Source organism: Phalacrocorax aristotelis, chromosome W (assembly GCF_949628215.1).
Source record: "Phalacrocorax aristotelis chromosome W, bGulAri2.1, whole genome shotgun sequence".
Classification (NCBI taxonomy): domain Eukaryota; kingdom Metazoa; phylum Chordata; class Aves; order Suliformes; family Phalacrocoracidae; genus Phalacrocorax; species Phalacrocorax aristotelis.
Genome location: NC_134310.1, coordinates 13,931,742 through 14,003,830, shown reverse-complemented (window position 1 = coordinate 14,003,830; position 72,089 = coordinate 13,931,742). Strand labels below are relative to the sequence as shown.

At 44.9% G+C, this 72,089-nt stretch overlaps 1 protein-coding gene across 1 annotated transcript; it reads left to right on the top strand.

Moving 5' to 3' along the window:
• Nucleotides 1–18,780: 18,780 nt before the first annotated feature.
• Nucleotides 18,781–66,662, top strand: LOC142049379 (tubulin-specific chaperone A). Its single transcript, XM_075077045.1, has 4 exons — nt 18,781–18,939; nt 49,922–50,027; nt 65,023–65,109; nt 66,435–66,662. The coding sequence occupies exons 1-4, from the start codon at nt 18,887–18,889 to the stop codon at nt 66,513–66,515; spliced, it is 327 nt and encodes a 108-aa protein (XP_074933146.1). The 5' UTR covers nt 18,781–18,886; the 3' UTR covers nt 66,516–66,662.
• The last annotated feature ends 5,427 nt before the right edge of the window (nt 66,663–72,089 follow it).

Here is a 72,089-nt window from a genome sequence, read left to right as displayed (position 1 = left end):
TAGTGTTTGCTCTGCAGTTCCTTATCTTTATCGTTCTGTACATCTGCTTTTCTAAGGTCAAATGTTGTAGTGAATTTTTGTTTAGGTGCTTCTTGTCTTGAAGCCTTTCTGACTCCCCCAAAGCAACAAGTTTTAGTCACAACAGTTCTAACTCTATCAAGCCCTCCTTTTCTTTTTGAGGACTTTTAGCTTAGCTGCTAGAGTCCTCAATATAAGAATTTACTAAGTCTCAAACGGAGACTATTATAGAAGTGGTTTATGTTTGTTTGCAAATTTCATAATAATTCATCCTTTTCAAGGGCTTGAGTAAAATATTTCCCTGTTTCCACTTGGTGTCTAATCTTATTTCTTTTCCAGTCACTGTGTGTCTCAGCTGAATTTCGACAACACCAAAGAAAACATCTAAGAGGCACACAAACAAACATTCCTAAAACCATTAGCGTAACCAATCCAATGAATAATTGTTGTAACCATCTTAGATGAGGAAGCCAAGAAGTCAATTTATCCCACAAATCTCAAAACCCTGAAGAAGTGTCATCTAGAGATACGACAGGGAATATTTGTGGTTTTTTCCAAAGCTGCATTCAGATCTGCTTCTATCTGCTTATCTTTATTGATATATGCACAGCAGCTGGTATTAATGATCATGCATACGCCCCCTTCTTTGGCAGTCAATAAATCTAATGCCATTCGATTTTGCAACACAATTTTACTAAGGGATGACACCTCCATCTGCAAATTCTTTATAGTCTTGAATCTTGATTGCAGTGAAGGTGGTCAGCAACACCTGGTAAGGTCCATTCCACTTCTCTCCCAGCAGATTACCTGAAAAATTCTTAACATAAACCCAATCTCAGGGCTAAATGGGTGGATCGGATGACCTAACCCTTTGGCCCTGGTTCCCAAAACACTTTTATTAACCTTTTCCAATTGTTTTCCTAGGGATATAACATAATTTTGTAAGTAATGATCTCCCAACTGGTTCAAATACTCCCCTTGGTACTTAGCCTGATATGGTCTTCCATAGAGTATCTCAGAAGGGCCCAAATTTTCTTTAGCCCTAGGTTTTACACGTATTCGGAGTAGCGCAATAGGTAGCGCTTGGTACCAATAGAGGCTTGCTTCCTGGCATATCTTTGCTATTTGTTGTTTTATCATGTGATTCATTTTTTCTACTTGTCCACTGGCTTGTGGTCTGTAAGGTATATGTAATTGCCAATTGATTCCCAATAGCTTGCTGACTTGCCGCACTACTTCTGCACAAAAATGTGTACCCCTGTCTGATGAAATTATCATAGGTACCCCAAATAGGGGTATTATTTCATTTAATAGTACCTTAGTAACCTCCCTCGCTTTATTTGTTCTACAAGAAAATGCTTCTGGCCATCTGGAAAAGGTCTCTGTGAGTACCAATAAGTATCTATACCCTCCTTGTCTTGGAAGTCCCAAGAAACCAATTTGCCAACGGTCCCCCAGTATATTTCCTTTCCCAATATTCCCCAATTGTACCCGGTTGCCTGTATTAGGATTATTTTTCAAACGTATTTCACATTGCTGAGTCACCTGTTGGAGTGTAGTATATACATTTCTCCCTATTAATTTCTGATTTTAAAAGTTACACAGGGAGTCTGCCCCCCAATGTGTTCTACTGTGTTCCTCTTTAACAATTCCCCATATCTGTTTGGCAGGAATTATAATTCGGCCGTCACTCGAATGGGCCCATCCTCTGGAGGGACCCTGCCCTCCCCTTTCTTCTCTTAATTCTTTGTCAGCCTTAGAATATTCACTGTTTTCTTGGTCACCTAGACTCTTACTTCTGTTATTGGGAATTAAGGCTAAAATCTCTTGCATTCTCTCCGCTGCCTGCTTAGCCTCATAGTCAGCCAATCTATTACCTTTTCCCTGTTCGGTGTTACTGTTCGGGTGTCCTTGACAGCACATGATGGTGACTTTGATTGGCAGTTGAATTGCCTTTAATAGGCGAAGTATTTCATCTGCACACTTTATTTGTTTTCCTTGTGCAGTGAGCATTCCTCATTCTTTCCAAATTGCTCCATGAGCATGGACAATCCCAAAGGCATATTTGGAATCTGTCCATATATTTATCTTCTTCCCTTTTGCCAGCTCCAGGGCCCTTGTCAGGGCAATAATTTCAGCCTTTTGAGCTGATGTTCCAGCAGGCAGTGATTGAGATTCAATTATTTTGTTTGCTGTTGTCACTGAGTATCCGGCCTTTCGAGTACCTTGTCAGATGAAGCTGTTTCCATCCATGAACCAGGAATCTTGTGCATCTTCCAGAGGTTCTTCTTTCAAATCTGGTCTACTGGAGTACACAGTCTCTGTCATTCCCAAAAAGGTCCTGAGTTCTTTTACCGTCTGAGGGAGGGGGTTTCTGCAGATGGCTTCTTTTTGTTCTGTTCCTAACTCCTGTTGTCCTCCAGATAATTCATATCCAAGGCAGGTTACTTGTTGCCGCACCATCTGAGCTTCCTGTTGAGAGACTCGATACCCATTTAGTCCCAAAAAGTTCAACAAACTGATAGCCCATTGTATACAATCAGGTTTTGTTTCAGTTGCTATTAATAAGTCGTCCACATACTGTAAAAGGACTCCTTCCCTGGAGGGAGGATCCCACGTTTCAAGTTCTCGTGCTAATTGATTACCAAAGATTGTTGGACTATTTTTAAAACCTTGGGGTAACACTGTCCAGGTGAGCTGGGTTTTCCTACCAGTGGTAGGGCTTTCCCATTCAAATGCAAATAAACTTTGATTTTCTTTGGCTAAAGGCAAACAGAAGAATGCGTCTTTTAAATCTAATACTGTAAACCATAATTGATTATCCCATAATTTAGTAAGTAAGGTATAAGGATTAGCTACCACAGGGTGTAGGTCCTTGATAATTTTTGTTCACTTCTCTTAAATCTTGTACTACCTGATAATTTCCATCCGGCTTTTTTTTACCGGTAATATGGGGGTATTATATTCTGATTCACATTCTGTTAATAGCCCGTGCTTTAAAAAGTCATTAATTGGTCCTTCTATTCCCTTCCGGCCTTCTAACTTCTAACTTCATTTTTTCAATGTCCTTCCTCCTGACGATACACACTGATTCTTTCCCATTCCCCCTCTATTTCCAAAGGGCCTTCCCCTTCCTCATCCTCTAAATCCTCCTCTGTTTACCATTCCGCTCTGTTCCAAGTCTGCCACCGTAGCTGTCGCCATCACTTTCGTCAATTTTCCTCTGTCCACATTCTCCCAATTCCTATAAACTCTCCATGCCTCCTCAAGCAATTTCTCTGTCTCTTATTTCCCGTTCCTTTAGTTTCTGTAACTTCTTTCTTATATCTGTAGATGATGGCCCCAAAAATAGAGAAACAAGTTGTCGTTGTTCCACATCCAAGGAGGGATCTAGGGTAGTGTATATTTGCATGGCATTTCTCAGTTGATCCAAAAATTCAGTAGGGGTCTCCTGCCCCTGTTTGATAGCATATAATGCTGACCAATTTACAGCTTTTGGAATTGCATTTTCTAATCCCAATTTTATCCAATCTCGGTATCTTTTCATTAATCTATAATCACACCCATCATTGGGGTCCCAATGTGGGTCAGTCAGGGGAATGTAATCATCCACATTCCCTTGTAAGGTTCCCGAAGTAATTTGGGCCTGCACATGAGTTCGTACAGTTTTTAATACTAATTGTTTTTCTGTTTCCGCCATTTCCCCCAAAACCAAATCTACATCTGCCCGATCAGGATCCTGTTTTTTTATTATTAATTTAAATCGTTTTACCACTCGAGAGGGGTTGTCCCGGTAGCCCCTAGCTACCTCTTTCCAGGCATCTAAATCAGTAGTGGAGAAGGGTACTTTTACTCTAGCTGGTCCTCCTGCCCCCATTACCTCTTGTAATGGAGCTTTCCTTGTTCTACTCCTGGTCATGCTGTAACAGGAGTAAAAGCACTTATTGCTCCTTCCTCCTCGCTGTTATCATCTATTTCAGATAACAATGATGGATGAGGGGAAGACAGATTAAGGAGTGGAGGGGACAATCCCAAATCCTCAGGTTGATCTTCTATCTCACAGAATCACAGGTTGGAAGGGACCTCAGGGATCATCTAATCCAGCCTTTCTGACTCCCCCAAAGCAACAAGTTCTATTCACAACAGCTCTAACTCTATCACTGAGATTTCTAAACTAGTCACAGATGTGACATGCTATTTATGGTCAGCATTGAGATGTTTCTCTGCATGCCTAGAGGAATTTTCCTCATGGTCAGTGTTGGAAATGTAGTGCCTACAAACTGTAAACATCTGGCCAAACAAACTGGCCAAAGGGATATTCCATATCATATGGCATCATGCTGAACATAAAAACCTGGGGGGAGTTGGCCGACGGTGTGCGGCTGCTGCTGAGGAACTAGCTGGGCATCGGTCAGCAGGTGGTGAGCAATTGTGTGGGGGATGAATTTGCAAGTAACTTAGCACTGTTTGACATGTCCTTGAGCTGAAGCAACGTGGCAGTAAAAAACAGAAACAGGAACGTGGAAATGCCAAGAAGAATTTAAGAAAGCAAAAACAAATGAAGTAGTGCAAATAGAACAGCCTATTAGACTGTAGCATAAGGTGCGTGCTTAGAGCTAGCTGACGAATAACAGAAATTGTTTGTGCGCGTGATCGCATGAGGAATGTGTCAAAAAGATATATAAGCAGTGAAAAGATGACAATAAAGGTCTTCTGCAAAACATCTGTTAGGAGTCCGTGACATTCATCCCTGCACAATTGCATTGTGCATCACTCATATATTGTTTTATCATAATTATTTTCCCTTCTTTTTCTGCCCTATTAAATTGTCTTTATCTCAACCCACGAGTTTTACTTTTTTCCCCCAATTCTTTCCCCCATCCCACTGTGGGAGAGTGAGCGAACGACTGTGTGGTGTTTAGCTACCTGCCAGGTTAAATCATGACAGAGATAAACATGCCGTCATGACATATACCTTGACACTGTAAAGCAACTGGCAAAAAAATCACACTATGTTGTGATTAAAAGTTTAGCACTATACAATACCAGTTTAGCACATGTGAAATACTTTGGTAATTGATGTATTGCAATGCAAAAAAACCTGAGGATCTGGCTGGAATCACATGCCCAGTTCTACACCATTAAAATGGAGAAAAATGCTTGCAGGGCTCAGAACAAAACTACAGGACTGATATGGCACCTGGAGAACATATCCCACACAACAAGGCACAAGAAGCTAAGGGTATTTAGTCAGAAAAGAAAATAAGGTATTTGGTGAATCTGTAATCTACATAGAGAAGGAATTTCTGATAGCAGCAAGTTCACAACCCAGCAGAAAGAATAAGCAGTAGGATACAACAGCAAGCTCAAAATAGACAAAATCAGAATAGAATTAAAGGACCATATTTTAAGTACTGAGCAATTAACTACTGGAAAAACTACCAATGGATAAGGGAGATGGAGATGTTTAAGATGGGATGTTTTTCTGTAAGGTATGTTTTACCTTAACTGCAAATTAAGGCTCTATACTAGGTACTAGGAAGAAAATTAAATCTATCCCAGCCAAAACCAGGGCATCAAAGATTGCTGTCCTATTAAAAGCATATATTTTTGATCTCCCTTAGACTTCCTAAATACTGCTTCATCTTGATGCAGATACTATTGTCTTTTTTTAATGACTCATGAGAAGCTTTAAAAACATCACATGCAGCACCATAAGAGCTATTAGCATGATCTGCAAATTTGTGCCAGCTATTCTACAGTTCTCCACCTTCGCGTGCTACCAACATGTTCCTGTCTGCTAAGCACTGGCAAAGACTATTTCTTCGCTGGAGAATACTGCCCCGAGTGTTCAGGCTCTGGTAAGAATTGCAGATTTCAGATGTGGCCAAAAAAGGAGGAATCCCCTTTGCAGGTATTTAAACTTTGCACTGAAGCATATTATCATTCAAACCCACACAGATATCACTTGATGTCTCTGAGGTTCATGGTTTTGCTTTGTATTGCACCACAGAAAGGATTAAATTAAAAATAATCACTCAGAAATCAAGCAGGCATTGAAGACTGTTTTCAAGACCGTTGTGGTTTCTCCGGCAACCCAGCCCCACACAGCCACTCACTCACTCCCCCACCGGCGGGATGGGGGAGAGAATCAGAAGGGTCGTGGGTTGAGATAACAACAGTTTAATAATTAAAACAATAACAGCAACAGCAATAATTCAAAGGAAAGAAAAACAGTGAGAGAGGAGCGAAACCTGGAGCGGGGGAAACGGGGAATGAACAACCAAAACAAACAGCACACGAGGCAGATGCTCAACACCCACCAACCCAACATTGCCAGTCCCCAAGCCACAACTGCACCCCCACACACCAACTGCCCCCCTTAATATACTGGTCATGGCATCACGTGGTATGGAATGACTATCCCATTGGCCAGTGGGAGTCAGCCGTCTTGGCTGTGGCCCCACCCCTCCCAGCCTCTTGCCCACGTGGCAGAGCACGGGAAGCTGGAAAGGACCCTGACCACCACAGGCACTACAGTGAAGAGAATTAACCCCTTCTCAGCCAAAACCAGCACATTCTCCACCCCTTATTCCATACCATTTACACCATGCCCAGGTCCCATACCATCCAATACAACCTTACCAACCACCACCCCTCCCCTTCCCATCCTTTAACATAATACACAGACATCGTTCCCTTAGTCTACGGACCTTCCCTGTAAAATGTCCATTAAAATTTCCATTGCCTTCACCCAGTCCATGACTCTGGGCTCCAACTGTTTCAGGCCAGGAGAGATGGTATGTGTGTAGCATTGGGTTGCTGCATACCGACACAGTCCGATGACATACGATGACAGTCAGTCATCGTTCCATCACTGCTGCACTTTGCTTGTTTCACAGTTCATCTTCCATGGATTCGGAGGCTTGTACTAAGATATCATTGATATGGCATGTAGCAACCACAGAAGAGATGACACACAATATTACATAGCAGTTTGCATTATGCCATTCAGTTCACTGGCTGTTTTCACCCAAAATCAAATCCCCTTGAGGCATACATTGGACTTCTCAATACTCCCGCATCACCTACCAAGTGCACCCAGGTCCTCGAGAAAAAGCAATTCCATGAATGGGTTTGCCTTTGCCCGAGACCAGAATAACACAGACTGTTTTGCCCAGCATAATTTTTGCATGCACTACAGGGACTCTATCCCCTTCCACAGTATGTAGGATTTCTGACTGGGCAGGGCCAGTTCGGTTAACAGATCCCCTCATGTTGACTGATCAGGTGGCCTTTGCTAAACGTGTATCCCAGTGACTGAATGTTCACCCACCATTGCTCTCAGCATAATTTTTAACAGTCCATTGTACCGTTCAATTTTCCCAGAGGCTGGTGCGTGATAGGGGATGTGATACACCCATTCAATGCTGTGCTCTTTGGCCCAGGTGTCTATGAGGTTGTTTCAGAAATTAGCCCCGTTCTCTGACTCAATTCTCTCTGGGGTGCCATGTCATCACAGGACTTGTTTTTTAAGACCCAGGATAGTGTTCCGGGCAGTGGCATGGGATATGTTTCCAGCCAGCTGGTGGTTGTTTCCACCATTATAAGAACATGGCGCTTGCCTTGGCGGGTTAGTGGGAGTGAAATATAGTCAGTTTGCCGGGCCTCCCCATATTTATATTTCAGCCATCGTTCCCCATACCACAGAGGCTTTACCCACTTCGCTTGCTTGATTGCAGTGCACGTTTCACATTCGTGGATAATCTGTGCAATAGCGTCCAGGGTCAAGTCCACCCCTCGATCACGAGCCCACCTGTATGTTGCATCTCTCCCTTGATGGCCTGAGGTGTCATGGGCCCACCGAGCTAGAAATAGTTCACCCTTATGTTGCCAGTCCAGATCCACCTCAGCCACTTCAATCTTGGCAGCCTGATCCACCTGCTGGTTGTTTCGATGTTCTTCAGTGGCCCGACTCTAGGGGATGTGAGCATCCACATGACGTACCTTTACAACCAGGTTCTCTACCCAGGCAGCAATATCTTGCCACAATGTGGCTGTCAATTACTCTGCTTCTAGTACTGTAACCAGCCCCACAGGACATTTACCACCATCCAGGAGTCAGTATAGAGATAGAGCCCTGGCCACTTTTCCCGTTCAGCAATGTTTAAAGACAGCTGGATGGCCTTTACCTCTGCGAACTGGCTCGATTCACCTTCTCCTTCAGCAGTTTCTGCTACTTGTCATGTAGTACTCCATAGAGCAGCCTTCCATCTCCAGTATTTACCCACAAGGTGACAGGACCTGTCAGTGAACAGAGCATATTGGTTCTTATTTTCTGGCAATTGGTTATACAGTGGGGCTTCTTCAGCACGTGTCACCTCCTCCTCTGGTGATAATCCAAAATCTTTGCCTTCTGGCCAGTCCATAATCACTTCCAAGATTCCTGGGCGACTGGGGTTTCCTACTCGAGCCTGCTGGGTGATCAGTGCAACCCATTTACTCCATGTAGCATCAGATACATGGTGTGTAGAGGGGACGTTTCCTTTGAACATCCAGCCCAGCATCGGCAGTCGGGGTGCCAGGAGCAACTGTGCCTCAGTACCAACCACTTCTGAAGCAGCTCGGACCCCTTCATATGCTGCCAATAGCTCTTTTTCAGTTGGAGTATAGCGGGCTTCGGACCCTCTGTATCCCTGACTCCAAAACCCCAGGGTTCGACCCCGGGTCTCCCCTGGCGCTTTCTTCCAGAGGCTCCAGGTAGGACCATTCTCCCCGTCTGCGGTGTAGAGCACATTTTTTACATCTTGTCCTGCTCAGACTCGCTCAAGGGCTACTGCATGAACTATCTCCTGTTTAATCTGTTCAAAGGCTTGTCATTGCTCAGGGCCCCATTTGAAATCATTCTTTTTCCGGGTCACTTGATAGAGAGTGCTAACAATCAGACTGTAATTTGGAATATGCATTCTCCAAAAACCCACAAGGCCCAAGAAAGCTTGTGTTTCCTTTTTGCAAGTTGGTGGAGACATGGCTGCTCTTTTGCTGATCACATCCATTGGAATCTGACGACGACCATCTTGCCATTTGATTCCTAAGAACTGGATCTCTTGTGCGAGTCCCTTCACCTTACTTTGTTTTATGGCAAAACCGGCCTTCAGAAGGATTTGGACTATTTTCTCTCCCTTTCTCAAAAATTCTTCCACTATATTGCCCCACACGATGATGTCATCAATGTATTGAAGGTGTTCTGGAGCGTCTCCCTGTTCCAGTACAGTCTGAATCAGTCCATGGCAAATGGTAGGACTGTGTTTCCACCCCCGGGGCAGTCGATTCCAGGTGTACTGGACACCCCTTCAAGTGAAAGCAAACTGTGGCCTGCACTCTGCTGCCAGAGGGATTGAGAAGAATGCATTAGCGATATCAATTGTGGCATACCACTTGGCTGCCTTGGACTCTAGTTCGTATTGAAGTTCTAGCATGTCTGGCACAGCAGCACTCAACGGTGGAGTGATTTCATTCAGGCCACGATAGTCTACTGTTAGCCTCCACTCTCCATTAGACTTCTGCACTGGCCATATGGGACTGTTAAAGGGTGAGTGGGTCTAACTGATGACTCCTTGGCTCCTCAGTCAGAGAATGAGCTCATGGATGAGGGTCAGGGAGTCTCGGTTGGTGCGATATTGCCGCCGGTGCACTGTTTTGGTGGCAATTGACAGCTGTTGTTCTTTGACCCTCAGCCAAAATCTGCACATGAGCTTAATATGGAGATTCTTGATTCACATTTACAGGAAGTGAGTTGTGAATGCAATGATAAAACTAGAGGGGCCCTGCCTCCAGCATGGTGGAGGAAAGGGATAACCGGGTTTACCAGGATGTGTGGATCTGATGGCCTGGCAAATCCAACCCACAGGAGTATAAAGCTTTAGTGGACACCGGTGCACAGTGCACCCTAATGCCATTAAACTGTAGAGGGGCAGAACCCATCAGTATTGCTGGAGTGATGGGGGATCCCAAGAGCTAAGCGTACTGGAGGCCAAAGTGAGCCTAACCAGGAACGAGTGGCAAAAGCACCCCATTGTGACTGGCCCCGAGCCTCCGCGCATCCTTGGCATAGACTACCTCAGGACAGGGTATTTTAAGGACCCAAAAGGGTTCAGGTGGGCTTTTGGTGTAGCTGCCTTGGAGATGGAGGAAATTAAACAGCTGTCTACCTTGCCTGGCATCTCAATGGACCCTTCTGTTGTGGGGTTGCTGAAGGTCAAAGAACAACATGTGTCAATTGCCACCACAACAGTGCACCGGCGGCAATAACGCACCAACCGAGACTCCCTGATCCTCACCCATGAGCTCATTCTCTGACTGAGGAGCCAAGGAGTCATCAGTAAGACCCACTCACCCTTTCACAGTCCCATACGGCCAGTGCGGAAGTCTAATGGAGAGTGGAGACTAACAGTACACTATCGTGGCCTGAATGAAATCACTCCACCATTGAGTGCTGCTGTGCCAGACATGCTAGAACTTCAATACAAACTGGAGTCCAAGGCAGCCAAGTGGTATGCCACAACTGATATTCCTAATGCATTCTTCTCAATCCCTCTGGCAGCAGAGTGCAGGCCACAGTTTATATACTGACTCCTAGATGGTGGCAAATGCTCTGTGGGAGTGGTACAGCAGTGGAAGCAGAGTAACTGGCAGCGCAGAGGCAAACCCATCTGGGCTGCCACATTTTGGCAATATATTGCTGCCCGGGTAGAGAACCTGGTTGTAAAGGTACGTCATGTGGATGCTCGCGTCCCCAAGAGTCGGGCCAATGAAGAACATCGGAACAACCAGCAGGTGGATCAGTCTGCCAAGATTGAAGTGGCCGAGTTGGATCTGGACTGGCAACATAAGGGTGAACTATTTCTAGCTCGGTGGGCCCATGACACCTCAGGCCATCAAGGGAGAGATGCAACATACAGGTGGGCTCGTGATCGAGGGGTGGACTTGACCCTGGACGCTATTGCACAGATTATCCACGAATGTGAAACATGCACTGCAATCAAGCAATCGAAGCGGGTAAAGCCTCTGTGGTATGGGGGACGATGGCTGAAATATAAATATGGGGAGGCCTGGCAAATTGACTATATTTCACTCCTACAAACCCGACAAGGCAAGCGCCATGTGCTTACAATGTCAGAAACGACGACTGGCTGGCTGGAAACATATCCCATGCCACTGCCCGGAACACTATCCTGGGTCTCGAAAAACAAGTCCTGTGGCGACATGGCACCCCAGAGAGAATTGAGTCAGAGAATGGGACTCGTTTCTGAAATAACCTCATAGACACCTGGGCCAAAGAGCACAGCATTGAATGGGTGTATCACATCCCCTATCACGCACCAGCCTCTGGGAAAATTGAACGGTACAATGGACTGTTAATAACTAAGCTAAGAGCAATGGGGGTGTAACGTTCAGGCACTGGGATACACGTCTAGCAAAAGCCACCTGGTTAGTCAACATGAGGGGATCTGCCAATCGAGCTGGCCCTGCCCAGTCAGTAATGCTACATACTGTGGAAGGGGATAGAGTCCCTGTAGTGCATGCAAAAATTATGCTGGGCAAAACAGTCTGTGTTATTCTGGTCTCGGGCAAAGGCAAACCCATTCATGGAATTGCTTTTGCTCGAGGACCTGGGTGCACTTGGTAGGTGATGCGGGAGTATTGAGAAGTCCAATGTGTGCCTCAAGGGGATTTGATTTTGGGCGAAAACAGCCAGTGAACTGAATGGCATAATGCAAACTGCTATGTAATATTGTGTGTCAGCTCTGTGTTGTACCAATTATATCATAGTACAAGCCTCCGAATCCATGGAAGATAAACTGTGAAACAAGCAAAATCCAGCAGTGATGGAACAAGGACTGACTCAGTATGCAGCAACCCAACTCCATGCACGCCATCTCTCCCACCCTGAAAGACTGGTAGGACAGCTGTAGCCCAGAGTCATGGACTGGGTGAACTCAATGGAAATTTTAATGGACATTTTACAGGGAAGGTCCATAGACTAAGGGAACGATGTCTGTGATGTTAAAGGATGGGAAGGGGAGGGGTGGTGGTTGGTAAGGTTGTATTGGATGGTATGGGACCTGGGCATGGTGTAAATGGTATGGAATAAGGGGTGGAGAATGTGCTGGTTTTGGCTGAGAAGGGGTTAATTCTCTTCACTGTAGTGCCTGTGGTGGTCAGGGTCCTTTCCAGCTTCCCGTGCTCTGCCACGTGGGCAAGAGGCTGGGAGGGGTGGGGCCACAGCCAAGACTGCTGACTCCCACTGGCCAATGGGATATTCGTTCCATACCATGTGATGCCATGACCAGTATATTAAGGGGGGCAGTTGTGGCTTGGGGCCGTGTGGTGTTGGGTCAGTGGGTGGTGAGCGGCTGTGTTGTGTGCAGTTTGTTTCGGTGGTTCGTCCCCCTCCCCCCCAGGTTTTGCACCTCTCATTATTTCCCTTTCCACTGCATTTTTTTTGTTGGGTTTTTAATTTTAATTATTAAACTGTTCTTATCTCAACCCATGTGCATTACCCTTCTTATTCTCTCCCCCATCCCACCGGTGGGGGAGTGAGCGAGCGACTGTGTGAGTCTGAGTTGCCGGCTAAACCACAAGAAAGATCATTCCACATTTGTTTCCTCGTCACCTGTGATGTAACTCCTTTCGATTTTGCCTGCTTTCCTTTATTCACCACTCAAACAGATGATCTTGAAGTTACAGCTCCAGTTTCCCTCAAGGTATTTTCTAGGGCACCTACATTACCCATAGCATTTGTCACTGCTGGTATAATCAAGGATTTTAGTGAGACAGGCACTCCTCTGCAAACTACATTTTGATACTTCTTGTTACTGCTACTCTGTCTGGATTGAATCCCATAATCAATGCATGAGGCATAGCTATTACCAGAATGTTCCCAGGCACATCAAAGTCATATGATAAGCAGTACAGCAAGCAGCGAAAGCAAAAAGCAGCCACTAACTAGCACTACACTAACACACAGTAAGGCAGGCAAGCCCCATGCAAGCACAGAAGCCTGCCCGTTAATAGCTAAACAGCAATAACAACTATAGATTCAGTCTAGTACATTCCAATCAAATCTGTTGTTATCTTGAACCCTTCATGCTCTACGTTGGGTGCCAAAAAGGACTGTTGTGGTTTAACCTCAGCCAGCACCTAAGTACCACACAGCTGCTCGCTCACTCCCCCCACCCTATTTATTAGCAATATGCACTATCAACCATTCTACAGAATCTTGCAGCCCATGGCACCACTCTGCTTGAGTAGCAATTACTTCTTGCGTGATTGCCTTTGCATATTGTAAAGTCCCAACTTCCTTTTCCAGTTTTCTCATTTTACTCCATAATGCAACAAATTCACGGTCAAGAACTCGAAGACCCATAACTAATAACCATCCCAATTTCCGTGCTAACTTGCGAGAAGAATCCAATGCCACTTTCCATAGCAATCCATGAACAGCCATTTCAGTTATCTGGGGGAGTAATGACCACGCCGTCATCTATTTCAGACCATGCTTCTGGTAGAGTCCACGTAGCTGGGAAAGCGGCCACGGGGGTCCAGTGCTCAGTACTGGGCCATCCTGAAATATGGTGTCATGGTTCAGCCCCAGTCAGCCAACTAAACACCATGCAGCCGCTCGCTCGCTGCCCTGTGGGATGGGGGAGAGAATCGGAAGAGAAAAAGCAAAAAAAAAACCTTGTGGGTTGAGGTAAGAACAGTTTAATAATTAAAATAAAATAATAATTATAATATTGATTATTATAATAATGATAATATAATAAAAAGGAAAAGGGAAAAAGATACCAAAAACCCAAAACCACAAACAATATAACCGCTCACTACCTGCTGACCGATGCTGCCCGTCCCCAAGACACTGTAGGGGAATAGACAGGGATCGGCGACCAGAAGATCACGGGATGTGACGGAAAGATAGACTCCTCCCCATAGGAGTGGCAGGAACAGGAAGCGCAAGAACTATATAAGCGTGTGACGCAGCTAAATAAACAGATATTTTGCATCCATCGTATTGATGTCTGTGCATCGCTCTCCCTAGGGTGGGTAGAGCCCTGTGTCCCGGAGTGTTGCTGTACGCTTCTATGGGAGAACTTATCTTGGGCCACATATCTCCAGGACACATGTAGTGGAATGCTGAAGAAGCAGTCTTTGATATCTAAAACAATGACTCGCCATCCTTTCGGGACAGCACTCAGATCTGGTAGGCCAGGTTGGAGAGGCCCCATGTCCTCCATTTGCTGATTTACTGCTCTAAGGTCATGCAGCATCCTCCATTGGTTTTTATCTTTCTTTTTTACAGCAAATATAGGGGTGTTCCATGGGCTCATTGAGGGCTCTAGGTGCCCTGCTTCGTGCTCTCATTTTACTATAGCTCTTACAGCCTCTATTTTCTCTGTTGTCAGGGGCCACTGCTCCACCCAGACGGGCTGTTCGGTTTTCCACACTAACTTGTGCTGACGAAGCCCCTCTGAGGCAGTGGCCCTTATGCTAAATTTTTCAACCCGATCCCCATCTGGGCAAGGGCGTCTCGCCCTAACAAGGGGCTTGCTACCCCATCTGCTACTAGTATGGTCACTACGGCCGTGAGGAGCTTCCCTGCCTCCTCGTCCATGACTTCGAGTTTTACAGGGCAAGTACTAGTCCTCGTCTGTTGTTCTCCTCCTACCCCCATTATACGTTTTCCCATGGCAAGGGGCCAAGTTGGTGGCCACCATTCGAGTGGCATCACTGTGACATCTGCCCCAGTATCCATTAACATTCCCAGGCATATCCGTGCCGGGCAACTCGGCTCTTGCGGGGTAATCATCACCGCCACCATGGGTCTCTCGTCACAGCCTATGACCAAGGCCATGCGGGGGCTGTAACCTGCAAATCTTGCTGGTTCTGCTCCCCTGCCTGAAGGTTCACTCCCCCTTGGCCCGCTACGGTGGGCCAAGCTCCTGGCACTGGCACCATGATGGGGGCCATTTGACTCACAGGAGGCGCGAATCCCCCTCGCTTCGCCCTCCTTTGGCCGTTTCCCGACCTTGTGGCTGGACAGTCTCTTGCCAGGTGTCCTGGCTTCCCACACACCCAGCACCTCCCTACTGGGCGCACTCCTCCTCCATTACGTCCTCCCGTTTCCGCTAGCGGGCACCCAGCTTTAAAGTGCCCTTGCCGTCCACACAAGTGACATCTCGGCCCCACCCCGGCCGCTTGCACCATCACCCTTTCTTCGCTTCCACAGTCAGGGTTCTGGCAGATGTGCGCTCCCACACCGCCGTGCTGATTCAACGCCTCCTGGTGCAAGACATGCCTGATGGTTTGACCCAATGATGCCCCCACCGCCAGGGTGCGGAGGACATCTTGTGTCTGTGGATTTGCTTGACTTCGGAGGCAATCCATAAGGACTGCCTCCTTGGCTGCTTGTGGCAATTCTGATTCTATAATAGCCTTCTGCAACCTGTCACAAAACGTTGTAAATGGCTCTGCTAGTCCTTGCTGTATCTTTTGCCAAGGTTCCGCTTTTTTTTCATACCTGCCCACTTCACTATACGCTCTGCAGGAACTCTCCATCACCACTTGCAGCTCCCTGCCCCTCCTCCAGGAGCTATCCGGACAGGGAATATCTCGGGCATCTCTATCCTTACTCCATCGAGGCTACAATCGCTGGCTATCAGCCGCCAGTTAGGTAACTCGACTGCTCGACTGACTGTCGCTGGGGCGCACCCTTCGTTAAGAGTCCTGTCTGCCGCCGAGTTACTTCCCCTAGTGCGCACATAGCCTGCCGCAGCTGCCGCAGCACATCCTCCACGGACCCCTCCGGAGCTGCAGCGCTCCGGACCTCCCCTTTTGGCGGTCCCTCTCTTCCCTCACTCTGATTGGTCCTCCGAGTCCCTGCTGCCTTATGCCTCTTTTTTGAGCGCTGCAGGCAATCTGCCCCATCTTCCCACATGTGGACATCGGTTTCTCCCCCAACTTCTGATTCGCTGCTACTCGAGGTTGATCTATACCCACCCTGTCCTCCCCTCCAGGCACCCCAATCCCCCTCCTCGTCCGACTCCCATCTCAAGGGTTGCCCCGGGAGCCAGTCTCGAGGGTCGGGCAGAGGGCGGCGCCGCTGCTGGCGCTGCTTCCGGCGCTGATCATCTTTCTCCTTCCGCTCCGTCACTCCCGCTGCGCCCGCTGCCACGTCACCCTCCCCGCGCGCAGGTACCCGGGCCTGTGCCAAATCGCCCCAGGGGTATGCAGGGGGGCATTCCAAAGGTCCTGCTGGCTCAACAGGGAACACCGCCGCTTCCCGATCCACCTCTTTGGGAGCCTCAGACTGAGTAGTTGGCCAGGCTACTTCGTCCAAACTCTCCGCTTCTTTCCCATCCCCCGCGATGCTTGCCCCTGTCTGCGTCCCCACTGCCCATCCTGGGTCTATTTCCGGGCTACTGTCGCCTGTAGCACCGTGCAAGCACAGCCGCGCCTGCCGCCACGTCTCCTGATCCTCCCGAGCTTTCAATAGTAATCGGTGTCTCTTTCCCCAGAGCTGTATGTACTGGGGTTTTCCCATCATAGCCCTTTTGGCTAACTCCTCTTTAATTCTCACCCAATTATCTTTATTAAACATGTCTGCGGGACTCCGTATGAGCCCCTGCGTAATCATCCATTGGATGGCCTTTGAGGTAGGCACCTTCGAAATCGAAGTACCATATTCCTTCCCCAATCCCTTCAGTACCTTTACGACTGATTCTATAGCGCGCCCGCCGACCTGCGGCTCCCCGTCCCGCCCCTGCGTGCCTCAAGCTATCTTTTCCCCCCGGTGAACTTGCCATGCCGCCCCGCCGATCACGTCGGGGTCACCACTTGTAGCTGTACGCTTCTGTGGGAGAACTTATCTTGGGCCGCATATCTCCGGGACACAGGGCTCTACCCACCCTGGGGACAGTGATGCACAGACATCAATATGATGGATACAAAATGTCCGTTTATTTAGCTGCGTCACACGCTTATATAGCTCTTGTGCTTCCTGTTCCTGCCACTCCTATGGGGAGGAGTCTATCTTTCCGTCACATCCCGTGATCTTCCGGTCGCCGATCCCTGTCTATTCCCCTACACCGGAGATATGCGGCCCAAGATAAGTTCTCCCACAGAAGCGTACAGCAACACGCATGCTTAAATATGAACTCAGATTTGATATATTATCATCTGTTTAGTTATCTGAATTAGCTGTAAGAAAACAATTGTACTCTACTTCTAAAATTCAGTAGCTGAGCCTGAACACTGTCAGTGACATGAGTTAATGATTCAGGGCTAGAAATAAAACATTTGTAGCACTTGAAATCATGAGTTCCTTTTCTTAATCCTGCTGCTTCTAGGCAATTTTTATTTTCATACTGTTATTTGTTGTTGGCCTCCTTGTTTATGGAACAACTATGTCAAATACAGAAATGACACTGAAGACTATTTTTGAAAAATTAATTGATGTGTAGGTGCACAGTGGTAATGCAGCTTCCCTTGTACAGGTCTGTATTTCCGAAGGGTATGTAGCATAAGTGGAAATTGTGCTGCCTTCGAATTCTTTTACAGAACAGCTTCAGCCCCAGCATGACTTGATACAACTTTCTAAAGCTGGATGAATAAGATTTGGGTTTCTGTCAAAGCAAGGGGCTGCGTTTTCCCTTACACCTGCCAGAATGCTGCTCTGCTTCCTCATCTTCCTGCATGAGTGACATCAGGTTTGCATATCAAATGAATAATACATCTGTAAACTTGTCTCCAGGTCACAGTCATTCATGGTGTTATGCAGGCTGTTGATTTTAAGACCTATGTCTTTCTACAGAGACAACCTGCCAAGACAAGGCTATATTTGGGCTGGCCCAGCTCGTGGGTCCCCAGGGAGTTTTCCTGGGCTCTGTAACAGGGGTCATGTTTATCCTCCTCTGCAAATAAGATACAACTCTCTGGACTTGAGTGATCTTGGCCTTCCCTATACCATGTCTGAAGGGGGCCTAATAGTGCCAGCTGCACTCCTACAGCTACTGGCTAATGACCTATAACTGGCACATCATCAAAAGGAATATGACATTCTCCCTCACAGCTGTTTTTTCTCAAGAGGTATTGGTCATTAACAGTGTTGAGAGTCAGGGCAAGTGACTAACACAGGACAAAAGGATGTGGAAAACAAAAGGTCTATACAGACCTTCCTGAACTGTACCCCACCAAAGCTATATTTATCTTTCTTATTTGCTGAAGCTTTTTTTTTTTCTTTCTTATTGATTTAAATGCTCATTCAGGGGAAGTTCTTTCAAACACAGACCCAAAGGATTATTTTTCTAGAATTTGATCCCTTAAATGGTTAGCCTCAACTAAGTATAAGCATGAAGGAAAACAGCCCTTGAACTGTCAGTTGGTTATAACTCTAGAACTGAGCTGCCAGTGCTAATGTTGCCTTTTAATTTGTTTCTACCTCAGAAGAACATCTATCGCTGCATCTGAGGGTGGATTCAGACTTTTTTTTGCGCGTGTGCTTATGACGAAATGGTGAATTACACTTGGCCGCTCAAGGGACGGTCACAACCCCTCGCAGACTACTGCATTCCCGCGGAGCCCACCCGTACCCGGCCCAGGCCGGCCCTCGCTGGTCGCTATGGGGACGCCTCCACCGGGCGGGGGAGGGGGAGGGGCGCGGAGTCCCGCCCCCGCTCCTGGTGGTGCCGCCCAGGCTGACGGCTTGGCGCATGCGCGAAATCGGGCTGCGTAGTCACGGTGCTGTGCCGTATATTCTGTCCTTCCGCTACTAGGGCTTAGGCCGTGCTGCTCTTTTGCCAGCTTCGTCATGGCTGACCTGCGCTTGAGGCAGATCAAGATCAAGACCGGCGTCGTGAGGCGGTGAGCGCGTGGGGGGGCGGGTGAAGGAAGCCGTTGGGGTAGGCTGAGGGAGGTCCTACCGCTCCTGAGGGGACAAAGCGGAGAGTGGGCTCGGCCCGGCCTTGCCGCGAGATCTGAGCGGGGAGGGGCCCCTGTTGACGCTGCGGCCCCTGGGGGTTCCGCTGGGCCGAGTGGAGGAACTGCGAGCGGGGCTTCGTGCGCTGCCGGCCGTGCCTGCTGCGGGGGTCTGGGAGTTGTCGAGGTGGGGTGGGGCTGCTGAGGTGTGTTGGAGGGCGGCCGTGGCACAAGGTCTGCTATGGCTGCCGGTTTTTTCCCCTTGTGCACCGTCTTCAGGAAAAGGCCTTTCTTTCCTGAGACTGCAATTAAACGGGTTTTTTTTGTCGCACTTCCCCGTTAGTGTGCAGAGCAGTCTCGCAGAGGCAGGAGGTCTTACCTATTTTATCAAAACAACTGTTGAATGGGGTGTTTCTGGGTGGATACTTCACACTGCAAACCGATAGTAAGCTCAACACCTGAGTCTAGGTTTTGTGTGGTTTTAAGAGTCTTCCTTTTTTAAAAAAGTTGCAGTTTATTTCTCTGAATCTCTCTTATGACTGTAAGTGCAAGGCTTTGACATTAAATATTTGGTCGTACTGGGGTTTATTAAGGCTATACCCTACAAAGACTGCCCTGGTTTAGGCAGAGACAGGAATTAGTGTGTGCTGAATCAGGATGTTAAATAGTCCAGTTTTGTGCAATTAACTTTGTATTATGAATTATTTAGATTCAGTTAATAAAATGCTAACAGTAAAATGGGTACACTTTCTAATACCTGATTAGATTTTAAGGATTGGACTTCAAGACTAGAAAAGTAAAATGGATACAGGTTTAGCATTATCTTTATGCTAGATAAAGACGCTTTGAGTCCTCAAATAAACAAAACCGAACCCAAACCAAAACCTCAAAATGGGGAGCAGTTCTCAAGTACTGCTGCAAAAAGAAATTAATTATATGATTGTAAGGTCCTGTTTCCTGTCACTGTGCAGGGCATGTAAATCATGAACTTGTGTGTTATTTTTAAGCTAGAAAGTTTTAGTGTAGTCTGTCTGAGTGGCTTGGTGACTGCTGCTTGCTTTGGGTCCCTTTTGTGACCTGTGTTATGGTTACTGGCTTTGCTGGACGTGACTACTGTAAATATTATTTTTGCATTTGTAAGTGGATGGTGGTTTGTGTCAGCTTTTGTAGAAAAAGTATTTTGAGGTGTGGGAAAACTAGATTTAATTAGGTTAACAGAAACTGAAAATATTCTTTCTGTCAGCCAAAAGTATAACTTATTGGTGTCTAGATTCTTTTGAGAAAACTGTCATATCTATGTTTTGGGCTTGCATGGCAAGGTTTTGGTAGCAGAGGAAGGGGCTACAGGGGTGGCTTCTGTGAGAAGATGCCAGAAGCTGCCCCCATGTCAGATGCAGCCAGTGCCAGCTGGCTCCAAGACAGACCCACTACTGGCCAAAGCTTAGCCAATTGGTGATGGTGGTAGTGCTTCTGTAATTATATATTTAAGAAGGGGGGGGGGAAAAACCTGCTGCGCAACAGCAGCCAGAAGAGAGGGGAGTAAGAATACGTGAGAGAAACAACCCTACAGGTGGTAAGGTCAGTGAAAAAGGAGGGGGAGGAGGTGCTCCAGGTGCCAAAGCAGAGAGTACCCTGCAGCCCCTGGTGAAGACCATGGTGAGGCAGGCTGTCCCCCTGCAGCCTGTGGTGGTCCATGGTGGAGCAAGTATCCACCTGCAGCCTGTGGAGGACCCCACGCTGGAGCAGTCTGTTCCTGAAGGACTGCACTCTGTGGAAAGGACCCACCTTGGAGCAGTTCATGGAGCACTATCTCCTGTGGGTGGGACCCCATGCTGGAGCAGGGGAGGAGTGACAGAGACAACATGTGATGAACTGATCCCAGTCCCCATTCCCCTATGCTGCTTGGGGAGAGGAGGTAGAGAAAATCAGGAGTCAAGTTGAGCCAGGGAGGGGTGGGGGGGAAAGGTGTTCTAAGATTTGTTTTTATTTCTTATTACCCTACTTTGACTTCTGATTGGCAAGAAATTAGATTAACTTCCCCAAGCTGAGTCTCTTTTGCCCTTAATGGTAACTGTGGAGTAATTTCCCTGTTGTTATTTTGACCCATGAGTCTTTAATTGTATTTTTCTCCCCCTGTCCAGTGGAGGAGGGGAGTGATAGAGCAGCTTTGGTGGGCACCTGGCATCCAGCCACAGTCAACCCACCACAGTCAAAGAAGATGCAGTTTTACTTTTGTAGAATTTGTAATTTGTGGAAGTTTCTGTATTGGCTTATTGCTGCTGTTTGATAGTTTTACTGAGAGAGCTGTGTGGTAATACTGAACATCACTTCAGATGACCATTGCTCAAAAATAAACCATCACAAAAGTTACCTCAACAAGCTTTATCCTCATGTCTGTAGACTGGAAAACAGAGAGGGAAGGTCTACACTAGGCAATGAACAACTGTGTGGAGATCCCAGTCAGAGCTGGTGCAGGCCTGCATGTTCACATGGTGAATGCTGTACCATGTGGCTATGTCCCCCTGGACCTAGAAATGATTTAATGATGCTAGCTCAGTGTCTGTATACCACTGTTCTTAGTGCTTACAGCTCTGAGCTTAGCTTGCATGTTCTTCGTCTGAATCTCTGTTGCTTCAGTTGAAGTGAGTCTCAGAGCTGAGAACAAGTGATTAGATGTTAGTAGTGTTGTTATTCTGTGTGAATGATTTCTTTACTGCTTAGTGTGGCTCTTGTGTTTGTTGACTTGACTTATGGAAATCCGTGAATGCTGGTTTTGACTTTGTTACAAGTTTGTTGCATCCAAGTTAAAGTAGGTGGCTTAAATTCCCACTGAATATTCAGTTAAAATATTAACACAGTTAAAATTATATACAGTCAAAACTAATAGACACAAAGCTTGTAATGTTTCTACTTTGTAATAGCACCCTTTCCCTGATGTTATACTTGCCTTTTTGCTGGCTCTCTGGGTCCTAAGGCCACTGGCTAAATTTGGTAATGAGGAGGGGACAAATTAAAGTCATCAGCATCTCAAATACCTTGAGGTGAGTATGATGTTGATGGTTTTGTGCTTCTTCATTGGCTTTGTGTGGCAAGGTTTTGGTAGCAGAGGGACTACAGGGGTGGCTTCTGGGGGCTTCTAGCAGCTTCTCGCATGTCCAACAGAGCTGGTACCAGCTGGCTCCAAGACAGACCCACTGCTGGCCAAGGCTGAGCCAATCAGTGATGGTGGTAGTACCTCTGTGATAACATATTTAAGAAGGGGGAGAAAAAACCTGCTGTGCAACAGCAGCCAGAGGAGAGAAGAGCAAGAATATGTGAGAGAAACAACTCTGCAGACACCAAGGTTAGTGAAGGAGGAGGGGGAGGAAATGCTCCAGGCAACGCAGCAGAGATTCCCCTGCAGCCCCTGGTGAAGACCACGGTGAATCAAGTTGTCCCCCGGCAGCCCATGAAGGTTAAGTGTGTTGTGCTTTAGCTGGCAACTCAGCCCCACACAGTCGCTTGCTCACTCCCACGCCGGTGGGATGGGGGGAGAGAATCAGAAGGGTAACAATTGTGGGTTGAGATAAGAACAGTTTAATAATGTAAAAAAAAAAAAAAACTAAATGGAAAGGAAAACAAGAGGTGCGAAACCCAGGTTGGGGGGGGGGGGATGAACCACCAAAAACTGCACGTGATGCAGCCGCTCACTGCCTGCTGATGCGATGATGTGCCTCCCAGAGCTGCAAACTGCCCCCCTTAATATACTGGTCATGGTGTCACATGGTATGGAATGAACATCCCATTGGCCAGTCGGGATGACCTGCCCTGTCTGTGGCCCTGCCCCTCCCAGCCTCCTGTTGACAGGGCAGAGCACAGGAACCTGGAAAGGTCCCCGACCACCACAGGCACCACAGTGAAGAGGCTTAACCCCTTCTCAGCCAAAACCAGCACATTCTCCACCCCTTATTCCATACCATTTATGCCATGCCCAGGTCCCATACCATTCAATACAACCTTACCAACCACCACCCCTCCCCTTCCCATCCTTTAACATAATACACAGACATCATTCCCTTAGTCTATGGACCTTCCCTGTAAAATGTCCATTAAACTGTCCATTGAGTTCACCCAGTCCATGACTCTGGGCTCCAGCTGTCCTACCAGTCTTTCAGGGTGGGAGAGATGGTGTGTGTGGCATTGGGTTGCTGCATACGGAGTCAGTCATCATTCCATCACTGCTGCATTTTGCTTGTTTCATCAAAGTCCATCCTCCATGGATTGGGAGGCTTGTACTCTGATATCATTGACACACCATACAGATGACACACAATATTATATAGCAGTTCGCATTATACCATTCAGGTCAATGGCTGTTTTCGCTCAAAATGAAATCCCCTTGAGGCACACATCGGATTTCTCCATCCTCCCGCATCACCCACCAAGTGCACCCAGGTCCTCGAGCAAAAGCAATCCCACGAATGGGTTTGCCTTTGCTGGAGGCAGGAAGAACCCAGACTGTTTTGCCCAGCATACTTTTTGCGTGCACTACAGGGACTCTATCCCCTTCCACAGTATGTAGCATTACTGACTGGGCAGGGCCAGCTCAACTGGCAGAGCCCCTCGTGTTGACTAACCAGGTGGCTTTTGCTAAACGTGTATCCCAGTGTTTAAATGTTCCACTCCCCATTGCTCTTAGCACAGTTTCTAACAGTCCATTGTACCGTTCAATTTTCCCAGAGGCTGGTGCGTGAGAGGGGATGTAATACACCCACTCAATGCCATGCTCTTTGGCCCAGGTGTCTATGAGGTTATTTTGGAAACGAGTCCCATTGTCTGACTCAATTCTCTCTGGGGTGCCATGTCGCCACAGGACTTGTTTTTTGAGACCCAGGATAGTGTTCCAGGCAGTGGCATGGGATATGTTTCCAGCCAGCCAGTCGTTGTTTCTTCCACTGTAAGCAATTCATGCTTTCCTTGACGGGTTTGTGGGAGTGTGATACAGTCAATTTGCCAGGCCTCCCCATATTTATATTTCAGCCATCGTCCCTCATATCACAGAGGCTTTACCCGCTTCACTCGCTTGATTGTAGCGCATGTTTCACATTTTTGGATAGCCTGTGCAATAGCATACATGGTCAAGTCTACCCCTTGATCACGAGCCCACCTGTATGTTGCATCTCTCCCTTGATGGCCTGAGGTGTCATGGGCCCACCGAGCTAGAAATAGTTCACCTTTATGTTGCCAGTCCAGATCTACCTCATCCACTTCAATCTTGGCAGCCTGATCCACCTGCTGGTTGTTTCGATGTTCTTCAGTGGCCCGACTCTTGGGGACGTGAGCATCCACGTCACGTACCTCTACAACTACGTTCTCTACCCAGGCAGCAATATCTTGCCACAATGCGGCAGCACAGATGGGTTTGCCTCTGCGCTGCCAGTTGCTCTGCTTCCACTGCTGTAACCACCCCCACGGGGCAGTTGCCACCATCCAGGAGTCAGTATAGAGATAGAGCCCTGGCCACTTTTCCCGTTCAGCAATGTTTAAAGACAGCTGGACGGCCTTTACCTCTGCGAACTGGTTCGATTCACCTTCTCCTTCAGCAGTTTCTGCTACTTGTCGTGTAGGACTCCATAGAGCAGCCTTCCATCTCCAGTATTTTCCCACAAGGTGACAGGACCCATCAGTGAACAGGGCATACTGCTTCTCCTTTTCTGGCAGTGTGTTATACAGTGGGGCTTCTTCAGCACGTGTCACCTCCTCCTCTGGTGATATTCCAAAGTCTTTGCCTTCTGGCCAGTCCATAATCACTTCCAAGATTCCTGGGCAACTGGGCTTACCTATTCAAGCCTGCTGGGTGATCAGTGCAACCCATTTACTCAGTGTAGTAGCATCAGATGCATGGTGTGTAGAGGGGATGTTTCCTTTGAACATCCAGCCCAGCATCGGCAGTCGGGGTGCTAGGAGCAGCTGTGCCTCAGTACCAACCACTTATGAAGCAGCTCCGACCCCTTCATATGCTGCCAATAGCTCTTCTTCAGTTGGAGTATAGCGGGCTTCGCACCCTCTGTATCCCTGACTCCAAAACCCCAGGGTTTGACCTCGGGTCTCCCCTGGCACTTTCTGCCAGAGGCACCAGGTAGGGCCATTCTCCCTGGCTGCGGTGTAGAGCACAGTTTTAGTACATCTTGTCATGCCCGGACTGGCTCAAGGGCTACTGCATGAACTATTTCCTGTTTAATCTGTTCAAAGGCTTGTCGTTGCTCAGGGCCCCATTTGAAATCATTCTTTTTCCGGGTCACTTGATAGATTACTGTCTGATTGTAAGCCCTCTCTAGAATATGCATTCTCCAAAAACCCACAGTGCCCAAGTGTTGTGGTTTAGCGGCAGCTCAGCCCCACACAGCCGCTCGCTCACTCCCCACCGGTAGATGGGGGAGAGAATCAGAAGGGTAACGCTCGTGGGTTGGGATAAGAACAGTTTAATAATTAAAATTAAAAGAAACAACAGTAGAAATGCAATGTAAAGGAGAACAACGAGAGGCGCAAAGCCCCGGGGGAGGGGGGAAGGGAGGGGAGAGGGGGAACGAACCGCCGAAACAAACTGCACGCGCCGCAGCCGCTCGCCGCCCGCCGACCCGACGCCGCGCCGCCTCCGCGCTGCCACTGCCCCCCCTCAGTATATTGGTCATGGCGTCACATGGTATGGAATGAACCTGCCATTGGCCAGTCGGGGTCAGCCGCCCCCACCATGGCCCTGCCCCTCCCAGCCCCCCCCCACCCCCCGCCACGCAGCAGAGCACAGGAAGCTGGAAAGGTAGCCGACCCCCACAGTGAGGAGAATTAACCCCTTCTCAGCCAAAACCAGCACATTCTTCACCCCTTATTCCATACCATTTACACCATGCCCAGGTCCCATATGATGCAATACAACCGTACCAACCACCACCCCTCCCCTTCCCATCCGTTAACATAATACACAGACATCATTCCTTTAGTTCATGGACCTTCCCTGTAAAATGTCCATTAAAATGTCCATTGAGTTCACCCAGTCCATGACTCTGGGCTCCATCTGTTGTATCAGTCTTTCCGGGTGGGAGAGATGGTGTGTGGCGTTGGGTTGCTGCATACGGAGTCAGTCATCGTTCCATCACTGCTGCACGGCTTGTTTCATAGTTGATCTTCCATGGGTTGGGAGGCTCGTACTCTGATATTATTGATACAACACAGAGGTGACACACAGTATTATATAGCAGTTCACATTGTGCCATTCAGTTCATTGACTGTTTTCACCCAAAATCAAATCCCCTTGAGGCACACATCGGATTTCTCCATCCTCCCGCATCACCCACCAAGTGCACCCAGGTCCTCGAGCAGAAGCAATCCCATGAATGGGTTTGCCTTTGCCGGAGGCAGGAAGAACCCAGACTGTTTTGCCCAGCATACTTTTTGTGTGCACTACAGGGACTCTATCCCCTTCCACAGTATGTAGGATTTCTGACTGGGCAGGGCCAGCTCGGTTGGCAGATCCCCTCGTGTTGACTAACCACGTGGCTTTTGCTAAATGTATATCCCAGTGCTTGAATGTTCCACCCCCCATTGCTCTCAGTGTAGTTTTTAACAGTCCATTGTACCGTTCAATTTTCCCAGAGGCTGGTGCGTGATAGGGGATGTGATACACCCACTCAATGCCGTGCTCTTTGGCCCAGGTGTCTATGAGGCTATTTCGGAAATGAGTCCCGTTGTCTGACTCAATTCTCTCTGGGGTACCATGTCGCCACAGGACTTGTTTCTCAAGACCCAGGATAGTGTCCCGGGCAGTGGCGTGGGGGACAGGATATGTTTCCAGCCAGCCAGTCGTTGTTTCTACCATTGTAAGCACATGGCGCTTGCCTTGGCGGGTCTGTGGGAGTGTGATATAGTCAATTTGCCAGGCCTCCCCATATTTATATTTCAGCCATCGTCCCCCATACCACAGAGGCTTTACCCGCTTCGCTTGCTTGATTGCAGCGCATGTGTCACATTCGTGGATAACCTGTGCAATAATATCCATGGTCAAGTCCACCCCTCGATCACGAGCCCACCTGTATGTTGCATCTCTCCCTTGATGGCCTGAGGTGTCATGGGCCCACCGAGCTAGAAATAGTTCACCCTTATGTTGCCAGTCCAGATCCACCTCAGCCACTTCAATCTTGGCAGCCTGATCTACCTGCTGGTTGTTCCGATGTTCTTCAGTGGCCCGACTCTTGGGGACGTGAGCATCCACATGCCGTACCTTTACAACCAGTTTCTCTACCCGGGCAGCAATATCTTGCCACAATGTGGCAGCCCAGATGGGTTTGCCTCTGCGCTGCCAGTTGCTTTGCTTCCACTGCTGCAGCCAGCCCCACAAGGCATTTGCCACCATCCAGGAGTCAGTATAGAGATAGAGCACTGGCCACTTTTCCCGTTCAGCAATGTCTAAGGCCAGCTGGATGGCCTTTACCTCTGCAAACTGGCTCGATTCACCTTCTCCTTCAGCAGTTTCTGCTACTTGCCGTGTAGGACTCCATACAGCAGCCTTACATCTCCGGTGCTTTCCCACAAGGCGGCAGGACCCATCAGTGAACAGGGCATATTGCTTCTCATCTTCTGGCAGTTTGTTATACAGTGGGGCTTCTTCAGCACGTGTCACCTCCTCCTCTGGTGATATTCCAAAGTCTTTACCTTCTGGCCAGTCCATAATCACTTCCAAGATTCCTGGGCGACTGGGGTTTCCTACTCGAGCCTCTTGGGTGATCAGTGCAACCCATTTACTCCACGTAGCATCAGTTGAATGGTGTGTAGAGGGGATGTTTCCTTTGAACATCCAGCCCAGCACTGGCAGTCAGGGTGCCAGGAGCAACTGTGCCTCAGTATCAACCACTTATGAAGCAGCTCGAACCCCTTCATATGCTGCCAATATCTCTTTTTCAGTTGGAGTATAGCAGGCTTCAGACCCTCTGTATCCCCGACTCCAAAACCCTAGGGGTCGACCCCGGGTCTCCCCATGTGCTTTCTGCCAGAGGCTCCAGGTAGGGCCATTCTCCCCGGCTGCAGTGTAGAGCACATTTTTTACATCTTGTCCTGCCCGGACTGGCCCAAGAGCTACTGCATGAACTATTTCTCGTTGAATCTGTTCAAAGGCTTGTCGTTGCTCAGGGCCCCATTTGAAATCATTCTTTTTCCGGGTCACTTGATAGAGAGGGCTTACGATCAGACTGTAATTTGGAATATGCATTCTCCAAAAACCCACAACATCCACAAAAGCTTGTGTTTCCTTTTTGCTCGTTGGTGGAGACATGGCTGCTATTTTGTTGATCACATCCATTGGAATCTGACGACGACCATCTTGCCATTTGATTCCTAAGAACTGGATTTCTCGTGCAGGTCCCTTTACCTTACTTTGTTTTATGGCAAAACCAGCTTTCAGAAGGATTTGGACTATTTTCTCTCCTTTCTCAGAAATTTCTTCTTCTGTATTGCCCCACACAATGATGTCATCAATGTATTGAAGGTGTTCTGGAGCGTCTCCCTGTTCCAGTGCAGTCTGAATCAGTCCATGGCAAATGGTAGGACTGTGTTTCCACCCCTGGGGCAGTCGATTCCAGGTGTACTGGACGCCCCTCCATGTGAAAGCAAACTGTGGCCTGCACTCTGCTGCCAGAGGGATTGAGAAGAATGCATTAGCGATATCAATTGTGGCATACCACTTGGCTGCCTTGGACTCCAATTCGTATTGGAGTTCTAGCATGTCTGGCACAGCAGCACTCAACGGTGGAGTGACTTCGTTCAGGCCACGATAGTCTACTGTTAGTCTCCACTCTCCATTAGACTTCTGCACTGGCCATATGGGACTGTTAAAGGGTGAGTGCGTTTTACTGATGACTCCTTGGCTCTCCAGTCGACGAATGAGCCCGTGGATGGGGATCAGAGAGTTTCGGTTGGTGCGATATTGCCGCCGGTGCACTGTTGTGGTGGCGATCGGCACCTGTTGTTCTTTGACCTTCAGCAACCCTACAACAGAAGGGTCCTTCGAGAGACCGGGCAAGGTATACAGCTGTTTAATTTCCGCTGTCTCCAAGGCGGCTACACCAAAAGCCCACTTGTAACCTTTTGGGTCCTTGAAATACCCTCTCCTGAGGTAGTCTATGCCAAGGATGCACGGAGCCTCTGGGCCAGTCACAATGGGGTGCTTTTGCCACTCATTCCCAGTTAGGCTCACTTCGGCCTCCAATACAGTTAGCTCTTGGGATCCCCCTGTCACTCCAGCAATGCAGATGGGTTCTGCCCCTATATAGTTTGATGGCATTAAGGTGCACTGTGCGCCGGTGTCCACTAAAGCTCTATATTCCTGTGGGTCAGATGTGCCAGGCCATCGGATCCACACAGTCCAGTCAACCCGGTTATCCCTTTCCTCCACCTGGCTGGAGGCAGGGCCCCCCTAGTCCTGATCATAGTATTCATCACTCACTTCCGGTAAATATGAATCATGGGTGTCTCTGTTAAGATCAGTCAGGACATCAGCACTTCTGCTCCTTTGTCTGGAGAATTGCTTACGGGAAACTGGAGCAGCAGCTCTCCTGGAGAAACTCCCCTGAGTAATTGTTCTCCCTTGCAGCTCACGTACCCGTGCCTCTAAGGCTGAGGTAGGTTTTCCATCCCACTTCTTCATGTCCTCTCCGTGATCACGCAGGTAAAACCATAGGGTGCCCCGTCGTGTGTATCCCTTCTCTTGAGCCAAGGGACGCTTACTCCTAATGGCTGAGATACTGGTCTGTACTGGTGGGGAGTAGGACCTATCTTCTTTGAGTTGCTGGACCTCTCGGGACAGTTTCTCCACAGCAGAGACGAGCGAGGAAGAGAGATTCGCTTCATATTCCCGGAGTTTATCAATCAACTCAGCCACCGTTGGTGTCTCGTCATCTTTCCAGGACATTACTGCCAATGAGGTTGCATGCGAAGATGGTGCGCTCCGTACAAACTTCCGCCACATGGGTCGTGTGCACTCGGCTTCATCTGGATCTTTGGATGATTGTTGATCGTCCAGGTCACCATAAATCACCTCAAACACAGCTAATTCCCTTAGATACTGGATGCCTTTCTCCATAGTTGTCCATTTTCCTGGGCGATATGTAACATCTTCTTTAAAGGGATACCTTTCCTTCACTCCGGACAGGAGTCGCCTCCAGAGGCTGAGGGCTTGTGGTTTTTCCCCAATTGCTTTGTCAACGCCCCCTTCCTCAGAAAGGGATCCCAATTGTTTGGCTTCTTTTCCCTCTAGTTCCAGGCTACTGGCCCCATTATCCCAGCATCGGAGCAGCCAGGTGACAATGTGTTCACCTGAACGATGGCTATAATCGCTTCGCATATCTCCCAACTTGCTTAAGGACAGGGATCGGGTGGTCTCTGTTTCATTTATGACTTCTTCCTCCTCTCCCCGTGATGGCCCTGGTTCTTCATCATGCCATTCTAAACGAGTTGATGTCCGCTTCCAATATTTCGTCTTGTGTATGGGGGCAACTGATACTGGTAGGGGTTTATTTTCTGAGCTAGCTCCAGTACTTGTTGTGGGGGTTTGAGTGGCTGCAGTGCCTGTCATCAGGGCTGGATTGTCTACAGTGCCAGTCACTTTGCATTTCAATCCAGAGACATTCTCTTCCCCCTGGGGGCACTGAATACTGTTGAGCAGGGCTCGGTATGCATGGGCCAGACCCCAGCATGTTGCAGTGATCTGTGTCTCTCTGGAGTTCCCAGGGTAACAACATACTTCCTCCAAATATTCTACTAGTTTTTTAGGATTCTGCACTTGTTCGGGGGTGAAACTCCAAAACACTGGGGGTGCCCACTGCCCTAGGTATTTGCCCATGCTATCCCACATGCCCTGCCACTCGTAACTATCAAGCCTCGGGGCAGATTTCTGGGTGATATTCTTAAGTTGCTTAGTCAAAACCAAAACAACATGCCCAAGAACTAACAATAAGTGCACTTTAACCACCCAAGGATGTTCAAGATACAAAAACGTTGTTGTAACAAAGGCAGAGACATCATAGAACAAAGTTGCAAAGGTACTATTCTGTATTTCCTCCATATAAAATCTCTCAGAGGAGGAGGTATAATTGCTAATTGCCTCAACAAGGTGGCATCCAAAGTACAGTAACGGTTTCAGCAAAAACCCCAAATACCAGATAAAGCTGAAAACGAGTGTTTGTATAACAAATCTCTTAGGCAAAACATTACTAATCACAGCAGAACACAGCAGACTAAACAAACCAACACCGATTTTTACCACCAACTGCAAAAAGGACAACATGGTGCTGTGACCAGCAGCTGTTGTTATCTCCAACCCTCGAGCCCCACGTTGGGCGCCAAAATGACTGTTGTGGTTTAGCGGCAGCTCAGCCCCACGCAGTCGCTCGCTCACTCCCCCACCGGTAGATGGGGGAGAGAATCAGAAGGGTAATGCTCGTGGGTTGGGATAAGAACAGTTTAATAATTAAAATTAAAAGAAACAACAGTAGAAATGCAGTGTAAAGGAGAACAACGAGAGGCGCAAAGCCCCGGGGGAGGGGGGAAGGGAGGGGAGAGGGGGAACGAACCGCCGAAACAAACCGCACGCGCCGCAACCTGCCCCCCCTCAATATACTGGTCATGGTGTCACATGGTATGGAATGAACCTGCCATTGGCCAGTCGGGGTCAGCCGCCCCCACCACGGCCCTGCCCCTCCCAGCCCCCCACCACCACATGGCAGAGCTCGGGAAGCTGGAAAGGTAGCCGACTCCCACAGTGAGGAGAATTAATCCCTTCTCAGCCAAAACCAGCACAGCTGGAAAAATGAATAACTATCAGGAAAAATACATTGTAAATCTGTGTTTAAAACAGACTGTAGTGGCAAATCTTTTAAAAGGGAAAACCCCCCACTTTATAAAGAAAAAGCTTCCAAAGAATAGCAATGTGTAGTTTGGGTTTTTTTTTAGCATGGTAGGTTTATTTTCTGTGCAAAATATACACAGTGCACTTTGTCAGAAGCAATGCGAGATCATTTTGGAGATTGAAAACCCCTTGATTCATTTTGTTGCATCAGCTTCTAGGTTGTTTAATCACTGTTCAAATATAGGCAGTTTAAGTCATTACACTTAAGGCAGTATTTAAAGCTCAGAATGTACATAAATAGTAGGCTGTACCCTTTTTTTTGTGCTCAAAACAAGAATTTTTTTTTCCTAAGTAAGCTACGGTCAGTTTCAGAAGGTTTCAAGTATACATAAGAGCAGCCTCTTATGTTTCCTATGCCTATTCTGAAATCAGGTTATGGTAAAGTTATTTTAGATTCAATACAATGGAAAAAATAATTCTGTTTTCCTGTAAGAGTTTTTTCATTAATGCTTACATTATAGATATCTGTATTTTTGTACCTAATAAAAGTTTTTAATAAAAGAAAAAATCGTTGGGGAAATTTAATATTTGCTGCTAATGCCTTCCTTTCTAAGATGGAAATAAAGTTAATTAAGGAACTTCTAATCTCTTTTCTTTAATTTTTAAAAAAAGATAAATATCTGAAGGGTTAAGGAAGTTTAATATAGAAATTTTTTTCATCCCTCCCTGCCCTAAAGTGGGACTGAAGTAGAGAGCTTTTTTAAATATGTTGAGTTATTGAGGTTTTGAAGTTCTGGGGGAGGAAGAGATGAAGCAGCTTGTGCTGGAATGGTCCTGTACTTCTAGCTGGTTGGTGATGTCTCGCTGCAGATTCCCCAAAGAAATTCCTTTAGGTAACAGGAATATTTGACTTGTTCTCTTTATGCATATTGAATGCATGTAGAGAATAAGACGAACAGATCTATGTTGAACTCTGAATATTTGGATCTTTTGTAGACTTCTTGAGCAAAACTGGACTGAGAAGGTTCCTCTAGCCACTTCTCAAAGACTTTTCAGCATCTTGTAGGGTTTAAGACAGTACTGATTGCTTTCAGAACAGTTCAACCTTACAGGTGCTTTTCATGTTACAAAACTATGGGCAGTGGTTTGCAAATGTAATTTAGAGGAAGACTTGGCCCATTTAGGAACTGGTGGATATTAGGTATACAGTAAAAATGAAGCTCTTGGGTTTTTGAGGCTGTCACATCTTGGTTTGATCATAAGAATATCTTTAAGCCTTCCAAATAACATTTTCATAATTTCTGGCACAGGAAAGTACCCATCACCTTAATGTCACATAGATGTTTAAGACGTTCCTGTGAATGTCCATGAATTCTGGCAGCTGTTAACACCGTATGTCAGGAAGGAGGGAGAGCCATAGGAACCATAGTGGCCAAACTCCTTGGAGGGAATGGGAAGTGTGCTTGCCTGGCAAATATAATTTCTAAAGAATGACACCACTGTAAACTACTGACACGTGAAAACCATAAAGCACTTGAACTGGCTCAGAGGATCTCTGAGAAATCAGATTAATAGATCTAGTTCTGTTTAATTGTCACAAATATGGAGTCAAAATAAATTTCTAAAGCAGTCTTTTCAGGAATTTGAGAAATACCCAATGTCCCTCTCATCACAAAGTTCAATATAGAATGGACCCAAGTTAGACATTTCTCTTGCTGGTGTTATATACACTTTTTAAAATGGAAAAAATCAGTAGAACTTTTTTTTTTTAAATTGAAAACTGAAAGCTGTGGTTGTGATGAAAGTAGTGGGGGCCTTTGGAGTGGCTTGTTTGCTGCCTTTCCTGCTGCCTGCTCAGGTGACAGGTCAGAATGAGTAAGAAATATTTTTTAAGTGAAGATCATGTGAGCTTAGCAAGCTAGATGTTAACCTCTAGCAAGACTATGCAGTATATAAAAACTCTTAAATCACATTGCAAGTATGCAATTTTTTTAATAAGATAAATTCCTAAAGGAGATTCTCTTTGATTACTAATGATTCACCCAGAATACCTGTGTGTACAAGAGGAAATAGCCTGAAATAGTTAAGTTTAAAACATCATGCTTGTGCTTTAAGAAATTCTGAATTCTTGACTTGCTGTCTGTCCCAGCTGAAACCAGGATACTGTCTCTGAACATCAGCATTCTGCACAATGCATGCCCTGGTCTGCGGGTGAGCAGAAAGGGAGGAAATGGGAATCTAATTTCTTTAGCCTCTGTAGCCTCAAGGTAAATCATGAAAGAGGAATGTGCAAAATAAATACGAATTTTATGTAAAATACATACATTGGTAACAATTACAAACTTTTTGTGTTGTCTGTTGTACAAACCCAGATGTTTATCACTGGTTTAAAATACTTTTACCAAGTTTGAATAATGGCTTTCTTATGCCTGAAAAATAATATTTTTCATGCACATAAAGAAATAATTTTCAGTGATAGTATAGTCTTCTAGTGAAATAGATTTCAATGAACAGTGGCCTCTATTCCAGACCACTTATAATTCTGCAACAGTGTACACTTACTGAACTGTGACCTTGGGCAAGACCTGCAGTCACAGTGCAAAGTAAAATGAAGCATTGCCACTGCTTCCTTTCTCTTTGAAAGCTAAAAATACTGTGCATGGCTTTTCTGCAGTTTTTCACACTTGAATTAGCTCCTTACACAGTGGATACCCTTAATGAAATGACAACAGGAATTTAGTTCTGTCATTTGAACTGGCACTGGATACATGGCTCAAAAACACAGTATTAGAGTAATTGAATGTGTGTTGAGTCTAAATCTTTTTTCCATTTTCCAGAGAGCTGCTTTTCTATTAACTTTGGAAAAATACACTGGCAGATTCATTTCCACCCTTCATATAAGTGACTTAACCTGTGCAATAAGAAACTAAGATCAAGGGGTATTCTTTTGTTAGTCTGTGGCTTTGTTATTTGTGTTCCAAAGTGTTGTGGTTTAGCCTCAGTCAGCACCTAAGCACCACACAGCTGCTTGCTCACTCCCCCACCCCAGTGGGATGGGGAGAGAATCGGAAGAGCAAAAGCAAGAAAACTTGTGGGTTGAGATAAGAACAGTTTATTATTGTTTTATTTTTAATTATTAACAACAACATAATAATAATAAAAAGGAAAATAATAAAAGAGAGAGAGAAGCAAAACCCAGGGGGAGGGGATCATAGAATCATACGTTAGCGGTTGGACTCGATGATCTTAAGGGTCTTTTCCAACCTTAACGATTCTATTACTGCCAAGTCCACCACTAAACCATATCCTCAAGCACCACATCTACCCTTCTTTTAAACACCTCCAGGGATGGAGACTCAACCACCTCCCTGGGCAGCCTGTTCCAATGTTTGACAACCCTTTCGGTGAAGAAGTTTTTCCTAATGTCCAACCTAAACTTTCCCTGGCGCAGCTTGAGGCCATTTCCTCTCATCCTATCGCTTGTTACTAGGGAAAAGAGACCGACCCCCACCTCGCTACAACCTCCTTTCAGGTAGTTGTAGAGAGCGATAAGGTCTCCCCTCAGCCTCCTCTTCTCCAGGCTAAACAACCCCAGCTCCCTCAGCCATTCCTCATAAGACTTGTTCTCTAGACCCTTCACCAACTTTGTTGCCCTTCTTTGGACATGCTCCAGCACCTCAGTGTTCTTCCTGTAGTGAGGGGCCCAAAACTGAACACAGTATTCAAGATGCGGCCTCACCAGTGCCGAGTACAGGGGCACGATCACCTCCCTGTTCCTGCTGGCCACACTATTCCTGATACAAGCCAGGATGCTGTTGGCCTTCTTGGCCACCTGAGCATACTGCTAGCTCATGTTCAGCTGGCTGTCAACCAACACCCCCAGGTCCTTTTCCTCCAGGCAGCTCTCCAGCTGCTCCTCCCCAAGCCTGTAGCATTGCATGGGGTTGTGACCCAAGTGCAGGACCCGGCACTTAGCCTTGTTGAATCTCATACCATTGGCTCTGGCCCAACGATCCAGCCTGTCCAGGTCCCTCTGTAGGGCCTTCCTGCCCTCCAGCAGATCGACACTTGTCATCTGCAAACTTACTGAGGGTGCACTCAATCCCCTCATCCAGATCATCAGTGAAGATATTGAACAGGACCAGCCCCAACACTGAGCCCTGGGAAACACTGCTCGTGACTGGGTGCCAACTGGATTTGACTCCATTCACTACTACTCTCTGGGCTCGGCCATCCAGCCAGTTTTTAACCCAGCGCAGAGTGCACTTGTCCAAGCTGTGGGCAGCCAGCTTCTCCAGGAGAATGCTGTGGGAGACAGTGTCAAAGGCCTTACTAAAGTCCAAGTAGATAACATCCACAGCCTTCCCCTCATCCACTAAGCGGGTCACCTTATAATGGAAGGAGAGCAGGTTAGTGAGGCAGGACCTTCCTTTCATAAACCCTTGCTGGCTGAGCCTGATCCCCAACTAACCAAGTGATGCAACCACTCACCACCCAGTGCTGCTAGTCCCCGAGCCACGATTGCTGTTACCCCTGGCCACCTCCTCCTAGTTAACATACTGGGCATGATGTTACATGATATGGAATATCCTTTTGGCCGATTCGGATCTGCTCTCTTAGCTGTGCCCCCTCCCCTCCTGGCTTCTTGTGCACCTGGCAGAGCCATGGGAAGCTGGAAAATTCCTTGAATAGTATAAGCACTACCTAGCAACAACTAAAACATCGGTGTGCCATCAACACTATTCTCATACCAAATCCCAAATGCGCTATACCAGCTACAGTGAAGAAAATTAACTGTATCCCAGCCAAAATGAGGATGCAAAGACAGCATTACGAAACACAACAGTATCTGCAATTTAACTAACTCATCTTGAGGAGCTTTAAGGCTTTTACTGTAGCATATGCTAAGTATTACAGCATGCCTTGATGGAAGGATTATATTACTGGTAACTGACATAAAATATGATAAAATGTTTTAGGCTTTCTCAGCAAAGCAACACACATTACGGAGCAGCGGCCCCATAATGTAACTGATTAATGAAGGATTGCTGAGGCATTTGCAGCTGACATTATGAAAAATTCTTTGTTGTTGTGCTGACAACCCAGCGACTGCAGTTGGAAAAGACTATTACTGAGAATCATTATCAATAGCGATATTTTCAAACTATTATAGTAATCAGGCTAGAGTTTATTCAATAGATTTACTTCATTTGGTGGTAGTTGATAATCAAAATTTATCAATGTGCTTGCACACATCTCACTAACAATCAAGCATAATGGTCCATTTACCACCTGACTTGGTCCAAATTAGGATTAAATTGATCAATTAATCTTAGAAGGGGAACTGCTGTATTTTGTGGAGGAGCAGCAGCAAAAGTGGCAAATAAATGGAGTAAAGACAGGAGATGAGCAGAAATTAGCTGAATCACTATGTTTTGCAGTTAATGAGCATGCAGCTGGATTGCAAATTACTGGATTTATAGTGTTGGTATAAAAATAAAACTGGCTGTAGTTTACAGCTGTCACAGACGTGGAGACAGAAATTGGAGCATATTTGACATCACCCTTCTACAAACAGAAAAGGCAGAGCAGAGTCTCAGGTAATACCTCTAACTGCATGTCACTGACAAAAGAATGTATGGGATAAAAATGGGTTTGGGTCAGAGGTTTGGGGACATGGTGAAAGAGCAAAACGTTTATTTTGATACTTCCATCCATTACTCTGGCAAGGCTTTATATTTTTGTACAAACAAACTTTGTACACAGCAAATGAGTATGGAAAAATTCTTGGCTTATACAGTGCCTCTGACACACAACATAAAAATCTCCACCAAGAATTCAAGAAATGTACGCACACAATGTCAGGCTTCTGTGAAATATTTCAAGTTTAAAAGCTAATGATAACTTTGTTTTTAACTAATTAAGTCTTATTTCAGTTTTCATAGAATCATTTAGGTTGGAAAGGACCTTTAAGATCGAGTCTAACCTGTAACCTAACACTGCCAAGTCCACCACTAAACTGTGTCCCTAAGTCCCACATCTACATGTCCTTTAAATACTTCCAGGGATGGTGACTCAAACACTTCCCTAGGCAGCCTGTTCCAATGCTTGACAACCCTTTCAGTGAATAAATTTTTCCTAATATCCATTCTAAACCTCCCCTGGTGCAACTTGAGGCCATTTCCTCTCATCCTATTGTTGTAAGGGACCTCAGGCAAGAATGCACTCGACATAATTTTTGCAAGTGTGATTGCACCCCTCCAGGATGTGCCAAACAACATAGTAGCAGATGCCAGATGAGACCAAAATAAAAGGAACTAAGGACATCCATCTCCACCTAGATAAGAGTCAGAACACCAGAATTGTTGCCTCAAACATATATGTATACACATATATATATTATTCTTGGATGAAATGAAATAGTGCAGGCGTTATTAGTAATTAAGAAAGGATCACAGTTAGGAGTGGAAACTAACACCTGAGAATTTTAACAAGGTAGTAAATAATGCTTGGGCCAGATAGGAGGGTATTAGCAATGACTGCCTCATTAACAAGAACCTCCTAAAAGAACACAAATCAGTAGAACTTCAAGGACTAACAGTGGAAACATCCTGCTACAAAGAAGGTTGTGAAGATAAGGGAAGGCCACAAATCAGCCAGCGGCGATAAAAGGGAACATCTTGGCCCAGAAGGCACTGAACCACTGAAACTGGGGGAAAGGTAATTCTGGCAGAGGGAGATTGCGACCACTGACTCAATTGAGGGACAAAAGGACTACCCCTACTCCTCCTGAGCATGCGCAGTGAATTAAAAATCACACTGTAGCTTTAAATTTAAGCAAAGAAGATACAGACCAATGGAAGAGGATGCTTAGTCAGGTCAATGATTATGTATTAGATAGGTGTGGTGTGTTAACTTTAATGTATAAATGTCAAAAATTAACTCCAGTGGGGATGCGTGCTAGGAGGAATTATCCCCCGTGCATCCGGCACTGTAATAAAGAATGCCTGCTTCTTAATACTATATTGGTGTTAAGGAGTTTTATTCCTGATTTCAGTGACACTATTACTTGTTGCTTGGGAGAAGAGACCAACACCCACCTCACTACAGCCTCCTTTCAGGTATTTGTGGAGAGCGATATGGTCTCCCCTCAGCCTCCTCTTCTCCAGATTAAACCACCCCAGTTTCCTTAGCCACTCCTCATAAGACTTGTTCTCTAGACCCTTCACCAGCTTCATTGCTCTTTGGACACACTCCAGCACCTCAGTGTCTGTCTTGTAGTGAAGGGCCCCAAACTGAACACAGTATTGGAGGTGTGGCCTCACCAGTGCTGAGTACAAAGGGACAAACACTTCCCTAGTCCTGCTGGCCATGCTATTTCTGATACAAGCCAGGATGCTGTTGGCCTCCTTGGCCACACTGCCAGCTCATATTCAGCCATCTGTTGAACACCACCCTCAGGTCCTTTTCCCCTGGGCAACTTTCCAACCATTCTTCCTCAAGCCTGTAGCATTGCATAGGGTTGTTATGACCCAAGTGCAGGACCCAGGGAGAGGACACCTTATCACTCTCTACAACTACGTCTGTATAAAATACATCTCAACATCTGAGTCTGTCCAAGTGATCCATTGTAAAGAATGAATCCCGTCATCCACCTTTTTGAGTTTGAGGGGAGACAATGGTGAATTTTTTTCAAGTGTCAAACCAAAGCTGTAGTTATTTTTTAGGTCAGTTTCACGCTGATCAATGTGATACCTTTGCATTATAGTCTACTTTATGGAGCTTTGTAGAGACTTTTCTGAATGGAATATTCACCCTGAACTTGGTGTATACCACAATTAATGTTTTTGTTCTGATAATACATCTTACAGACATGCTATTATTGCTTAACTTCAACATAAATAAATGCAAACAAAATGCTGAAAGGTTGAATTTCTTAGTCTTTGTTATTAACTGTCCTTTATGTTTTGTGTGTGTATTGCATTTTAAATTACCCTTGTTTCAACTAAAGTTCTGTCTTATACTGAAGGCAATGTATCTGGTGACTTCATTTCCACTTATATGTAATAGTTGCACTTGAGAAGAATTCAAGAATTACAATAGTGATTTAAGGTAGCTGAGAGGATATATGTTTTAATGTATGCCAAAATGTGTTACCTTGAGTGCACAAAGGACTAGAATTTCTATTTTGTGAGCAAAGGTAAGATTTTCTTTTAAAAAAGGTGACTACCCATCTCTCCTATTGGTGTCCATCTAAGTTCTCTTTATAGACTACTACTAAAAAACAGGTTCACTTTTAGCAAAGAAAAGAAAAAGAACATTATTTAGAACAACATTTAGGTTCCTAACTTTGGCAATCGGATTTGAGAGAACTGGTCACAGAGCTGACACTATTTCATAAAATAGTGTGCTTTTAAATGCCTAAAACTTTTTGGTGATTAATGTTTGGTTTATTTAAAGAGCTATTACAGGATGCAGGATATTGTGTAGCTGAAATAAGGGTAACCATAGGGTTTCAGATGGGTACTAGGTGACAGAATTGTTTTAAAAAAAGGAGGATATTTTAAGGAACAGATTACTGTAGAAGAAAGGATTATTATATATGACAGTGTCATGGTTTAACCCCAACCAGCAACTAAGCACCCCACAGCCACTCACTCATTCCCCCTTGGTGGGATAGGGGAAGAGAATCAGAAAGCTAAAAGTGAGAAAACTCATGGGTTGAGATAAAAACAGTTTAATAATGTGTTGTGGTTTAGACAGCAACTCAGCCCCACACGGCCACTCACTCACACCCCACACCCCACCCCCACCCCACCCCCACCCCAGCAGGATGGGGAAAGAGAATCAGAAGGGTAAAGCTCATGGGTTGAGATAAGAACAGCTTAATAACTAAAATAAAACAAGACCAACAATGCAGTGAAAAGGAAAACAGTGAGAAAGGCACAAAACCCGGGAAGGGGGAAATGAACAACCAGAAGAAAGAGCACATGACACAAACACTCACCACCCAACAAACCAAGCCACTACTTGCCCCACTGTGTACCAACTGCCCTGGTTAATATACTGGTCATGGCATCACATGGTATGGAATGAATATCCCATTGGCCAGTTGGGGTTAGCTGTCTTGGCTGTGGCCCCACCCCTCCCAGCCTCTTGCCTATGTGGCAGATCATGGGAAGCTGGAAAGGTCCCTAACTACTACAGGCACTACAGTGAAGAGAGTTAACTCTTTCTCAGCCAAAACCAGCACATAATTGAAATAAAATAATAAAAATAATAATTTGTAATGAAAATGAAAATAACAAAGAAAAATAAAACCCAAGAAAGACAAGTGATGCAAATGAAAACAATTTCTCGCCACTGACTGATGCCCAGTGTCATGGTTTTAGCTGGGATAGAGTTAATTTTCTTCACTGCAGCTGGCATAGTGCTGTGCTTTGAACTTAGCATGAAAAAAAATGTTGCAATAACACACAGATGTTTTGGCTGTTGCTGGGTAGCGCTTGTACTAGTCAAGGATATTTCTAGCTTCCCATGCTCTGCCGGGTGCACAAGAAGCCGGGAGAGGAGGGGGCACAGCTAAGAGAGTGGATCCAAACTAGCCAAAGGGATAGTCCGTATCATGTAACGTCATGCCCAGTATGTTAACTGGGAGGAGCTGGCCGGGGGGGGGAGGCAGCAATTGCGGCTTTGGGACCGGCAGCGTCGGTCAGTGGGTGGTGTGCGGCTGTATCATTCATGTTTCTGTGGTTTTTTCCCTTTTTTTCTTTCCCTTCCTTTTCCCTTTTATTATATTAACATTATTGTCATTATTATCATAATCATTATTATAATTATTATTTTATTGTAATTATTAAACTGTGCTTATCTCAACCCACAAGTTCTTTTGCTCTTCCGATTCTCTTCCCCATCCCACAGGGGTGGGGGGGAGTGAGCGAGCAGCTGCGTGGTGTTTAGTTGCCGACTGAGGCTGAACCACGACACCCAGCCAGTCCCCAAGCAGCAGCCCCCCTGCCAACCTTCTCCCCTAGTTTTATTGCTGAGCATGATGTCATATGGTATGGAATATTCCTTTGGTCAGTTGGGGTCAGCTGTCCCAGCTGTGTCCCCTCCCAGCTTCTTGTGCACCCGGCTCAGCCTACTCACTGGCAGGGCGGTATGAGGAGCAGAAAAGGCCTTCACTCTGTGTAAGCACTGCTCAGCAATAATGAAACCATTATGTGCTGGTTTCGGCTGGGATAGAGTTAATTTTCTTCACTGTAGCTGGTATAGTGCCAATGGCACATTGATGTTTTAGTTGCTGTTAAGTAGTGGCTAAGTGTTGCTAAGTAGTGCCTATAGTAGTCGGACTTTTCCAGCTTCCTGTGCTCTGCCATGTGCACAAGAAGCTGGGAAGGGAGGGGCCACACCCAAGTCAGCCTGACCCAAACTGGCCAATGGTCTATTCTATATCATATGACATCATACCCACTATATTAACTGGGGGAGTTTGCATGGAGGGAGCAATCGCAGCTCAGGGACTAGCAGCATTGGGTCAGCAGGTGGTGAGCAGTTGTACACTTGTTTTGGTTGTTTATCCCCCCTCTCTCTTCCCCCCCCAGGTTTCGCCTCTCTCTCTCTTTCGTTATTTTCCTTTTCATTATATTATTATTGTTGTTATTGTGTATTTTAATTATTAAACTTTTCTTACCTTAACCCATGAGTTTTCTCACTTTTACCCTTCTGATTCTCTCCGCCATCCCACTGGAGTGGGGGGAGTGAGCAAGAGGCTGGGTGGTGCTTAGTTGCTGGCTGGGGCTAAACCACAATACCTGTATTATCAACACAGTTTCCATGCAGAAATCCAAAACATAGCCCCATTCTAGCTACTGTGAATAAAATTAACTCTATCCCAGCCACAGCCAGCACATTCTTCACCCCTTATTCCATACCATTTATGTCATGCTCAGGTCCCACACTATCTAATATATCCTCATTAACCACCACCACCCCTTCCCATCCTTTGATATAATACACAGATATCATTCCCTTAGTCTATGGACCACCCCTGTAAAATGTCCACAAAATGTCCATTGAGTTCATTTAGTCCACGACTTTGGGCTCCATCTGTTCTGGTGGTCACTCAGGACAGGAGAGGTGGTGTGTTATGTGGTGTTACTGGGCACCAAAGCCAGCTCAGATTGTGTCACTGCTGCAATTGCACTACTGCTTCTAAGGCTTCTCCACTGGTTGAGGTGGTTCCTGCTATAGTAATTTCCGTAACATGTAACTCAAATCCCAGGTTACAACAATTTAAAGGTATTTCCATTACAGTCTCTACCCCTGGTCCCTTTGGACCAGACCATCAGGTTTAACATTGTAATGAACTCCTCCCCTTGCCCCTGCTCTGTCTTGAACTTATCCACAGACAGTGGTCCTTCAGGGTTGTACCTGCTCCAAGTGGAGCCTTACCCAGGAGCCACAGTCTCTCCAGGGGTACACCTGCTGCAGCATAGGCTTATCCAGATCCACAGGCGCTTTGAGGTGCACCTGTTCCAGTGTGGCCTTCTCCATGGGCCACAATGCCTTCAGAGATATACCTGCTCCAGCATGGCCTTGCCCACAGCCACAGTCCCTCCAGAAGTAAACCTCTTCCAACGTGGCCTTGTCCATGGCTGCAATCCCTCCAGGGGAGTACCTGTTCTGTCATGGGCTTATCCACGGCCACACACTTTGAGGTGCTCCAGCATGACCTCATGCAGAGTCACTGATACTTCAAGGTGTACCTGCTGCAGCATGGACTTATCCTTGGGGCATGTTGTGGTTTAGCTCCAGCCGGCAACTGAGCCCCACAGAGCCGCTCGCTCACTCCACCACCGGTGGGATCAGGGAGAGAATCAGAAGGGTAAAAGTGAGAAACCTCGTGGGTTGAGATAAGAACAGTTTAATAATTAAGCTAAAAATAATAATTACAGCAGTAATAATATAATTAAAAGCAAAAGAACGAGAGAGACAGGAATCCCGGGGGGGGGGGGGAGGGGGAATAAACAACCAAAATAAACAAGTGCTGCAACCGCTCACCACCCACTGACCTGACGCCACCAGTCCCTGAGACGCAACTGCTCCACCCCGGATGTCACATGATATGAAACATCCCATTGGCCAGATTGGGTCAGCTGTCTTGGCTGTGGCCTCTCCCCTCCCAGCCTCTTGCCCATGTGGCAGAGCGTGGGAAGCATGTATTGTAGGTGTTCCAGAGCTCCACCCTGTTCCAGTGCAGTATGGATCAGTCCATGGCAAATAGTAGGGCTGTGTTTCCACCCCGGAGCAGTTGATTCCAGGTGTACTGGACACCTCTTCAAGTGAAGGCAAACTGTGGCCTGCACTCTGCTGCCAGAGGGATTGAGAAGAATGCATTAGCGATATCAGTTGTGGCATACCACTTGGCTGCCTTTGACTCCAGTTCGTATTGAAGTTCTAGCATGTCCAGCACAGCAGCACTCAGTGGCAGAGTGACTTCGTTCAGGTCATGATAGTCTACTGTTAGCCTCCACTCTCCGTTACACTTCCGCACTGGCCATATGGGACTGTTAAACGGTGAGTGGGTCTTACTGATGACTCCTTGGCTCTCCAGTAAACAAATGAGCTCATGGATGGGAATCAGGGAGTCTCGGTTGGTGCGATATTGCCGCCGGTACATTGTTGTGGTGGCGATCGGCACCTGTTGTTCTTTGACCTTCAGCAACCCCACAACAGAAGGGTCCTTCGAGAGGCCAGGTAAGGTAGACAGATGTTTCATTTCCTCCGTCTCCAAGGCAGCTACACCAAAAGCCCACCTGTACCCTTTTGGGTCCTTGAAATACCCTGTCCTGAGGTAGTCTATGCCAAGGATGCGCGGAGGCTCGGGGCCAGTCACAATGGGGTGCTTTTGCCACTCATTCCTGGTTAGGCTCACTTCGTCCTCCAATACAGTTAGCTCTTGGGATCCCCCTGTCACTCCAGCAATGCTGATGGGTTCTGCCCCTATATACTTTGATGGCATTAAGGTGCACTGTGCGCCGGTGTCCACTAAAGCTTTATACTCCTGTGGGTCGGACGTGCCAGGCCATCGGATCCACACAGTCCAGTCAACCCGGTTATCCCTTTCCTCCACCTGGCTGGAGGCAGGGCCCCTCTCTTCCTTATCATAGCATTCGCAACTCACTTGTCTCACTTGTAAGTGTGAATCAAAAGCCTCCCTATTAAGATCAGAACTAAAATTAGCACTTCTACTCCTCTGTCTGGGGACTTGTTCACTGGAAATTCGAGCAGCAGCTTTCCTGGAAGAGCCTCCCTGAGTGACAGTTCTTCCTTGCAACTCGCGTACCTGTGCCTCTAGTGTCGAGGTAGGTTTTTTCCATCCCATCTCCTCATGTCCTCTCTGTGGTCACACAGGTAGAACCATAGAATGGCCCATGGTGTATATCTTCTCCTTTGAGGAGAAGGACGCTTATTCCTAATGGCTGAGACACTACTCTGTACAGGTGGGGAGCAGGACATATCTTCTTTGAGCTGCTGGACCTCTTGGGACAGATTCTCCACAGCCAAGATGAAGGAGGAAGAGCTATTTCCTTTGTAATCCCGGAGTTTATCAGTCACATCCCCCACCATTGGTGCCTCCTCATCTTTCCAGGACATTACTGCCAGTGAGTGTACATGGGATGATGGTGCGCTCTGTACAAACTTCCGCCACATGGGTTATGTGCATTGGGCTTCATCTGGATCTTTGGGTGACTGTTCATTTTCCAGGTCACCATAAATCACCTAAGCACAGCTAATACCCTTAGATACTGGGTACCCTTTTCCATGGTTGTCTATTTTCCTGGGCGATATGTAACATCTTCTTTAAAGGGATACCTTTCCTTCACTCCGGACAGGAGTCGCCTCCAGAGGCTGAGGGCTTGTGGTTTTTTCCCAATTGCTTTGTCAACACCCCCTTCCCCAGAAAGGGATCCCAGTTGTTTGGCTTCCTTCCCCTCTAATTCCAGGCTACTGGCCCTGTTATCCCAGCATTGGAGCAGCCACGTGGCAGTTTGCTCACCTAGACAACAGCCGAAATCTTTTTGCATATCTTGCAACTCACTCAATGACAGGGATCGGGTGGTTTCCATTTAATTTATAACTTTTTACTCTTCCTCTACTCGTGATGACCCTTCTTTTCCATCATCTCTTTCTAAACGAGTTGACTTCCACTTCCAAGATTTTTTCTTGTGTATAGGGGTGACAGATACTGACACAGGTTAATTCTCTGGTTCAGCCGCAGTGCTTGTCGCTTTGTATTCAGGTCCAGAGGCCTTATCCTCCCCTTGAAGGTACTGAATAATGTTGAACTGTGCTCTGTAGGCATGGGCCAGGCCCCAGCACATTGTAGTGATCTGTGTCTCTCTGGAGTTGCCAGGGTGACAACATACTTTCTCCAAATATTCTACTACTTTTTCAGGATTCTGCACTTGTTCGGGGGTAAAGTTCCAAAACACTGAGGTGGTACCCAAAGTACAGTAAGGGCTCCAATACAAAACCCAAATACCAGATAAAGCTCAAGGTCAGTATTTGATTAACAAATCTCTTAGGCAAAACATTGCTAATCACTACAGAGCGCAGCAGACTGCACAAACCAACACCCATCTTGAACATGTACTGTAAAAATGAGAGCATGGTGCTGTGACCAGCAACTTTTATTACCTCAAACCCTTCAAGCTCCACGTTGGGCACCAAAAGAGACTCTTGTGGTTTAGCTGCAGTCAGCAAGTAAGCCCCACAGAGCCGCTCGCTCACTCCCCCACCAGTGGGATGGGGGAGAGAATCAGAAGGGTAAAAGTGAGAAAACTCATGGGTTGAGATAAGGACAGTTTAATAATAATAAATAATAATAATAATAATATCAATAATATAATTAAAAGGAAAATAACGAAAGAGAGAGAGGGGCGAAACCTGGAGGGGGGGAGGGGGAATAAACAACCACAACAAACAAGCGTACAACCGCTCACCACCTGCCAACCCTACACCACCAGTCCCTGAGCCACAACCGCTCCACCCCGCGCCAACTCCCCCAGTTCATATGCTTGTCATGATGTCATATGATATAGAATATTCCATTGGCCAGTTTGGGTCAGCTGTCTTGGCTGTGGCCCGGCCCCTCACCTCCCAGTTTCTTGTGCACCTGGCAGAGCATGGGAAGCTGGAAAGGTCCCTAACTACTATAGGCACTACTTAGCAACACTTAGATGCTACTTACCAACAGCCAAAACATCACTGTGCCATCAGCACTATACCAGCTACAGTGAAGAAAATTAACTCTATCCCAGCCAAAACCAGCACAGGCCACAAATCCTTCAGAGGTATACCTGCTGTGGCACATACATAACTAAGGCCACAGCTGCTTTGAGATATACCTGCTCTGCCATGGGCTTATACACAGCCACAGACACTTTGGGGTGTCCTGCTCCCACAGTCCCTTTGACTGAAGTTCACACTGGAGTTCCAGCCTGTCCAGTACAGCAGCACAGAAATAGCAGCAATACTTTGGGCATCCACCAGCCCAGGCACCTGACCATTGCTGTTATCAGAATGTTCCGAGGCACAGCAGATTAAGATGATAAGCAGTACAGCAAGCAGTGAAAGCAAAAAGAAGCTACTAAAGAGCACTAGACTCTTAACACACAGTAAGGCAGGCAAGCCCCATGGCAAGCACAGAAGCCAGCTGATTAATAGCCTAACAGCAATAACAGCTATAAATTCCATCTAGCACATTCCAATCAATTCTGTTGTTATCTCAAACCCTCCGAGCCCCATGCTGGGTGCCAAAAAGGGCTGTCGTGTTTTAGCCCCAGTCAGCAACCAAGCACCACACAGCTGCTCGCTCACTCCCCCCTGGTGGGACGGGGGAGAGAATCGGAAGAGTAAAAGTGAGGCAACTCATGGGTTGAAATAAAGGCAGTTTAATAGGTAAAGCAAAAGCTGTATACACAAGCAAAGAAACCCAAGGAATTCATTCACTACTTCCCATGGGCAGGCAGGTGTTCAGCCATCTCCAGGAAAACAGGGCTCCATCACGCGTAACGGTTACTTGGGAAGACAAACACCATCACTCCAATCGTTCCCCCCTTCCTTCTTCCCCCAGCTGTATATACTGAGCATGATGTCATATAGTATGGAATATCCCTTTGGTCGGTTGGGGTCAGCTGTCCTGGCTGTGTCCCCTCCCAGCTTCTTGTGCACCTGGCAGAGCATGGGAAGCTGAAAACGTCCTTGACTAGTGTGAGCACTACTTAGCAACAACTAAAACATCTCCACAATATTAACAGTATTTTTAGCATAAATCCAAAACATAGCCCCATACTAGCTACTGCGAAGAAATTTAACTCTATCCCAGCTGAAACCAGGACAATTACTCTTGAATCTACGCTTCTTAGCAAAAAGCATCCTGCTCCCAAATATGGGTACATTATTAGGATTAAAAGATGTATTCTTTTCCCTTTGAAAAATAAGGCCATAAAGAAAATTGCTATAATGTAAATTATAGAACTTTTACTTTTGTCTATAACTCCCAAACCAGCATCAAGGTAAATGGAGAAAATACTCTAGGGAACACAAGATTATGAGGCTACTGTGTGTCATGGTTTATAGCTGGGATAGAGTTAATTTTCTTCACTCTAGCTGGTATAGTGCTGTGCTTTGAAATTAGCATGGAAAAAAAAAAAAACCCTGTTGAGATAACACACAGATGTTTAGGCTGTTGCTGGGTAGCGCTTATACTAGTCAAGGACATGTCTAGCCTCCCATGCTCTGCTGGGTGCACAAGAAGCTGGGAGGGGAGGGGGCACAGCTAAGAGAGGGGATTCAAACTGACCAAAGGGATATTCCATATCATGTAACGTCATGCCCAGTATGTTACCTGGGAGGGGCTGGCCGGGGGAGGGAGGGAGCAATCGCGGCTCAGGGACGTGCAGCGTCGGTCGGCGGGTGGTGAGCGGTTGTATCGTTTGTGTTTCCGTGTTTTTTTTTTCCTGTTTTCCCTTTCCGTTCCTTTTCCCTTTTATTATATTAACATTATTGGCATTATTATCATAATCATTTATCATTATCATTTTATTGTAATCATCAAACTGTGCTTATCTCAACCCACAAGTTCTTTTGCTCGTCCGATTCTCTTCCCCATCCCACAGGGGTGGGGGGGGTGAGTGAGCGGCTGCGTGGTGTTCAGTTGCCAGCTGAGGCTGAACCACGACACTGTGTTATTTAGGAATTTTCCTTTCCATTATTTTGTACAAAAACTAGTATGGGAAATATTGCATTTAATGGCATAACATGGAGTTGTGATCAGGAAAAAGACAAAACAAACCAACCATTTTGGGATCATAGTTTGTAAACTTGAAAGTGCTTTTTCTTCTCATTTGCACATGATAGCTTTTTTCCAGAGTTACTACTAAGAATGTCCATCATTTTTTGGTGCAGTGGTGTTATTTAGTAGCGAACTACAAGGAAAGGCCACATGACTAGAACAGCCAATATAGGTCACTCACAAAACTATCAGAGTCTGGATGGTGATGAGAAAGTCTGGCAAATGCTGATCTAAAAGTTGGTAAGAATGTTGCCTTTGCAGACATCTTAATATCTAATTTTTTTTGGCTACCTATGATGTTAGGACTTTTTTGAGATAGAGAGATAGCTTTCTCCTCTGTACTACTGTATTTATTAGCAGTCATCCAGATCTACAAGGCAGCTTCTTATCTGTTTCTATTATGTATTTGAAATGAAGTACCAGTATATAGCTTTTTTTGGGATATTCTATATGGATAAGCCCACACAGAATCTTTTAAAATATTTTTAATTTAAATTATTCTTATAAGAATTATTATAGCTAAATTCAGCATTTCCTAGATGAAGTTTTTTGCAGTGGTTAAGAGCCCTTTTTTCATAAAACTGTGTATTATTTTATAGGGCTGCAGCTTTCAGGTTTGTTGTTTTTTGTTTTCAACGGTGTAACTTTTTACCATAATAGAACCAGATTAACACATTCACTTGGTTTAATTGCAGATTGGCAAAAGAAAAAGTTATGTATGAAAAAGAAGCAAAACAGCAAGAGGAAAAGATTGAAAAAATGAAAGCTGAAGCATGTGATGATTATGGAATTAAGAAGCAGGTAAACTATCCTAAAACTTGTTTTATAAAATCCTTCTTTGCTCTGATTTAATCATATTCATCCATAAATAAAAGAATCTCCTGTACCTTTTTCCAGACTCCCATTATATAAGTACTAGACTAAAATCCTATCAATTACAAAAGTCATAATATGCATTTGTAGAAACTTCCTTTCCTCCAGAACTGTTAAATTATAAGGAGACTGGGTATGGATTGTTTAACACTTGGTATCAGGATAGCTATCACTCACTAACAATGGGTATAGTTTAGAGTCACTATTACAATATGATTAAATTTTTCTTGGACGGTTCCCCATAAAGGACAGTTGTTGCAAACACTTGGTACATGCCTTGTTGGAAAGAGGAGTGTCAAGTTTCCTTGTCACTGAGAGAAGGCTTGGGTTTGGGAGATTCATTTATATTCTTTACAGAAGTGTGGCATGTCTGTGTTTAACTGTGAACTTTATTTTCTTTCAGCTAAATGTTATCTTTTAACTATGTTTTCCCAAGCATTTCCCAGATGTTTTCTCTTAAATCTTTACAGAAACTGAAACTGTAAAATAAAATTATTTTCACTTGTTTCAGTGGTCTGGTGACTTCATGTTACAGAACCTACTGTTCTCTCATCTTCATTTTCAAACAATGGAAGAATAGGTTAAAAAACACGCAATATAAAAATAAATTAAAAAAAGCTAGAAGACAGCCATTTTAGAACAAACTAAACCAACTTTTTTAATAAGTTCAGATTTCAGTTCATGCATGCATGTCCTACCTTGCTTTCATTATGCCATGAAAAAGAAATACAAATAAAGAATTTGTATACAAATAAAGAATTGTATTTATAGAGCTAGAGCTGTCTTCTGCCTCACCACAGACTGAGACTCTGAGATCCTACAGAAATAGTATTTCTGAAGATCTGCTGGTACTAACAAGAACTAATGAAAGCAATTCGTGTTTTTAGTGTACCCACTCATCAGATTCTTTGACGGCACTGTGGTATTTCCACAGTGACCAGGCAGGATATCAAAGTCAAAAACAGCAGAAGCTGGGAATTTTTGCTGTGAAATGAAATGTTATACACTTCTTGTGGTTTAGCCGGCAACTCAGCCTCACACAGCCACTCACTCCCTCCCCCAACAGTGGGACTGGGGAGAGAATCAGACCAGTAAAGCTCGTGGGTTGAGATAAGAACAGTTTAATAATTAAAACAACAACAACGCAATGGAAAGGAAAACAATGAGAGGCGTGAAACCATGGGCAGGTGGGGGAGGGGAATTAATCGCCAAAACAAACAGCACATCTCACAGCCACAATTACCCCTGCCCCACACAGCAACCGCCCCCAATAATATACTGGTCATGGCATCACATGCTATGGAATGAACATGCCATTGGCCAGTCGGGATCAGCTGCCCCGGCCATGGCCCCGCCCCTCCCAGCCTCCTGTCGACAGGGCAGAGCACAGAAACCTGGAAAGGTCCCTGACCACCACAAGCACCACAGTGAAGAGAATTAACCCCTTCTCAGCTAAAACCAGCACATTCTCCACCCCTTATTCCATACCATTTACACCATGCCCAGGTCCCATACCATCCAATAAAACCTTACCAACCACCACCCCTCCCCTTCCCATCCTTTAACATAATACACAGACATCATTCCCTTAGTCTATGGACCTTCCCTGTAAAATGTCCATTAAAATGTCCATTGACTTCACCCAGTCCATGACTCTGGGCTCCAGCTGTCCTACCAGTCTTTCAGGGTGGGAGAGATGCTGTCTGTGGCATTGGGTTGCTGCATACCAAGTCAGTCATCATTCCATTACTGCTGCACTTTGCTTGTTTCATCAAAGTCCATCCTCCATGGATTGGGAGGCTTGTACTCTGATATCATTGACACACCATACAGATGACACACAATATTATATAGCAGTTCTCATTGTGCCATTCAGTTCATTGACTGTTTTTGCCCAAAATCAAATCCCCTTGAGGCACACATTGGACTTCTCCATCCTCCCGCATCACCCACCAAGTGCACCCAGGTCCTCGAGCAAAAGCAATCCCACGAATGGGTTTGCCTTTGCCGGAGGCAGGAAGAACCCAGACTGTTCTGCCCAGCATACTTTTTGTGTGCACTACAGGGACTCTATCCCCTTCCACAGTATGTAGCATTACTGACTGGGCAGGGCCAGCTCAGTTGGCAGAGCCCCTCGTGTTGACTAACCATGTGGCTTTTACTAAATGTGTATCCCAGTGCTTGAATGTTCCACCCCCCCATTGCTCTCAGTGTAGATTTTAACAGTCCATTGTACCGTTCAATTTTCCCAGAGGCTGGTGCGTGATAGGGGATGTGATACACCCACTCAATGCCGTGCTCTTTGGCCTAGGTGTCTATAAGGTTATTTCGGAAACAAGTCCCATTCTCTGACTCAATTCTCTCTGGGGTACCATGTCGCCACAGGACTTGTTTTTCGAGACCCAGGACAGCGTTCCGGGCAGTGGCGTGGGGGATGGGATGTTTCCAGCCAGCCGGCCGTTGTTGTAAAGAAGGAAGGAAGGAAGGAAGGAAGGAAGGAAGGAAGGAAGGAAATGGAAGGAAGTAAATGTAAAGAAGGAAGGAAGGAAGGAAGGAAGGAAATGTGAAGAAGGAAGGAAGGAAATGTGAAGAAGGAAGGAAGGAAATGTGAAGAAGGAAGGAAGGAAATGTAAGGAAGTAAATGTAAAGAAGGAAGGAAGGAAGGAAGGAAGGAAGGAAATGTAAAGAAGGAAGGAAGGAAGGAAGGAAGGAAGGAAATGTAAAGAAGGAAGGAAGGAAGGAAGGAAGGAAGGAAGGAAGGAAGGAAGGAAGGAAGGAAGGAAGGAAGGAAGGAAGGAAGGAAGGAAGGAAGGAAGGAAGGAAGGAAGGAAGGAAATGTAAAGAAGGAAATGTAAAGAAGGAAATGTAAAGAAGGAAATGTAAAGAAGGAAATGTAAAGAAGGAAATGTAAAGAAGGAAGGAAGGAAGGAAGGAAGGAAAGGTAAAGAAGGAAGGAAGGAAGGAAGGAAAGGTAAAGAAGGAAGGAAGGAAGGAAGGAAGGAAGGAAGGAAGGAAGGAAGGAAGGAAGGAAGGAAGGAAGGAAGGAAGGAAGGAAGGAAGGAAGGAAGGAAGGAAGGAAGGAAGGAAGGAAGGAAGGAAGGAAAGAAAAGTAAAGAAGGAATGAAGGAAGGAAGGAAGGAAGGAAAGAAAAGTAAAGAAGGAAGGAAGGAAGGAAGGAAGGAAAAGTAAAGAAGGAAGGAAAAGTAAAGAAGGAAGGAAGGAAGGAAGGAAAAGGAAGGAAGGAAGGAAGGAAAAGGAAGGAAGGAAGGAAAAGGAAGGAAGGAAGGAAGGAAGGAAGGAAGGAAGGAAGGAAGGAAGGAAGGAAGGAAGGAAGGAAGGAAGGAAGGAAGGAAGGAAGGAAGGAAGGAAGGAAGATCATTGTAAGCACATGGCGCTTGCCTTGGCGGGTCTGTGGGAGTGTGATACAGTCAATTTGCTAGGCCTCCCCGTATTTATATTTCAGCCAACGTCCCCCATACCAGAGGTTTACCCGCTTCGCCTGCTTGATTGCAGCACATGTGTCACATTCGTGGATAACCTGTGCAATAATATCCATGGTCAAGTCCACCCCTTGATCACGAGCCCACCTGTATGTTGCATCTCTCCCTTGATGGCCTGAGGTGTCATGGGCCCACCGAGCTAGAAATAGTTCACCCTTATGATGCCAGTCTAGATCCACCTCAGCCACATCGATCTTGGCAGCCTGATCCATCTGCTGGTTGTTTCGATGTTCTTCAGTGGCCCGACTCTTGGAGACGTGAGCATCCACATGACACACCTTTACAACCAGGTTCTCTACCCGGGCAGCAATATCATGCCACAATGTGGCAGCCCAGATGGGTTTGCCTCTGCACTGCCAGTTGCTCTGCTTCCATTGCTGTAGCCGCCCCTACAGGGCATTTGCCACCATCCAGGAGTCAGTATAAAGATAGACCACTGGCCACTTTTCCCATTCAACAATGTCTATGCCCAACTTGACGGCCTTTACTTCTGCTTTTCATCTTCTGACAGTTTGTTTTACAGGTGGGCTTCTTCAGCACATGTCACCTCCTCCTCTGGTGATAATCTTTGCCTTCTGGCCAGTCCATAATCACTTCCAAGATTCCTGGGCGACTGGGGTTTCCTACTCGAGCCCGCTGGGTGATCAGTGCAACCCATTTACTCCACGTAGCATCAGTTGCATGGTGTGTAGAGGGGACGTTTCCTTTGAACATCCAGCCCAGCACTGCCAGTCAGGGTGCCAGGAGCAACTGTGCTTCAGTACCAACCACTTCTGAAGCAGCTTGAACCCCTTCATATGCTGCCAATATCTCTTTTTCAGTTGGAGTATAGCGGGCTTCGCACCCTCTGTATCCCTGACTCCAAAACCCTAGGGGTCAACCTTGGGTCTCCCCATGTGCTTTCTGCCAGAGGCTCCAGGTAGGGCCATTTTCCCCGGCTGGAGTGCACAGCACATTTTTTACATCTTGCACTGCCTGGACTGGTGTAAGAGCTACTGCACTTACTATCTCCTGTTTAATCTGTTCAAAGGCTTGTTGCTCATAGCCCCATTTGAAATAGTTTTTCTTCCGGGTCACTTGATAGAGAGGGCTCACGATCAGACTGTAATTTGGAATATGCATTCTCCAAAAACCCACAATGCCCAAGAAAGCTTGTGTTTCCTTTTTGCTATTTGGTGGAGACATGGCTGCCATTTTGTTGATCACATCCATTGGGATCTGACAACGGCCATCTTGCCATTTGATTCCTATGAAATGGATCTCTTGTGCGGGTCCCTTCACCTTACTTTGTTTTATGGCAAAACTGGCCTTTCAGAAGGATTTGGACTATTTTCTCTGCTTTCTCAAAAACTTATTCTGCTGTGTTGCCCCACACAATGATGTAATCTATGTACTGAAGGCATTCTGGAGCTTTTCCCTGTTCCAGTACAGTCTGAAACAGTCCATGGCAAATGGTAGGGCTGTGTTTCCACCCCTGGGGCAGTCGATTCCAGGTGTAGTGGACACCCCTTCAAGTAAAAGCAAACTGTGGCCTGCACTCTGCTGCCAGAGGGATTGAGAAGAATACATTAGTGATATCAGTTGTGGCATACCACTTGGCTGCCTTTGACTGCAGTTCGTATTGAAGTTCTAGCATGTCTGGCACAGCAGCACCCAATGGTGGAGTGACTTCATTCAGGCCACGATAGTCTACTGTTAGCCTCCACTCTCCGTTACACTTCCGCACTGGCCATATGGGACTGTTAAAGGGTGAGTGGGTCTTACTGATGACTCCTTTGCTCTCCAGTAAACAAATGAGCTCATGGATGGGAATCAGGGAGTCTCGGTTGGTGCGATATTGCCGCCGGTACATTGTTGTGGTGGCGATTGGCACCTGTCGTTCTTTGACCTTCAGCAACCCCACAACAGAAGGGTCCTTCGAGAGGCCAGGCAAGGTAGACAGATGTTTCATTTCCTCCGTCTCCAAGGCAGCTACACCAAAAGCCCACCTGTACCCTTTTGGGTCCTTGAAATATCCTCTCCTGAGGTAGTCTATGCCAAGGATGCACAGAGCCTCTGGGCCAGTCACAATGGGGTGCTTTTGCCACTCATTCCTGGTTAGGCTCACGTCATCCTCCAATACAGTTAGCTCATGGGATCCCCCTGTCACTCCAGCAATGCTAATGGGTTCTGCCCCTATATACTTTGATGGCATTAAGGTGCACTGTGCGCCGGTGTCCACTAAAGCTTTATACTCCTGTGGGTTGGACGTGCCAGGCCATCGGATCCACACAGTCCAGTAAGCCCGGTTATCCCTTTCCTCTACCTGGCTGGAGGCAGGGCCCCTCTAGTCCTGATCATGGCAGTCACAACTCACTTCCTGTAAATGTGCATCAAAAGTCTCTCTATTAAGCTCAGAAATAAAATCTGCGCTTCTACTCCTCTGTCTGGGGACCAGCTCACTGGAAATTCGAGCAGCAGCTTTCCTGGAAGAACCTCCCTGAGTGATTGTTCTTCCTTGCAACTCACGTACTCGTGCCTCTAGGGTCGAAGTAGGCTTTCCATCCCACCTCATCATGTCCTCTCCATGGTCACGCAGGCAGAACCATAGGTTGGCCCATGGTGTGTATCCTCTCCTTTGAGCCAAAGGATGCTCATTCCTAACAGCTGAGACACTACTCCATACAGGTGGGGAGCAGGACATACCTTCTTTGAGTTTCTTTACCTCTCAGGATAGTTTCTCCACAGCAGAGACTAGCGAGGAAGAGATATTTGCTTCATAATCCCAGAGTTTATCAATCACCTCCACCACCTCTGGTGCCTCATCCTCTCTCCAGGACATTACTGCCAATGCGTTTGCATATGAGGATGGTGCGCTCCATACGTACTTCTTCCACATGGTGTCATGTGCACTCAGCTTCATCTGGATCTTTGGATGACTGTTGATCCTCCAGGTCACCATAAATCACCTCAAGCACAGCTAATTCCCTTAGATACTGGATGCCTTTCTCAATGGGTGTTCATTATCCTAGGCAATAATGTAACATTTTTGAAGGAATACCTTTCCCTTACTCCAGACAGGAGTCACCTCCAGAGGCTGAGGGTTTGTGTCCCTTTTCCAATTTCTTTATCAATGCCCACCTCCCCAGAAAGGGATCCCAGTTGTTTGGCCTCTTTTCCCTCTAATTCCAGACTACTGGCCCCCTTATCCCAGCATCGGAGGAGCCAGGTGGCAATTTGCTTCCCTAGACGAGAGCTGAAATCTTTTCGCATATCTCGCAACTTGCTTAAGGACAGGGATCGGGTGGTCTATATTTCATTTATGACTTCTTCCTCCTCCTCTCCTTGTGATGGTCCAGCTTCTTCATTATCCCGTTCTAAACGAGCTGACTTCTGCTTCCAAGAGTTGTTCTTGTGTATGGGGGCAACTGATACTGGCATGGGTTGATTCTCTGAGTCAGCTCCAGTACCTGTCATGGGGGTTCGAGTGGCCACAGTGCCTGTCATCGGGGCTGGAGTGACCACAGTGCCCGTGACTTTGCCTTTTAATCCAGAGACCACCTCTTCCCCTTGGGGGCACTGAATACTGTCGAGCAGGGCTCAGTACGCATGGGCCAGGCCCCAGCACGTTGCAGTTTTCTGTGTCTCTCTGGAGTTCCCAGGGTAACAACATACTTTCTCCAAATATTCTACTAGTTTTTCAGGATTCTGCACTTGTTCGGGGGTGAAACTCCAAAACACTGGGGGTGCCCACTGCCCTAGGTATTTGCCCATGCTGTCCCACATGCCCTGCCACTCGTAACTATCAACCCCCACACCAGTAAACAAAAACCAAATTAAAACAACACCCCACCCCCCCCAACCAAAAACCCCAAACCGAAAAAGCACACTGTTTTTTCATCTGCAAAAGGCAGGTGAGAATTTTGGAATTTAGGGGGAACCTTATAACAATTTATTAGCAGAAAAAACCCCGTAATATATTAAGAGCAGTATTTGGGGGAAAATACTATGAAAGAAAATATTTTCATAAATTTTATATCTCAAAATCACACTATCTTCAACCACGAGACTGTTAGGAAAAAGGGTTAAGTATTTTAATAAAATACTAAATTGAAAACAATTTTAGTAATAAGTGAACTATTTTATACAAAACAGATTCGCACAAATTAGAAAAAAATTATTAAAAGACTTTTGATGTATTCTATCTGGTGTAAATTCTGCATATAGTTTCTGTAGAGGGTCATGAAGACCCCTGACTGGTAGCAGCAAATAATGAAGTTGTTACCTCCATGTTGGTGGGTTTTTTTGGGTTTTTTGTAATGAAGCCTTAGTTTCCACACAGTTGTAATGGTTCTTGATATATGAAGACTTTACACTGTGCTTCACGATACTTTATCTGTAATAGAAACTTTTCACTGTATTTGCTCATGAATGCAGACTAATGGTAGGAACCAGTAGTTTTCTGTATTTCTGTAGTTGTTGATTTGTCCTGTACATAAATAACATCCTTTCCCATCTCATGCTTTTATCTTGATACTTGTGAGTATGAGAAGAGCCTGAGGTATCTACTCCTTATTTCCTCTCAGTGGGATTGTAGATCTACTCTGGAGTTTTTGTTAACTGTCAGCATTTTTACTGATAAATGATAATTTTTATATTTTTTAAATAGTTATCCTACAGTTCCAAATGATTTCTTGTGTAATGTCATTTCCAGATGAATTAAAAATCCAATGGACTTAACATAGAATTTAATATCTGCATGCCAAAGAGTACATACAGTCTTGCTAATACACAGTTTTTCTCCAATTAGTAGTGAAAACAGCAATATTTCTCTTGCTTTGTTGAGTGAGAGGTAGAATATTTCCTGAAACAGCTAAAAAGAAATACATTTGAAAACAATTTATATTGTTTTGGAAAATTATTTCTGAATATGAGAATGAGCTGCTAACCTTGTTACTGGAAGAGTTCTAGCTGAAAGGAACATTGTAATGTTCTGTAACTTTTTCATTTCTAAATGCCTATTTAGCATCAAAGAAATACTCCAGTTAGCTCAGTTGGCTTTTTAATTTTAATTTTACTTCAGTTATTCAAATTTACTCTTTCCACCCCCCACCCTATTGGTTCAGTGTCAATCTTCTCACCAATCAAGTACGGTAAGATTAGGTGAAGCATACGGTTTCACTGCAGTCTGATTATTTTCATAAGTTTTTTTTTCTAAGAATATATGATCTTTGCTCAATAATATGAACTCTGTAACTCTAGCTGCTTAGGTAAAGAGGCAGTGGAAATACTAATGAAGGGTCTAATGCTCCCCCTTATGTATTTAGACAGTATCCTTAACAAGCACAATGTGCTTCCTTAAAAGCTAGCAACTTGGATTTCTCTGTACTAAATACAGAATAATATTCATAACATACAGGTGATAATAAAAATGTTTTCAAACTGTGGTTTTATTGCCTAATGTGCTTTCTGAAAGAGACCAAATGATGAAAAAAATCATTACTGTGATCTTCCTTTTTCCCTTCTGTTTTCCAGAGGCTATTTTCCTTTTTATCTAGGCAGGTGTAAATACCTTTTGAATTCCAGATTTTTATACTGAATATTAATGGTACTTGTGCAATATTTGGAATAAGTTAGTATGGCAACAGTCCTATGGTAGAAAAGACTTGCCACCAAGATAGGACATGATTAATTTCTTCTGTAGTTGGGCTCATTTTTCCTCTCCTCTAGAGGGAGGAAAAAAATCTGGACTTAATTTTCTGCCTTCTGTCTATCTAGGGAACTTCCCATGTCTGTTCTGCCTCCAATTTTAGCACAAATATTTCTCCGGGTATTTTGCCTCCACAAAACAGACGGGGGATTCCTCCCAAACCTTCAAGCTTAATCTAGAACACCTCCTAACCAGCCTGCTATCTTTTAGCAAAGCATGCATTCAGAATCTATATGCTATCTTAACAAACAAGAAACAACAAAAACCAACCCTCTAAACCTCTCCCCCAGGCTTAACCTCAGCAGAGAGAAAATTTGGTTATTTGTCCTAAAAAAGTTGAGCCATTCTTGTTGGGAAAGCAAGTCTGTCTTTTGTCAGTGTTTTCTTTATGCTACTCCCAAAGAAACCTCTTCATTCAGATGTTTACCACCTCTCACCTGTTTACAGGGTGAGGCTTTATATTTGCATCAACATGGATCTGTTCAGGTAGAATTTTGAGTTGTTGGGAAGAAATGTGCTGTCTGCTGATTAAATGACAACTTTCTGTAATGAATAATTCCATTATCATCCTCTAAGTTAATTTTAAAGGAGCAGCATCTGTAATTTATGATATGGAGTATTTAATTAAAAACTTTTTCAGTGGAGGACATGGAGTTTTGCTTCTGTCCTCTGAACAGTATCTCCATTTTTCAGCTTCAAGTCATGTGGTGTTCTCCCTCCATCCCCTGCTGCTGGCAATGAAGAAAACCTTACAGTTGTACACTAGTGGAAAACAGCCAGCGACAAACTGTTTTCCAAAAAGACCAAAGGAACCTGTCTGCCTTTTATGTCCTAAAGTGATCTGTTTTAAAAGAAACAGGATTGGTCTTCACCTGAGAGGGGCTGCAGAGAAAGCTTGTTTGAAATACTAAGGCATTTAGATCTAGAGGGTTTTCTTCTCCTCTAGCTTTCTTGCAACACATGGTAGTTAGTTTGTGGTTGATACATGGCCATTTCAGTGCCTGAAATGCTCAAGCACTATAGAAACAAAACAGCATTCTCCAGTTCTTTACTGCCAGCTTTTGTTTGTGGCCCTTCAGAAGTGTTTTGATCAAATGTATTTGGCAAAGAACTCACAGCAGACTGCAGCATGTTCTATATTATAATATAGATATATATTATATAGGCATTAATATATAGATACATATTATATAGATATAATATGTATCCTATATTTGTGGATAGCTCAAGCTTTCTTTTGGGCCTGCTCTGTGAAAATAAAACAAGTTGCTTCAAAAGGAGTTGAACTAATGAAACTTGGTTTCCTACAGGGGTTTTTTTGGGGGGTGGGGTGTGTCCCCTCTGTATTCCTCTTAATGCTGTATCTCCTGTGATCTTCTGCCTTCCATATACCCAGCTTTCTCCTACATCACCTATGCTGTCCTACTCCATGTGTCCCCTTGCCACCATCCTGGCACAGCACCTTGTGCCTATATATTACTTGATTACCAGGGAGGTGAGAAGTGATACCATGCTGTGGATTTAAGTTACAAATATGTTGATTAGCCAACCAGTAGCCTGAGCATCACTGTTTACTTTGTGCTATGAGTCTTTCCCTTAGTAGGATTATTAATTTTGGAACTATTGGTGTTCATGATGCTTAGAGATGACCTTTTTATTTTTGGGGCCTCTGTCGTGGGGGTTTGAGTGGCCGCAGTGCTTCTCATTTTCCTTGTCCTTGTCTTTTTAGATCCAGAGACATTCTCTTCCCCTTGGGGGTACTGAATAGTGTTAAACAGGGCTTGATAGGTGTGGGCCAGGCCCCAGCACTTTGAAGTGATTTGTATCTCTCTGGAGTTCCCAGGGTGACAACATACTTTCTCCAAATACTCTACTAGTTTGTCGGGATTCTGCACTTGTTCGGGGGTGAAACTCCAAAATACTGGGGGTGCCCACTGCCCTAGGTATTTGCCCATGCTATCCCACATGCCCTGCCACTCGTAACTATCAAGCCTCGGGGCAGATTTCTGGGTGATATTCTTAAGTTGCTTAGTCAAAACCAAAACAACATGCCCAAAAACTAACAATAAGTATACCTCAACCACCCAAGGATGTTCAAGACACAAAAAGGTTGTTGCAATAAAGGCAGAGACATCATAGAACAAAGTTGCAAAGATACCATTCTGTATTTCCTCCATATAAAATCTCTCAGAGGAGGAGGTATAATTGCTAATTGCCTCAACAAGGTGGTATCCGAAGTACAGTAACAGTTTCAGCAAAAACCCCAAATACCAGATGAAGCTGAAAATGAGTGTTTGCATAACAAATCTTGTAGGCAAAATATTACTAATCACAGCAGAGCGCAGCAGACTAAAGAAACCAACACCAATCTTTACCACCAACTGCAAAAAGGACAACATGGTGCTGTGACCAGCAGCTGTTATTATCTCCAACCCTTGAGCCCCACGTTGGGCGCCAAAAAGACTGTTGTGGTTTAGCCGGCAACTGAGCCCCACAGTTGCTCGCTCACTCCCCCACCGGTAGATGGGGGATAGAATCAAACGGGTAATGCTCGTGGGTTGGGATAAGAACAGTTTAATAATTAAAATTTAAAAAAAACAACAACAAAAATGCAATGGAAAGGATAAGAATGAGAGGCGTGAAACCCGGGGGGGAAGGGAGGGGGAAGGGGAATGAACTGCCGAAACAAACCACACACAACGCAGCAGCTCACTGCCCGCCTACGTGACACTGCGCCACTCCCGAGCTGCAAACTGCCCCTCCTTAATATACTGGTCATGGTGTCACATGGTATGGAATGAACATGCCAATGGCCATTTGGGGTCAGCCGTCCCCACCATGGCCCTGCCCCTCCCAGCCCCCGCCACGTGGCAGATTGGGGTAAACTGAAAAGGTAGCTGACCCCCCACAGTGAGAAGAATTAACCCCTTCTCAGCCAAAACCAGCACAACAAGAAATTCAATTTGCTTCTCTCTGTACATACTTTTGTGCTTTATTGCTTTTATCTTAATACATTATTTAGATGCAGTTCAGTTACTCCAGTTTTTTAAATACTTATATTTGGCATTGTAATTCACAGAAGCCTTGCAGATATTTATGGGTTTTGCAAAGTTAGATCAGTTTCATGCAATAACTTCCTCTGTGACTGGCTTATAATTTAAACTCCTTAGAATTTAGTCAGAAAGTTTCTAGAATGTGTTGGGGGAGGGCTGCTGTTTCAATTTTGATAGAATTTGGAGAGCAAATGCTTTTTAAAAATTCCAGTCCTAAAGCTTAGCTAATTATTTGAGCTTTTGACTTTGCTTTATTATATACATTTGTAACAGTAAATGGTCCATCTGGGATTATCTTGAAAAAAGTGTTTTATGTAGAAGCTATCAAAGTTTGCATAGATAGTTCAGTAATCAACTAATAATCTTGGTTCCACAAAATTCCTGTTCCAATCTCCAACCATTTGCACCCACTAAATTACAGGATTCCTCTTCCTTCTGTTTTTTGTTATTGCGTAACTGCAGGCAAATGTAAATAAAACTCAGGTACCCCTTTGGATCTCAGTCAAATTCTGTTTTGAACAGTGGTTAGGGTAGTTTTGTTCTTTTCTTACAGCAGCCAGGACTACAGCTTATATGCCTTCCCAGATCACTTACTGAGTGGCATATATCAAATAAGTTACTACATTCCATATCACCCACCAGCTTTACAACACACAACTATTTAGCAATACTGGCCCAAGGAAGTAATTATTGGATATTCTCACTCCTGTAGGTATTCTTTGTAGAACAAAGTTGTACATAAAGCAGAAGGCATCAGAGAATGGTTTGGGTTGGAAGGGACCTTTAGAGGTCATCCAGTCCAACCCCCCTGCAGTGAGCAGGGACATCTTCAACTAGACCACATTGCTCAGAGCCCCATCCAACCTGACCCTGAATGTTTCCAGGGATGGGGTCTCCACAACCTCTCTGGGTAACCTGTTCCACTGTTTCACCACCCTCATAGTAAAAAAATTCTTGCTTACGTCTAGTCTGAATTTACCCTCTTTTAGTTTAAAACCACTACCCCTTGTCCTGTCACAACAGGCTTTGCTAAAAAGAGTGTCCCCATCTTTCTAATAGACCTCCTTTAAGTACCGAAAGGCCGCAATAAGGTCTCCCTGCAGCCTTCTCCTCCAGGCTGAACAACCCCAACTGTCTCAATCTGTCCTCATAGGAGAGGTGCTCTGGCCCTCGGATCATTTTTGTGGCCCTCCTCTGGACCCACTCCAACAGTTCCATGTCCTTGCTGTGTTGAGGGCTCCAGAGCTGGACGCAGTGCTCCAGCTCGGATATCACCAAAGCAGAGTAGAGGGACAGAACCTCAACCATGCTTCTTTTGATGCAGCCCAGGATACCTCATTCTATAGAAGCTACAATCTATTCCTTCACTGCTCAAAGTGTAACATTCAGACTGACTAGTCTTATTTTTAATACAGTCCAATGCTGAATGCTTAAAAGACAGTGATGAGAACTAGAACATGGGGGTACTTAATTTTTTTAAAACATTTGTCACCCATCTTTGCTTCATCAAAGTAGACAGGTTTTGCCCTAGATTCTCTGAAAGGAAATTAGAAACATAGTTTTTAAACCCCTTCTCTCAAAAACGACTTGAACTAAGAACTTAAGCATATGATACTTCAGAATTATGATAACGATGTACTACAAAAGGCCTTCCTGTATGCATAAATACATTCTTAGCCATAGCTTATATTCCCTTTTGTGATGACAGTGTTCCCTTCAGTACAGCAGCATTAATACTGAAAGAATACAACATAAGAATGACAGAATGAAGTAAGCCATTTAAAGTGAAAGCCTTGTGTTGCAGGTTATCCTGAATGCAGAAGAGGTTTCATACTTAGATAGCTAACCTATTTTCATTTCTAAATAGATTTAACATTACTGAACACACCTTTTCTTCTCAGTGGTTGGATTTCAGATCTAGAAATGTTCCATGAAATAAATGTTCCCTTATATAAATATGAAGTTTTCTACAGGAGGAGGCAGGATGTTCAGATTTGGTGGGGTGCCAGTTTAGTAATTTTGTTCAAAGTGCATGGTGAGAATAATCTTTCTCCTAAAATGAAGCACAAGGATAAGCAATAACTTTTTTATGCATAATAAGCATCAAAAATATGAGCCGCCTTGCTTTTCATTTTTATTTACCTTTCTCTTTCAGTCAGAGCTTCCTGCAGTGTGCACACAGTGATCAATAATTCAATAACATTTTTCATGCAGTAATTATCTCTATGTGGTATTATCTGAACACTCTTTTTCTTTACTACCCAAAAGACACAGGAGATATTTATATAACCAGCTGATCCCAAATTTAGATGAAGCTGCTTCACAACAGCAGGAGAAAGTTTGTTTTAAAGAGCCTTTTTAACAAATGCTGTATGGAAAGCTTACCAGACAGTACCTTTTTCTAAGGAAAAAAATTATTCTAAATACTCTTTTACACTTAATGCTTTATATTTAATTAATCACAAAGTAAATGAAAGTGTCCTGTAAATTAACTGAGTTTTAAGTAATTATGCTAAGTGTGTCTTTAACAAAAAAGCCTGTTCAGAAAATAGGTACCACTGTTCTGAAGTTCCTAGATGATGACTGGACTACTGATTTTTCAGAGTAAAGACTGTATCTTTAGAAAAATAACATTCCTATCTGGAATACATTCTCATTTCATTGGCTTCTAATTTTCACAGATTGAGATCTTACAAGAGTCACGAATGATGATTCCAGACTGCCAGCGCAGATTAGAAGTTGCACACGCAGATCTTACTCAACTACTAGTAAGTATAGCACCAAAATCCACTGATCAAGAAATGCTGCTGTTCCTTGATGAACTTGCATAAACATGGTTGTCTGTAGTGCAATTGCAGCATATTAGAACTGGATTGAAGAATTACTTTTTATAGGTCCCAAGACTAGCATCCTATAGCATACCAATTTTAGATAACCATTTTAGATAACTGTCTTTGCAGACTTGGTCTTCAGTCTATGAAAACTGTGTGTGTTAGAATATTAGAAGCTGTCTTTAAGGGAGTGCACACTCAACATACACTTAAATACTGAACTGTTAGAATACACTCTGAATTCCTGTGAGCTACATGATCAGAAAAAATAGTTCACTTTAGGTAGTCTTTCTAGATCATGTAGATGTATATAATATGCTTGTAGTGAACTGAAATAGTCAAAATACTCCGCTTACTATTTTTATTATGCTATGGACAAGAAACAAGACAGCTGAGTCCTTACTGAGTACTGCTTATATGATTTATTAGCGAGATGAGAACTAGTGCCACATTTTTAAGATGAATACCTGCAGGAATAAATAGTATCTTGTACAAATAGATTCACTGGAGGTAGTCATGCTTATTTTAAAAGCTGATTTTTCACCAATAATTCTGCTACACATGTAAATGCTACTGTGAGGCTAAAAATATGCACCGTAAATTACACCTCAGACACATTTGACAGCTAAAATGCAAATCCCTTTTCAAAGGAAAACTCAAGGTGTCTTATCCTCAGGTGGTATGCCTCTACTGTTTTCCAAAATAAATGCTCAGTACCTGGCAGGATTTAGGGTCCTTTTGTCATTCAGCTGGTTACTTGACAGTTAACTGGTCTAGATTTCAGCGGCACGCAGAAGTGACACTATTGATCTATACGCTGTGCTGTACAAACAAGGAATGTGGGGAGTTACTATTCTTAATAAGAATTTGGAAGTCTTTAAAGGTTGCTTTCTGTTCTTAGCTCACCTTCAGTGCCTAAAATCAACTGTGTAGTAGTATGTTTTTTCAACTGTCAATCTCTGCTTAGGCTTTTTCCTAATGGTACTCTTGTTCTGAGTTCTGATGTCACTGGTTTCAGTTATGCTGTCCTTGGTTTTAAATATTTATTTAACAAAATAAAGGTATGCATAGGTCAAATCTATTCACACATGACAGCCATTATCCTGGACCTTAAGCAGGATAAAAGAAATTACCTGTGCTTTGAATTATGTAAGTCTAGTGCTTTCAATAATTATATATCCCTTGTTTCATAGTTTCCTTCTTAAATTTAATCCCATGTCCATTATTTTCAAAGTACTCAAAAGTTTTGGTTTTAATTCCAGGAAAATGAAAAAGAATTGGAAGAAGCCGAAGAGTATAAAGAAGCACGTTCCATACTAGAATCAGTGAAGCTGGAAGCCTAGAAGTTTTTCAGTACTCTCTTTATATGCATTAGCACTGGGTCCATTCCACACTTTCATTTGACTATGGCTCTATTACTGTTGTTGGCTTGATAAGGTTTATGCAAACTGGCCTTTCTCAAGATGCATCAAATAAAGGATGTTCTGAAACATCTGTGTGTTCCATATTCAGGCAAAATAGAAACATTTCCAGTTCACATCAGTTACAGAAAGGAAAAAATAAAGCGTATTTAATGTAAGCATAATAGCAAATATACAGAACTTAATCTGAACAATTCAGGCTAAGAAAGTTTAGCTATGTAAGGAATGTGAGGGACCAATAAATACTTTAGAGGCACTTTATATTTGAAATAATTTCAAGCTATTATAGCATAACAATCTGTACTGAAAGAAGAGATGGAGTAAATGACCCTTCAATGTCACCCATCTTTTTTCTGTGATGCAATTTATTTGTAGTTTTATCAACTATTACTCCTTGTTTATCTTTGAGCCCAAGACAGATTTAAGAGCTGATTCCAAATATTTTTCAAATTGCCTGGGGTTGATTTGTAGAGCCCAATTCACCCAATTGCCATTGATCAAAGTTCTGTTACTTTTTCAACAAACAAAATTTAGCAGATGACTAGTATGTTGTCGGTTGGATCTTCTGGTAATGGTTCTGGACTGAATGCTTTTCCTGAAAGCACCTTAGCTTAAGTGAGCTTCTTTGAACAAAGCTTAAACCCCAGAAGCTGAAAGAGAACGAACAGGTAAAGGAACAATGCTTACTCTGACTGGAAAACCAAACATGTACAAAAACTGTGGTTCTTTCAGAATGGCTTCTCTAAACAGCAGAGAGTAAGGTCTGATGAACAAGAAAGCTTTTTACATTACTTTTTATAGTTTGAAAGTTTTTTGGCATGTTCCTTAAAGGCAACACAAAGCACAGTGTACCTTTTGTGTGGTGCTATATTGAATACTCTTATTAAATTTTTTTTGTTAATTTGCCTGAGTTTGGGTAAACTGCAGTTTCAGTACCTCTGTTTGTGTACCTTACTCTCAATGTGCTTAACATCTACTTCTCCATCACTCTTAAGCACTGCTCTGACAGATCATCAACACTGCAAGATTTCAGATTAACTGCAGAATGACCTACTTTTGAAGCGACTCCAGACCAGGATTAGACAGCGCTAAGAGATAAAACCTGTTTGTGACAACATTATGGCATCATAAGTGTATATGCATACCTTCTTACTAGCATTGAGTCCTAGGCATGTAACTGCCAGACACTGCCCTTTTCACAGGGCAAATGAACTGCTACTAGGAGGAACATCTGTCTTTGCGTATTCATTTCAGTCAGTTTCTTCTATGAGCCTTCACCAGGAACAGTGGCTGAAGCAGACCTCTGTCCTGTTTGAACCTTGTCACACTAGCTTTACTGATGCCTTTCAAAGTCTACCTAAGATTGACATGAGCTGTATTTACCCTTACATATGATGATACATGTTCATTTATCACTCAGAATTTTTCATACTGCACTCTTACCATGAATACATTTTTATGCCCTGAACATTTCTCTCTTGCTGACAGAATAATTTTAAGAAGTTTCTCAATTATTTGCCAGCTGAACAAAGCATTTGTTTTACTGAAAGGCCACAGCAGAACAGGAATCCAAAGGTGATTTTAGAAGAAAAAAGTCGACAGAAAATAACAAATTGTAAGTAGGTTATAATAATAAGTCTTGTGCCCGTTGCTTTGATCACATGCTTGCTAGCTACTAGCTGCTTTTAAGTTTAACCCTTGCACAGTTAAGATTCTTGCCCTTTGATTCAGATGATGTGCTACATCTGAAATACAACTACAAAACAAACTTGATATCTTCGCCTGGAAACTAATATTTCTCAAGTCCTCAGTTATACTGTATATTCAAAACTGAAAGTAGTTTCAAAACTCTGTCCTCTAATTTAAACTCCCTCCTTCACTTGAAAAACCTCCACAACACACAGCTAATTTCTTGTAACTGGCTAATTTGCAGGCCAGTTGCTTTTGTTATGTTACTAAGAGTGTTTTAATACAAAGCACTTTCATCCCCAGCAATAATTTCCCAAGGATTCTTTGGAAGTAAGTTTCTTACATTTGTAAAAGTAACCATGATTCTAAAATAATGTTTTTTACAGGCCTCTAATACAAGAAATCTCAAAATATTCTGCATGAAAAGCAAACCTTGCAATTTATTAGCACCATATTTTGGCTTTTTTTACAGTGTTGTCATGGTTTAGCACCAGTCAGCAACTAAGCACCACACAGCCACTCGCTCACTCCCCCCACTCCAGTGGGATGGGGAGAGAATCGGAAGAGCAAAGCAAGAAAAACTTATGGGTCGAGATAAAAACAGTTTAATAATAAAAATTAAATTGTAATAGTAAAAATTGTAATAATAATAATAACAATAATAATAAATGAGAAGGAAAATAACAAGAGATAAATTAAACCCCGGGGGGACACACGCAAGTGATGAAACAGCTCGCCAACCAATGACACCAGTCCCTGAGCCGCTATCGCTGCTTCCCCCCGGCCAACTCCCCCCAGTTAATATACTGAGCATGATGTCATGTGATATGGAATATCCCTTTGGCCAGTTTGGATCAGCTGTCTTGGCTGTGCCCCCTTCCCTCCCAGCTTCTTGTGCACCCAGCAGAGCATGGGAGCTAGAAAAGTCCTTGACCTAGTGTAAGCACTACCCAGCAACAACTAAAACATCGGTGTGTTATCAACATTATTTTCATACTAAGTCCAAAACACAGCACTATACAAGCTACAGTGAAGAAAATTAACTCTATCCCAGCTAAAACCATGACAAGTGTTTACATTCTAGGAGGAAGATCCAGGAAAAGAAATTAATTTTCTTCTGAAAACTACATATTGTAATTAAATACTTAAAAAGAGGATCCAGGAAAACATCCACACTTCAGCATGAACTGTAGGAAGCACACCATTAAGCCACACATCCCTTCCTCACCCCTATTCTTCTGGCTCCAATTCCAATAACTAAGCTGCACCTCTCTGTCTGAGATTTGCAACTGTGGTGGGTTGACCTTCCTCAGCAATTACCATCACAGGAAACACAGACTCGAATCGAGGAAATTAATTTAATTTATTGCAAATCAAAATCAGAGTAGGGCAATGAGAAATAAAACCAAATCTTAGAACACCTTCCCCCCATCACTCCCTTCTTTCCAGCTCAGCTTCACTCCTGATTTTCTCTACCTCTCCCCCCAAGTGACACGGGGGGACAGGGAATGGGGGTGTCTAGAATACCTCCTCCCCCTCCTTCATTGACCTTGGTGTCTGCAGGGTTGTTTCTCTCACATATTCTCTCTCCTCTCTTCCAGCTTTTATTGTGCAGCAGTTTTTTCCCCCTTAAATATGTTATCACAGAGGCACTGCCACTGTCATTGGCTCAGCCTTGGCCAGCAGTGGGTCCGTCTTGGACCCACTGGCATTGGCTCTGTCGGACATGGGGGCAGCTTCTCACAGAAGCCACCCCTACCAAAACCTTGCCACACAAACCCAATACAGCAACCCTGAACCTCTGCTTATAGTCCAGTGTCTACGTCAGTTATTTCTCCCAAAATGCAAGCTAAGGAAACAGCTGCCACTGCATTCTTTTACCCTTTTACCTATTAACAAAGATTGAAATATGGAAATCTGCTCTAATAATTGGCCACACTATACTACAGACCAAACACCACCACAAATAAGACAACTGAAATTTTACACTCAAAAATAGATTTTGGGATGGCTTAAGAAGTATGGGGAGCAAAGGAAAGCACAGTCTTGTCCAAAAGCACTTGCACAAGGAACATCACTATGTACAGATCATTTCTGACCATAGCTTACTAGCATAAAAAGGATGAAATCAAATGTTTTTTTTATACGCTCAAAAATATTGTTTATTGAGTTGAATTAGCTGAATTCCACTAAGATCACACATCATAGGTTAAAAGGAGATTTATCCACTGAAATATAGTTTCAGAAGGGACAGAGTGTGTATCAGATCCAAGACTTAAGTAAACCTCTAACACAATAAGCCTGCTTCCCCTATCCTGTCTACAGGTACATAATTAGCTACAAAAAAGAACTACAGTGTACATCTCCAGGGGGCTATGCTCTAACTTCCTTTAAGAGAAAAGCTAACTGTATATTAATATTTGGGGTTAAATCTACAAAATTATAAAAGTGGTATAGTATGCTGTCGTGGTTTAGCCAGCAGCTCAGCCCCATACAGTCACTCACTCACTCCCCCACCGGTAGATGGGGGAGAGAATCAGAAGGGTAACGCTCGTGGTTTGGGATAAGAACAGTTTAATAATAAAAATTAAAAGAAACAACAACAGAAATGCAACGGAAAGGAGAACAACGAGAGGAGCAAAGCCCCGGGGCGGGAGGAGGCGGGGCGGGAGGAGGCAAGGCGAACGAACCGCCGAAACAAACAGCACGCGACAGAGCTACTCACCGACCCAGCACCACACCACTCCCCCGACGAAAACTGTCATGTCCCCCCCCACTTAATATACTGGTCATGGTGTCACATGGTATGGAATGAACATGCCATTGGCCAGTCGGGGTCAGCTGCCCCGGCCACGGCCCTGCCCCTCCCAGCCACCCACCACGAGGCAGAGCACGGGAAGCTGGAAAGGTAGCCGACACCCACAGTGAGGAGAATTAACCTCTTCTCAGCCAAAAACCAGCACATTCTCCACCCCTTATTCCATACCATTTACGCCGTGCCCAGGTCCCATACCATCCAATACAACCTTACCAACCACCACCCCTCCCCTTCCCATCCTTGAACATAATACACAGACATCATTCCCTTAGTCTATGGACCTTCCCTGTAAAATGTCCATTAAAATGTCCATTGAGTTCACCCAGTCTATGACTCTGGGCTCCATCTCTCGTATCAGTCTTTCAGAGTGGGAGAGATGGTGTGTGTGGTGTTGGGTTGCTGCATACCGAGTCAGTCATCGTTCCATCACTGCTGCACGGCTTGTTTCAGAGTTTATCTTCCATGGGTTGGGAGGCTTGTACTCTGATATCATTGATACAACACAGAGGTGACACACAATATTATATAGCAGTTCGTATTGTGCCATTCAGTTCGTTGGCTGTTTTCACCCAAAACCAAATCTCCTTGAGGCACACATTGGACTCCTCCATCCTCCCGCATCACCCACCAAGTGCACCCAGGTCCTCGAGCAAAAGCAATCCCACAAATGGGTTTGCCTTTGCCGGAGGCAGGAAGAACCCAGACTGTTTTGCCCAGCATACTTTTTGTGTGCACTACAGGGACTCTATCCCCTTCCACAGTATGTAGGATTTCTGACTGGGCAGGGCCAGCTCGCCTGGCAGATCCCCTCGTGTTGACTAACCAGGTGGCTTTTGCTAAATGTGTATCCCAGTGCTTGAATGTTCCACCCCCATTGCTCTCAGTGTAGTTTTTAATAGTCCATTGTACTGCTCAATTTTCCCAGAGGCTGGTGCGTGATAGGGGATGTGATACACCCACTCAACGCCATGCTCTTTGGCCAATGTGTC

Excerpts from the sequence above, each read along its gene's own strand:
- LOC142049379 (XM_075077045.1), top strand. The coding sequence starts at position 18,887 with ATGGCTGACCTGCGCTTGAGGCAGATCAAGATCAAGACCGGCGTCGTG. Across the intron at positions 18,940-49,921 it reads AAGACCGGCGTCGTGAGGCG|ATTGGCAAAAGAAAAAGTTA; the intron begins GTGAGCGCGTGG and ends GTTTAATTGCAG. Across the intron at positions 65,110-66,434 it reads CAGATCTTACTCAACTACTA|GAAAATGAAAAAGAATTGGA; the intron begins GTAAGTATAGCA and ends TTTTAATTCCAG.